The 72089-nt window shown below is 35.2% G+C and overlaps 1 long non-coding RNA gene and 1 other non-coding gene across 2 annotated transcripts; both read left to right on the forward strand.

Annotated features, from left to right (window-relative positions):
- The first annotated feature begins 26566 nt into the window (after positions 1-26566).
- LOC141713014 (uncharacterized) lies at positions 26567-28622 on the forward strand. The gene is made up of 4 exons (XR_012571756.1): positions 26567-26632; positions 27371-27468; positions 27834-27913; positions 28494-28622. It is a non-coding gene; the product is annotated as an uncharacterized LOC141713014 (long non-coding RNA).
- Positions 28623-58972: 30350 nt separating this feature from the next.
- LOC141716293 (small nucleolar RNA R71) lies at positions 58973-59079 on the forward strand. The gene has a single exon (XR_012573006.1). It is a non-coding gene; the product is annotated as a small nucleolar RNA R71 (small nucleolar RNA).
- The last annotated feature ends 13010 nt before the right edge of the window (positions 59080-72089 follow it).

The following is a 72089-nucleotide window of genomic DNA, read 5'->3' on the forward strand; positions in this document are numbered from 1 at the left end:
AGTGGTTCTCACTGGAGTGAGAAAAGGGAATGTGTACCTAGCTGACTTCAACTCATCAAATATAGAATCTGTTACTTGTCTTCTCAGTAAAGCAAGTCAAGATGAAAGTTGGCTATGGCACAAGAAGTTGTCCCATCTAAACTTCAAGACTATGAATGAGCTAGTCAAGAAAGAACTTGTTAGAGGTATTCTTCAAGTGGAGTTTACTAAGGATGGATTATGGATTGTCTGCCAGAAAAGAAAGCAGATCAAAGCATCATTCAGAAAGAAGCTTGATTCAATAATTGAAGAACCTTTGCAATTGCTACACGTGGATTTGTTTGGACCAGTCAATGTGTTGTCCATCTCAAGGAAAAGATTTTGCCTAGTAATTGTGGAAGATTTCTCAAAGTTCTCTTAGACATATTTCCTAAAGTCTAAAGATAAAGCTAGTGAAATCATCATCAATCATATAAGGCAAGTCAACAATCATCCTGATTTTAAAGTAAGAAGATTCAGGATTGACAATAAAACTGAGTTCAAGAACTCTATGATGAGATCATTTTATGAAGATAATGGGATTTTGCATGAGTTTTCTGCAGCAAGAACTCCACAACAAAATAGAGTAGTGGAAAGAAAGAACAGATCTCTTATTGAAGCTGCAAGGACAATGCTTGAAGAATCAAAGTTACCAACATATTTTTGGGTTGAAGCTGTGAATACTATCTGCTACACTCAGGATATCTCTTTGGTTAATCAAGCAAAGTGCATGACACCCTACCAATTGTTCAAGAACAAGAAACCAACTCTAAATTTTCTTCATGTCTTTGGCTGTAAATGTTATATCTTAAGGAATCAAAGTGATCAACATGGAAAGTTTGATGCTAAAGCAGATGAAGGAATTTTTGTTGGATATGATGTGGGAAAAGCATATATAGATTCTACAATCTGAGAATCAAAATTGTTATGGAATCAATACATGTTGTGTTTGATGTTAAAAAGATTGAAGGACTTCAAGATGGAGATTTCCATTAAAGCCTCAAGTTTAATAATATGGAGATGGTTAGTGATGACAGTGATGATGATAGTGATCAAGAAATAGTGACTAAGGATAATGCAGAAAAATCAACAACGATTGAAGGACACAATTCAACATCTGTCGAGTTGTAAAATGCTTCATTTATTGGGAGACAATCAGCTTCATCTTTCGGGACACAAAGTGCATCATCCGTCGGAATATTAAGAGAAGCTGAAAGTCAGGATAGATCACTTACAGAAAGTTCCCCTTTCTCAAATGAAAGATTCACAAACTCAGGGGGCGTTTCTCATAATCAAAACTCAGTCACACATCAAGACAACAATGATGCCTCTTCATCTAGAGCTAATCTACCTCAACAAAGAAAATGGACTAAAGATCACCCCTTTGAGCTCATCATTGGTGATGCATCTTCTAGAGTTTAAACAAGAAGAGCAACTCAAGAAGAATATCTATGTAACAGCTTCCTATCTAAGGAAGAACTAAAGAAGGTAGAAGAATCTTTGTTGGATCCTAATTAGATTTTAGCTATGCAGGAGGAGCTAAACCAGTTTGAAAGAAACAAGGTATAGAAGCTGGTACCCAAACCTAAAGGAAAGAATCCAATTGACACCAAGTGGGTATTCAGAAATAAGATGGATGAAAATGGCATAGTGATCAGGAACAAAGTAAGACTGGTTGCTAAGGGCTACTGCCAACAAGAAGGAATATATTTTGATGAAACCATTGCTCCTGTTGCAAGACTCGAGGCCATCAGAATTTTCTTAGCCTATGCAGCCGATGCCAATTTCAAGGTCTATCATATGGATGTCAAAAGTGTCTTTCTAAATGGAGATTTGGAGGGGGAAGTTTATGTTAGTCAACCTCCTGGTTTTAAAGATCCAAATTTTCCGGAAAATGTCTACTATCTTTTGAAAGCACTTTATGGACTGAAGCAAGCACCTAGAGCCTGGTATGACACTTTATCAAAGTTTCTTTTGGAAAACCACTTCACAAGAGGTACTATTGATAAAACTTTATTCTTTAGAAATGTTAATGGCTCTAGTATACTTGTTCAAATTTATGTAGATGATATTATATTTGGTTCTACAGATGAAATTTTTTGCAAAAAGTTTGCCAAATTGATGCAAAGTAAGTATGAAATGAGCATGATGGGAGAACTAACTTACTTTCTTGGTTTACAAGTTAAGCAAGTTAGTGATGGAATATTTATTAGTCAAACTAAATATATTCATCATCTTTTAAAGAAGTTTGATATAATGGATTGCACATCTGCAAAAACTCCCATGACCACTGCAACTGAGCTTGAGTTAAACACTACTAAAAAGTCTGTGAATATTTCAAGCTATAGAGGCATGGTTGGATCACTTCTATACTTAACAGCTAGTAGGCCAGATATAATGTTTGCTACTTTTTTTTGTGCTAGATTTCAGGCTGATCCTAGAGAATTTGACTTAGTAGCTATTAAGAGAATTTTAAGATATCTCAAGGGAACACCAAAACTTGGCATTTGGTACCTTAGAGATTCTAGTTTTGATCTAACTGGTTATTCAGATGCAGATTATGCAGGTTGTAAAATAGACAGAAAAAGTATAACAGGAACCTGTCAATTTCTAGCAAACAAGCTTGTGTCCTGGTTCAGTAAAAAACAAAATTCAGTTTCTACTTATACAGCTGAAGCTGAATATATTGCTGCTGGCAGTTGCTGTACACAAATCTTGTAGATGAAAAACCAATTGTTGGACTATGGTCTACAAGTGGACAAAATTCCCATTTTCTGTGATAACACAAGTGCAATTGCCATCACTGAAAATCCAGTGTAGCATTCAAGAACAAAGCACATAGACATCAAGTGCCACTTCATAAGGGAACATGTGATGAATGGTACCGTGGAACTGCATTTTGTTCCAAGTGAAAAACAGCTTACAGATATATTTACCAAGCCACTTGATGAATCCACCTTTTCAAGGTTGATAAGTGAGTTAGGTATGCTTAATTATTCTTGAATCATTTCAGATATTTTTGCAAGTTATAATGCAGCCAAAAAATTAATTGATTTTTCAGCATTGGTTGAAATTTTGTCTAAGTCAAAATTTACATCCCGACGGATGATCATTATCCATCGAGTTTGATCATCCATCGAAATACAATTTGTCAATAAAATCAATTATTTTTATGGAATATTTTATAACTCGATGGATAACTGATTTATCCTCATCCGTCGAATTGTCTCAATCCTAGCCGTTAATTCCCTGAACATTATCCATCGAGTATACTTACATCTTGTAAGCATGACACGACGGATAAGTGACGGAATTTTTACAGTTTATTTATTTTTAAACGGCTATTTTGGGAAATTTTATTGGCTACTTTATTTTACTTTATTATTTTTGTTCAGTTAATTTCTGAGATAGTATAAAAGCAAATTCACTTTTATTCATTTCTTTTATCATTCTCAAGATTCAATTGCTCTAATTTCTTTCTTCTCAAAAGCACACTCTCTCTTTAAATTCCAAGTCTCTAACAATGGCACCTGTAGTGAAAATCATGTCTCAAACCGGTTATATCTATGAGAAAAACAACTTCTCAGCTTTGGTGAACAAGGAGATTCAACAGTCTGCTTACTATCACAAAATGATGGATTTTGTGAAGAACTGCAAACTCAACTATGCCATGCTGGATTCGCCCACCATTTACTGTGAGGTTGTTGAAGAGATATGGAAAACTGCAGTGTACAACTCGACAGACAAGACCATCACATTCACTCTGAAAGGTAAGCAGTTTTGTATAAATAGTGATATTGTTAAAACATGCTTCACGATTCCTGATAATACTGTAATTGCTCCACACACACACTGACATTGTTAATATGCTTAATTCCATGGGCTATGCACTCACTACTTCTAAATTAAGTGAAATTAAGAGGTTGGGTCTTAGGAAATAATGGAGTTATCTGTGTGATGTAGTAACTAAGGTGTTTTCTGGTAAAATTAGTAACTTTGACTCTATAAACATTTCTATCCTTAACATGCTTTACATGCTAGTTACTGATAGGTACTTTAATTTTAGTGATTTTGTTTTATTTGAGTTTGGTTTTAAGTTAGGAGAGATCAATAAGACAGGTAAAAGTGTCTATTATGCTAGATTCTTTATGATGCTTGCTAACCATCTTATTGAAGATATTGTGATTGAGAACCCAACCAACAAGTTAAATTGTTGGGTTTAAGAAAGAAGGATAATTGCAAATTTAAACAGAGCAAACCATCACAAGGAGGTTCCCTTATACTACTTTCCAGTAATTGAGGGACCTCAGGTAAGTGAGGTAATTTCTTCTGTTTCCACTCTTCCAACTCACAAATTTCTTTGATTTCTAGTGTAGCTATGGCAAATGTGTCAATGACCCAACAGTTGCCTACCCAAGCTACCAAACCAACAAAAGTTCCTAAATCCAAAGCTAAGAAAGCCCTCACTGATTTCTTTCAAAAGAAATCAGTTGTAAAATCTAATAAAACTAAAGAGGGGAATGTGAAGGAGGGCAAGAAAGGTGAGGGATAGGGTGAAAATCAAAGAAGCCCTAAGGATAAGGTTGGAGAGGTGAGTGTTTCCTAGCCTAGCCACATTGCAGTTTCTCAACAAACTGTAGTGCTTAATAAAGATATTAGCTCATTACTGGTTTCATCCTCCCAAAAGGATATTACCATTGAAACAAGCTCCCAACCAGGAGCACAGACCAAGAGGGTAAGGGACACAAGCTCACCCCAAACTTATACCAGAAAGAAGAAACGAAAAACCCTTGGGGATGCACAGGGCTCACATACTGTGTAAACTGGTGCAAAAGACCCAGTCACTGCACCTTCTCAAAGTTAGGTTGATGTGGCTCCAATAAATGTGGAGTCACATCCAAAATCTCTCATAATTGAAGCACCTGATACACCAAATTCTCCCACACACTCATTGAATGTTGACATGATAAACACATCACTTCCAAATTCTCCATCTTTAACTCTCTTGGAGAAGCCAAAAATCCATGCAAGTGAGCATCATCTTCTAGATGATTTGTTGGCCCACTTGCCATTTCTTTCTGAGACTGTTGAGACATCTGTGCCAAAATTCTCATCAATCTACACAGAGTCTACAATAGTCTCCACTCCAATCTCAATTATTTCTTCTATCCCGATGGATATTTATCATCCGTCGAGTAGTGATTGTATCCCGACAGATAAGCTTAACATCGGTCATCCGTCAGATAGTCAAACTGCTAACCCGATGGATATTCCTCATCCGTCGGGTGTCTCTGCATAACTTCAAATTTCATCAATTCTTACAAGTGCAGAGGACTTAGTAGTAGTGCAATCACTCTTAGGACTGAGGGAAGGGAGTGATTTGAGTGAGAGTCTAGGTTGCTCCCGGGAAAAAGGAGAGGAAAAGAGTGATCTAATGAAGTCCATTTCTTCAGGACTGGAAAAAGTGAGTGAGAGGAGTCCCACCTTAGATGGTGAAGGTGAGGGTGGGAAGTCAAGGTGAGACTTGATGCAAGAAAAGAGAGATAATGAGAGAAATGCAGGTACAGGAGAAATAAGGGTGGATGTCATTGCAAGTGAGTTAATGAATGTCCGGGATGCAAACAGGGAGGGACTATCTCAGCAAAGTCAAGTTGTTATAGATTCTACCTCCTTGGATGCTGAGACATTTACATACCCTATTCCAGCATATAAACTTCTAGCTGGACAGGGCAATGAAAATACAGAAAGAATGCTAAATTTGGTGCACACCACACAGTCTATGCAAAGAGAAAAGGATGCAATCACAGCCCTTCCCTCTACAGCTGGTGATATTGACTATGAGACTGGTGGTTTAGAAGATTTCTTTGGTGGTGAGGATGAAGAAAGTAAAGAAGAGCCATTGTACATAGGGGGAGAAGTAGGCCCTAGTTCCAGATCAGGCATTCCATCATGGGCCTTCTCCAAGAAATGTGATAAACATCATTTCAAGACCACACTCATCCAACTTATCAGTCAAACACAGTCTGCTCTTCAATTATCCAAAAATGCTAGCACCAAGAAGCTTCTGCAAGCACATCTTGCTTCTCTCCAACTACAGCAAATCCAAGGCTTCAACACAATCAGGATATCACTTCTATTCAAACAGAGATCACTCAAATGAAGAAGGATATAGCTGATAGATTAGATGCAAAACTTCCAGAAGCTACAATGCTTGATATCAAAAGACAATTAAGGAAGAACACTGATCTTTCCACCAAGGTGGATTCCTTGGAGAAAAGAATGACAATAATGGAAGCCTCTCTAACATCTATACATCTACATCAGGCACAACAAACAGACTTGCCTCAAAGGCTAGTGACAGCACAAATCCCTTCTTCTACTCAACTTGCTAATAATAAAAAGGGGAGAAAGAAACCTCTTCTAAGGGGGAGAAAGCAAGCTCAATTGTCTTATTCAGTCAAGGGGAATCAAGAAGTAAGGGGGAGCAAAAAGTGCTAAACATACAAGTCAGTAAAGTGATTGTGCCAACAATTGCTTTCATAAAGCCACCAGTGTTGGATAACATTGATCTAATCCAAAGAGCAGCTGAAAAGCTTGAGTTCAAATCAAATCCCAAGATGCTTGATGTTACAGCTCTAGAGAAGGAAATAAAAGAAAAACGGAGAAAAATAAATGCCGATATTCAACAAAAGTTTGGGCCAATTCAGAAGCCATACAACGTCTTCAATCATCATTCTAAAGTCATGAAAATTTCTGTGAATGACATAAGTATGAACTATCTGGAAAGAGGTCAAACTTCCTGCATCATATCTCCAAAGAAAGATCTCATCATGAAGGCCAAAAGGAACTACTCTAAGTTTTCAGACAAGAATCATATGCTTACAGTGTTTGAAACACCTAGGCCAGATGAGAAGAAGCTGCTGGCTAGGTCTATTGCATTCTACAAGGATCTAACTGATGCAGCATTAAAAAAAATTGCCAAAATTTACAGAAATGGTACGGAGATTTGTGTGGTGGTTGGACACCCACTGTTTGTGGAAGCTAAGAAGGAAGATAAAGAAAGAATCAGGCTAGAAAAGAAGCAAGCTGATTTGGATGCTAAGAAGCAAAAGCAAAAGAAAGAACAAGCTGCTATCTTAGCCAAACTTCAAGCTGTAAAAACCACAACAGAACTTCCTGTACAACCAACTGTAATTACTGAACCTAAGGATCTGAAAATGCAAGAAGAATCACAGCAGAAAAGAAGATTTAGATACAACTTCATTCCAAGAGGAAAGTGAACTTTAATGATGAGGAATTCGAAGACCAATTTCCCAAAAATCCTACAACTACAACTCAGACATCAAAACCCTCACTGGTACTTGAAGAATTCAAAGTGGTTGATCCAACAAGAAATATTCATGGTAAACCAATTATTCCTAAGAATGAGCCAGTAGACTGGGATAGTTTACCAATTCCTGAGCTAAATTTACCCATCTTCAAGACAAAGAAGACAAAAACTAGAGCTAGCAAGAAAGTGAATCATGTATCTCTCAAATTCAAAGCTCTAATCAAATCCCAACCCACAGTCAACAAGAGAGATCTCATGTACATTTGTGATATCAAGGAATTTTCAGACTTGAAACTCTACTTGGATGAACTGGAAGAAGTAAGAGGAATTGATGTTTACAAACATCTTCCTGAAAGACTGGTATTTAGATACAAGGCAGGGAAAGAGATGACATGGCCTCTTCACAGGATTCTCCAAGAAAGCCAATTTGTTCTGATTAAAGTCTACTCATCCTTCAAAAAGAATTTTGGATACAATGTGACTGCAAGAAAAATAGTTCTAAAGAGGATTGAGGAACTAAGGAGTATTAGAGCCAAAGATGCACTTCCAAAAACTCTATATATTCCCTTTACAGGAAACAGAGTGCATCTAAGGCCCTATTGGCTGATGGAATTCATGGATTATAAAGGTGTTAGAAGATTCTTCAGATTGGAGGACCAATTGAGTATCTCTAGCAATGAGACTCTTTTGGAAATGCAGGAAATGCTAAATCTCTCAAAAGCCGATGAACTTGAATTCCACGGACAACTTCAGAATTAAATTGAAGAAAACAACAGAAAGCTTGGGAAGAAATCCAGACAATCAAGGAAATAGATCTATCTGCTCATACTAGAGGAGCATCTTGATAAGAATTGTGAGCAATTTCTTTGTGTACTTTGCATTGCTCAACTTTCAGCAATTTGAAGCACTTATCCGTTTTATCTACTATTTTTCAATCTGTATCTTTAGGATGTTTTATTATCATCAAGTTTCTCTTAATTTATGGCTACAATTCCAGTTGACATAAATTGGGGGAGATTGTTAGGAATATGTTGTGTACTTGATGACAAGCTAAACAAAACACCTTAGTAGATTTAACTTATTGAATTTTGTAGCACCCGACAGATGATCAATTATAGTCCTGACGGATAATTCAATATAGTCCCGACGGATGACTAATTGATATTCACCTGGTGAGTAGCTTATGTAATTATAAGTAGTGTAGCACATTTCTACAAACAACTTTGTATATATTCTGTAGTAGCTTATGAATCATATAGACTGCTAGTAGATGTGCAGAATAGGTTGATTAAATATAAATATAAGATGTCTTGTAATTCTGCACAAATAAAATAGAGTCAAGTGATAAATGTCTACCTGACGGATGATCAACAAAGCTACCCGACGAATGATCAACAAGGCTACCCGACGAATAATAAGCATGTACCCACGGATGAACAATTCAAATATCTGTTGATAGTGACAACGCAGTCACATGCGTCGAGTGTTTGCAAAAGGAATGTGGCAGCCTGTTTAGCAGGGGTGTGAGAACAAAGAAGCATTACCATTTCCATGCTATTATGAAGATATTCAAAGATGCTGGAATAGAGTAGTGAAGCAGCATGAAGTTAGACTTTATAGGTTTTGTTTTATTATCTAGTCTTATTATCATGTAAACTTGGTGATATATAAACCAAGTGTACCTAGTAGAACAAAACAACTAAGCAAACACATTTTTAGCAGAGATACATTTGTAAGCTGTATTCTGTAGAATTTCTCTGTAGTTTGTTTGTTCACTTGTAAAGCAGCTGTGAGCTATTCAAGCTTCACAGGGTTCTCTTGATATATATATATGGTGGATACATTCAAATCCACCAGAAAGTTTTAAAGACCTGAGTTTTTAATACTTTATGTTTGATTAACTTAACTCTGTATTCCGCACTTTGCAAATCAAACAATTAGATATAAATTGAGTTAGAACCATTTTTCATAAATCTAAAAAAGAAGCCAGAATTACATTCAACCCCCCTTCTGTAATTCTTGTTGTATTGTTAGGGAATAACAAAAATCAATTATTTTTCTGGAGTATTTTATAACTCGACGGATAATTGCTTTATCCTCATCCGTCAAATTATCTCAATCTTAGCCGTCGGAATTCTAGACGTTATCCATCGAGTATATTTACAGTTTGTAAGCACAACACGACGGATAAGTGACATAATTTTTACAGTTTATTTATTTTTAAACGGCTATTTTGGGCTATTTTGATTGGTTACTTTATTTCACTTTATTATTTTTGACAGTTTATTTATGAGATAGTATAAAAACAGAATTCATTTTTATTCTACTCTTTTATCATTCTCAATTCAATTGCTCTAACATCCTTTCTTCTCAAAAGCAAATACTCTCTCTGTAAATTTCAAATCTTTAGCAATGGCACCAGTAGTCAAAATCACGTCCCAGTCTGGATTTATCTATGAAAAGAATAACTTCACAGCTCTTGTGAACAAGGAGATTCAACAGTGTGGAGATTATAACAAAATGATGGACTTTGTGAAAGGCTGTAAACTCAACTATGCGATGCTGGAATCTCCCAAAATCTACTATGAGGTTGTAGAGGAGATATGGACAACTGTTATGTACAGCTCTACTGATAAAACCATAACTTTCACTCTCAAAGGTAAGCAGTTTTGCATTAATAGTGATATTATCAAAGCATGATTTAAAATTCCAGATAACACTACCATTATTCCACACACTGATGCTGATATAGTTACCATGCTTAATTCTATGGGCTATGTACTTTCTACTTCTAAGTTAAGTGAAATTAGGAGGTTAGGTCTTAGAAAGGAATGGAGTTATTTAAGTGATGTGGTAACTAAGGTATTTTCTGGTAAGATTAGTAACTTTGATTCTGTTAACATTTCCATGCTTAACATGCTTTATATGCTAGTCACTGATAAGTACTTTAACTTCAGTGACTTAATCATATTTGAGTTAGGTTTCAAGTTAGGAGAACTCAATAAGAGAGGTAAAAGCGTATATTATGCTAGATTCTTTATGATGCTTGCTAACCATCTTATTGAGGACATTGCAATTGAGAATCCAACCAACAAGCTGAATTGTTGGGTTCAAGAATGAAGAATTATTGCAGATCTTAATAGATCAAATCACCACAAAGAGGTGCCCCTATTCTATTTTCCAGTCATAGAGGGACCTCAGGTAAGTGAGGTAAGCACCACTGTCTCCACTCATCCAACCTCACATATTTCTTTGCCTTCTAGTGTAGCTATGGCATTTGTGTCAATGACCCAACAGATGCCTACCCAAGCTACCAAGCCAAAAATTTCAAAATCCAAAGCTAAGAAAGCCCCCTATGGTTTTTCTTAAAAAAAACCAGTTGCAAAAACTACTAAACACAAAGAGGGGAGTGTGAAGGTGAGTAAGCAAGGTGAGGGACAGGGTGTAAATCAAAGAAACCCTAAGGATAAGGCTGGTGAGATGAGTGTACCTAAGCCTAGCCACACCACAGCTTCCCAACAAACTGTGGTTGTTAATAAGGAAATTAGCTCATTTCTAATTTTATCCTCCCAGAAGGATGTTACTATTGAAACGAGCTCCCAACTAGGAGCACAGGCCAAGAGGGTTAGGGACACTAGTTCACCACATACTTATGTTAGAAAGAAAAGATCAAAAACCCTTGGGGATGCACTGGGAACACACACAGTGCAAACTGGTGCTAAAGACCCAGTCACTGCACCTTCTCAAAGTCAGATTAATGTGACTCTAATAAATATGGAGTCGCAGCCAAAATCTTTAACAATTGAAGCATCTGAAATACCAATTTCACCCACACACTCACTGGATGTTGACATGATCAATAAATCACTTCCAAATTCTCCATCTTTAACTCTGTTGGAGAAGCCAAAACTCCAAGCAAGTGAGCATCATCTTTTAGATGATTTGTTGGCTCACTTACCAATTCTTTCTGAGTCTATTGAGACATCTGTGCCCAAATTTTCATCAATCTGCACAGAGTCTACAATAGTCTCTACTCAAACTCATTCATTTCTTCTATCCCGGTGGATATCATTCATCCGTCGAGTAGTGATTGTATCCCGACGGATGTGCTTAACAGCAGTCATCCGTCGGCTAGTCAAACTACTACCCCGATGGATATTTCTCATCCGTCAGGAGTCTCTGCACAACTTCAAATTTCTTCAATTATCACAAGTGCAGAGGACTTAGTAGTAGTACAATCACTCTTAGGACTGAGGGAAGGGAGTGAACTGAGTTAGAGGCTGGGTTGCTCCTAGACAAAAAGAGAGAATATGAGTGAATCTATGCAGTCCATTTCTTCAGGACTGGATAAAGTGAGTGAGGTGAGTCCCACCTTAGATGGTGAAGGTGAGGGTGTGAGGGTGGGAAGCCAAGGGGAGCCCTTGATGTAAAAATAGAGAGATCATGAGAGAAATGCAGGTACTGGAGAGATAAGGATGGACACCATAGCTAGTGAGTCAATGAATGTCAGTGATGCGGAAAGGAAGAGACTATTTCAGCAAAAATATCAAGCTGTCATAGATTCTATTTCCCGAGATATTTACTCATCCTGCTACAACTTATGAAACTCTAGCTGTACAGGGTAATGAGGAGGCTGAAAAGATGCTCAACTTGGTGCAGACTGCTCAATCTCTACAAAGAGAAAAGGATGCAATCACTGCTATGCCTTCAACTACTGGCAGTGATTTTGAACTGGCTGAAGACTCATTTGGGGATGTTGGTGGGGATAATGAGGAAGACAGCATGAGCATAGGGGGAGATGCAAATGTTCCTTCCTGGATGCTACCTAAAGAATGTTCCAACTCACATATCCAATCAACACTATTCAAGCTGATTTATGACACCCAAACAGCCATTCAAGCATCTACAAATGTGAGCACAAAGAGGCTACTTACAGCACATCTTGAAGCTCTTCAGCTGTATAAGATTCAAGCTCTCCAACACAGTCAAAGTGTGGATGAAATCAAGCAAGAAGTTTCTGAAGTAAAACAAGATTTCATAGAAATGTTGGATGCTAGACTTCTTGGAACCACCATGACTGAGATAGCTTAGAAGCTAAGGAAGGAAGCTGATCTCAATAGAAAGGTCGAGGCCATGGACTCTAGATTATCTGATGTGGAGAAGTCAATGGCCAAGATTCTTTATAAAATGCTTGCTAACCATCTTATTGAGAATATTGATGTTGAGAACCCAACCAACAAGCTGAATTGTTGGGTTCAAGAAAGGAGAGTCATTGCTGATCTCAACAGGGCAAGTCACCACAAAGAGGTGCCACTCCATTACTTCCCAAACCTCAGGTAAGTGAGGTAAGCACCACTGTCTCCACTCTTCCAACCTCAAACATTTCTTTGCCTTCAAGTGTAGCTATGGCATCTGTGTCAATGACCCAACAGATGCCTACCCAAGCTACCAAACCAACAATTTCAAAACCCAAAACTAAGAAAGCCCCCTCCGGTTTCTTTCAAAAGAAATCAGTTACAAAATCTACTAAACACAAAGAGGGGAGTGTGAAGGTGAGTGAACAAGGTAAGGGTCGGGGTGAAAATCAAAGAAAGCCTAAGGATAAGGCTGGTGAGATGAGTATACCTAATCCTAGCCACACCACAGATTCCCAACAAACTGTGGTTGTCAATAAGGAAATAAGATCACTTCTAGTTTCATCCTCCCAAAAGGGTGTTACTATTGAAACAAGCTCCCAACCAGGAGCACAGGCTAAGAGGGTTAGGGACACAAGTTTACCATAAACTTATGCTAGAGATAAAAGATCAAAAACCCTTGGGGATGCACATGGAACACACATAGTGCAAACTGGTGCTAAATACCCAGTTACTGCACCATCTCAAAGTCAGATTGATGTGGCTCCAATAAATGTGGAGTCACAGCCAAAATCATTAATATTTGAAGCACCTGAAACACCAAATTCACCCACACACTCACTGGATGTTGACATGATTAATACATCACTTCCAAATTCTCCATCTTTAACTCTATTGGAGAAGCCAAAAATCCAAGCAAGTGAGCATCATCTTTTAGATGATTTGTTGGCTCGCTTGCCATTTCTTTCTGAGTCTATTGAGACATCTGTGCCTAAATTTTCATCAATCAGCACAGAGTCTACAATAGTCTCCACTCCAAACTCATTCATTTCTTCTATCCCGATACATATTCTTCATCCGTCGAGTAGTGATTGTATCCCGACGGATGTGCGTAACAGCAGTCATCCGTCAGATAGCCAAACTACTATCCCGATGGATATTCATCATCCATCGGGAGTCTCTGTACAACTTCAAATTTCTTCAATTATCACAAGTGCAGAGGACTTAGTAGTAGTACAATCACTCTTAGGACTAAGGGAAGGGAGTGAACTGAGTGAGAGGCTGGGTTGCTCCCAGGCAAAAGGAGAGAATATGAGTGAACAAATACAGACCATTTCTTCAGGTCTGGCAAAAGTGAGTGAGAGGAGTCCCACCTTAGATGGTGAAGGTGAGGGTGTGAGGGTTGGAAGCCAGGGGAGCCCTTGATGCAAAAAGAGAGAGATATTTAGAGAAATGCAGGTACATGAGAGATAAGGATGAACACCATTGCAAGTGAGTCAATGAATGTCAGTGATACAGAAAGGAAAACACTATTTCAGCAAGAATATAAAGTTGTCATAGATTTCCCTAGATGTAGAGACATTTACTCATCCTGTTACAGTTTATCAAACACTAGTTGTACAGAGCAATGAGGAGGCTGAAATAATGCTTAATTTGGTGCACACCACTCAATCCATGAAAATAGCTAAGGATGCCATCAAAGCCATGCCACCTAAAGCTGATGATGATATAGACTATGGCACTGGTGAATCTGAAGATCTTTTTCGTGATGATGATGATGATGATAGTGAAGAGCCCATGGACATAGGGGGAGCAGCAGGTACCAGCTCTAGATCTGGTCTGCCATCTTTGGCATTCTCCAAGGAATGTGATTTTTAATATTTCAAGATCACTCTGATCCATCAAATCCAGGAGACATATAATGCATTCAATCTACAACAGATGCTGGCACCGGGATGCTCTTACAGGCACATCTCAATTCTCTACAAATGCATCAAATCGAAGGCTTTCAACACAATCAGGATGTCACTTCTATCAAGACTGAGATTGATCAAGTGAAGAAGGATATTTCTGAAAGATTGGATGTTAAGCTTCCAGAAGAAACAATGCTTGATAATAAGAGATAAATAAGGAAGAACTCTGATCTTGCCACAAAAGTGGAGTCCTTGGAAAAAAAGATCACTGTTATGGAAGCTTCTCTCACAGATATACATCTACATCAAGCACAGCAAACTCAACTGCTGCAACAACTGGTGGCTGCACAATCTTCTTCCTCCACTCTACTTGATAATAACAAAAAGGGGGAGAAAATATTATCTCAAGTCAGTCAAACAGAGCCATCTAGTGAGGGGGAGAAAGTGGTAAATGTAAAATTAGCCAAGTAATTATTCCAGAAATTACTCTGCCAAAGCCACCAGTATTGGACAACATTGATCTGATCCACATAGCAGCTGCTAAGCTTGAGTCAAAGTCAATTCCTAAGATGCTTGATGTTGCAGCTGTAGAGAAGGAACTAGATGATAAATGGAGAAAGATAGATGCAGAAATTCAACAAAAGTTTGGGCCAATTCAGAAATCAGTCAAAGTCTTCAATCATCACTCTCAAGTCAAGCAGATTTCTGTGAATGAAATAATTATGAATTATCTGGAAAAAGGCCAAACATCTTGCATCAAATCTCCAAAAGCAAATCTTATCATGAAGCCTAAAAGAAACTACTCCAGGTTTTTAGACAAAATTCTTATGGATATTGTGTATGATACACCTAGGCTAGATAAGAAGAAGCTGTTGGCTAGGTCAATTATATTTTTTAAGGATCCTACTGATTCAACACTTAGAAGAAGAATTTCCAAGATTTACAGAAATGGTAAAGAAATCTGTGTGGTGGATGGACACCCTTAGTTTGTAGAAGCTAAAAAGGAAGAGAAGGAAAGAATCAGGCAAGAAAAGAAGCAGGTTGCCTTAGATGCTAAGAAGCTCAAATAAAAGAAGGAGTAAGCTGCTATCTTGGCCAAACTTCAAGCTGTAATGATTACAACTGAGAGTTTTGCACAACCATCTGTAATTGCTGAACCTCAAGATCAGAAAGTGCAAGATGAACCACAATAGAAAAGAAGATTCAGATACAAGCTCCACTCCAAAAGAAAATTAGACTTCAGTGATGAGGAAATGGAAGATTACATTCCCAAAAAGTCTACAACTTCAACTCAGACATCAAAACCCACAATGGTATTTGAAGAATTTAAGGTTTTGGATCCAGCAAGGAATATTCATGGTGAGCCCATAATTCCAAAGGATGAGCCAGTAGACTGAGATAGTTTTCAAATTCCTGAACTAAACTTTCCAATCTTCAATAAGACAAAGAAGACAAAGACCAGAGCAAGCAAGAAAGTGAAGCCTGTGACTCTCAGATCCAAGACCCTGACCAAATCTCAACCCACAGTCAACAAAGAAGATCTCTTATACATATGTGACATCAAGGAGTTTTCTGAAATAAACCTCTACTTGGAAGAATTAGAAGAAGTAAGAGGGATTGATGCCTATAGACATCTTCCTGAAAGGCTAGTATTCAAGTATAAGGGAGGGAAAGAGATTACATGGCCACTTCACATGATTCTTCAAGAAAGCCAGTATGTACTGATAAAGGTCTATTCATCCTTCAAGAAGAACTTTGGATTTAATATGACTGCAAGGAGGATAGTCCTAAAGAAAATAGAGGAGCTAAGGAGAAATAGAGCCAAAGATGCACTTCCAAAAACTCTGTCTATTCCCTTTACAGGAAAGAGAGTGCATTCGAGGCCTTATTGGCTGATGGAATTCATGGATGATAAGGGAGTTAGAAGATTCTTCAGACTGGATGACCAACTGAGTACCACTAGTAATGAGACTCTTTTAGAAATGCAAGAAATGTTAGATTTATCTGAAGCTGATGAACTTGAATTCCACAGACAACTCCAAACTCAGATAGAAGAGAACAACAGGAGGCTGTTGGATTTTAATCACAGCGGAGGCATGGCAAAACACTTTTACACATATAAAATCCAAATAAAAGCATACAGATCATGAATAAAAATTCGAGGGATCGGATCTAACCTTTAAAATAATTCGGAGACAACGATCAGAGATCCTTAGCAGTTGCTCCTCAAGTGTGAAGCACTCCACCGGTATCCACCAAGAAAACGATGTTAAGGAGGAGGAAGGAGGTGGAGAGAATTGGGTTTTCCAAACTTTTTGCGTTTATGGGGTTCTAATAAAAATAGGGTCTATAATAGTGTATTTATAGGCACAATTTTCAGCTGAAATTTTCCCATAAATATTATTATTATTATCCCATTTATTATTCTCATTAATAATTCAAACACCTTATAATTATTAATCCTTTTTCTAAACACTTTAGAAATAATTCTCTCTCTTGATTTAATTTCCAAAAATTAAATCATTTAATTAATAATATTAAGAACTTTTCTTAATTAATTTATAATCAATTAAATCTCATTTAATCAATTATTAAATTTTCCAATTAATTATTTATTTCACAAATAAATAATTATTAGCCATTATTAATTAATTCCTCCACCATTAAATCATTCTCTTTTTATGGTGTGACACTGTAGGTTCAATATTAAGCCGGTAGTAGAAATAAATAATAATAAAACTATTTTATCATTATTTATATAAATTCTCTAATTTATTAAATATGATTAATTAATTAATCACATTTATTCTACATCGTGAGGGATACTTCTCAGCATATCGCGACTATCCGGATAATATGAATTCACTGCTTAGAATACCAAGAACCTATTCAGTGAATAGTTACCGTACAATAAACTCGTTCTACCCTACAATGTCCCGATTAAATTCAAGGCATGGATCTCGTGTCAAGCCTATCTAATTCAATCACTTGCTTACCATTTACTATGCGTAGTTCTATGCAAATTAGAAACTCCTTTCTAATTTCATTTACTCTGGCCAGAGATTCCTGAACTAGCATAAGTGGATCAGCCTTGAACATTCGCTTCCTTCACTGGAAGGGGTAGATCCTTTATTGATCATACACTATCTTCGTGTACAAATTCCTATACCCAGTAGAGCCCTAATAATTGTCCCTGGAGACTAAGAACTAAACCAAAGCATAGTTTAGTGTACACAAGATGACTATGATGACCTCAAGTCTAAGGATACTTGTACAACTATCACTATGTGAACAACTGCTGACACGTGAGTGAACTCCATCAGTTGTTCAGCTGTGCGAGTCATGTTCAGTGAACTTATTCCATAATAAGCACCTACATACTAGCTATAGTGTCACCACACAAATGTCTATGAGAACAGACATCCTTCATAATGAAGCAAGCATAGTATGTACCGATCTTTGCGGATTATTAATTACCAGTTAGTAATCCTATGACCAGGAACTATTTAAGTTTAGAGTTATCATCTTTTTAGGTCTCACTATTATGATCTCATCATAATCCATAAAAAGCTTTACTCTAAACTATGGTATATCTTATTTAAACACTTAAATAGATAAAGCCCGTAATAAAAACAAAACAAGTCTTTTATTAATAACAATGAAATCAAAACAGATTACATAAAAGTTATTCCTAAATCCTCATACATGATTGGACTTAGGACATATTCCTTTCAATCTCCCACTTGTACTAAAGCCAATCACTCTGGTATCTAATACCCATCTTGTCTTTATGACGATCAAAGTGACTTTCATAAAGTAGCTTTGTGAGTGGGTCTGCTATGTTATTATGTGTGTCAACTCTAATTCAATACAATATAAGAAATGTTACCGCGCTCCCACTTACCCTTTTGTAAATGCATGGTTCATCTACGTTTTTGATAAAATCAAACTCTTTGATTGTCTCATCAAAACGAATGTTCCATCTTTCGAGAAGCTTGCTTTAAACCACATATGGTTCGCAGTAGCTTACACACTAGGCTTTCATTTCCCTTGGAAAGAAAACCATCTGACTATATGCCAGATCTCATAGTCGTAGTAAGCAGCAATCGCAAGCAAAATCCGAACTGATTTTAACAGGGCTATAGGTAAAAGGTTTCATCAAAGTCAATCCATTGCCTTTGTTTGAATCCTTTTGCCAAAAGCCTGGCCTTAAAGGTCTCCACCTGGCCATCTGTTATAATCTATCTTTTGTATACCGTATACATAGATTCCATTCCGGATTTTATGGCACTATGCCATTTCTCTGAGTCAACACTACTCATAGCCTCATTATAGGTTACAGGGTCGTCATCATCAATGATAGACAACTCATTGTCATTCTCAATGACAAGGCCATATTACCTCTCAGGTTGGTGAGACACTCTCCCTGACCTACGAATGGGCTGTTCCACAAAAGGTTGTTCAGTCAGAACAGGTGTTTCCACTTGATCCGTAGTAGTTTGTGCTTCTTGAACTTCATCAAGTTCAATTTTGCTCCCACTGTTTCCTTCAAGGATAAACTCCTTTTCCAAGAAGGTAGCATGTCTGGAGACAAACACCCGATGATCGGTGTAAAAGTAATACCCTAAAGTCTCTTTAGGATATCCCACAAAACTACATTTTACGGATCGATATTCCAGCTTATCTGGGTCAACTTACTTGACATAAGCTGGACATCCCCAAATCTTAACGTGTTTAAGACTCGGTTTCCTTTCTTTCCATATCTCATACAGAGTTTGAGGAACAGATTTGGAAGGCACCTTATTCAGTAAATATGCTGGGTTTCCAATGCAAAACCCCATAGGAATACTGGAAGATTTACATAGCTCATCATGGACCGAACTATGTCTAACAAAGTTCGATTTCTCCTTTCAGATACCAATCTGGAGGAGTCCACTGAGAGACTATATCATTTACTTTGAGATAATCTAGAAACTCTCCATTCAAGTATTCACCACCTTGATCTAATCGAAGAATTATAATACTATGTTTGGTTTATTTCTCCACTTCATACTTATACTCTTTGAACTTTTCAAAGGCTTCAGACTTGTGTTTCATCAAACACATATCCGAATTTAGATCTATCATCTATGAAAGTAATGAAGTATGAAAATCCACCCATGGCTTGCGTAGACATTGGTCCACATACATCTGTGTGTACCATTCCTAGCAAATTTGCAGTCCTCTCTCCATGTCTACTAAATGGAGACTGCAGTGCCACAATAAAGTGAGATTTTCATCATCGCTTTTCTTTTATTAGTTTGTTCAATCTGAAGTAAATTATGTCACATTTATATAGACCATTATTTAAAGTACCACGTCCATAAAGAATATTATTTCTAAGAATAGAACATTCATTATTCTCAATAATAAATGAAAATCCATCCAAGTCTAACATGGGAATAATATTCCTCACAATCGAGGGAACAAAATAACAATTATTTCAAACAATAGTCTTGCCCGCAGGCATATATAAATGAAATGATTCTACATCTTCAGCAGCAACTCTTGCTCCATTTCCATCAGTAGAATCACCTCCTCTTCCTCAAGAGTCCTACTTCTCCTTGGTCCCTGCAACAAATTGCAGATTTGAGAACCACAGGCGGTATCTAATACCCAAGTAGAAATTTGATTTAATGACATATTCACTTCTATCATGAACATACCTGAATCAGAAGCGGTAGTCTCACTACCCTTCTTCTTCTTCAATTCTGCAAGGTAAACCTTGCAGTTCCTCTTCCAGTGCCCCGCCTTGTTATAGTGAAAGCAAACAACTTTGCTCTTGGGGTCTTCAGCTTTTGGTGGAACCGGCTTTTCTTCACCTACTTTCTTCTTCTTGGAAGAGTTCCTCTTCCTTTTCTTAGGATTGGAACTTTCACCAATTAGAAGAACAGAACTCTTCTTAGGGAGAAAATTCGATTCCGCAGTCTTCAACATGTTGTGGAGTTCAGGCAGGCTGACATCCAACTTATTCATGTGAAAATTCACAACAAACTGCGAGAACGAACTCGGAAGCGATTGCAAGTCCAAGTCTTGGCTCAGCTCCCCATCCATGGCAAAACTAAGTTGTCCAAGACGTTCAATCAAATTGATCATCTTAATTACATGGTCATTCACAGATGATCCCTCAGACATCCTACAACCGAACAACTCATTCGATATCTCATATCGAGCTGTCCTCCCCGCCACATCATACAACTCTTGTAGATGCATTAGGATAGTGTGAGCATCCATATGCTCATGTTGCTTCTGTAGCTCAATGTTCATGGAAGCTAGCATGATGTATTGAGCAACATTTGCATCATCTATCAACTTACGATACATAACATGTTCATCATTATGTGCATCACTAGCAGGTTCAGTAGGCTTAGGTGAGTCAATCACGTATTCCAGCTTCTCAATCCTGAGAACAATTCTCAAGTTTCGAAGCCAGTCAGCATAATTAGGACCAGTCAATTTGTGAGCATCTAGTATGCTCCTGAGTGATAGTGCAGAAGACATAACGTACAAAGTAAATCTGTAAATGATAAACACATAACAACACTTAGCAAATATTCGATTTCATTCTAAAACACTATATGAATCGGGTCTTTATTCATAAGTGGCTCCCACTACTTTATCTAATTTATTCAACCCCTTACGTGAAAAATTAAGCATTTATAATGCTAGTGGGAATAGGGATCCTACATTCCATTACACAACCCCGGCTGTAGCACGAACCGCCATGTAATGTTCAATAGGCAGACAACTCTTGTCAATTACATCTTATGTTATTCCCTAATCAAACTTTAGCCTCTTGAATAATTGAGTCTCGGTTGTGGCACGACAAACTCAATATTCTAAGTCAAGTCTAACCCAACATTCCGTACAGTTAAATCAGTCCCCAAAGGCCCACGGCTGTAGCACGTACCGACCTTTAGATTCTTATTCAATGTACACATCTCTATGTAATAGACAAGTATTTCTTATTTCGAAATCATAGCCCTCGGCTGTAGCACAAACCGACAATGATTTAAAAATAAAACTACTTTTCTATCATGTTGGAAGGCTATGACCGACACAAGCCCGTTGTATCATTGGCCAATTACTACTTGATATTATTTAATTTTAGAGGGATTATATTACGTTACAATCATAATCATATTATAAAGAAATTTTTCCTTTTAAATTAAATATTTCAAATCAATAATCAATAATCAGATGATTCCCAGATCGGCTGGAGCATTGTCAAGAGGCGTCACTTAATAACCCTTTCTTACAGATAGAAATCTGTTGTTGACAGAATCATCCTTTCTCTCATATCAAAAATTCATATCCAATTACGTGTTTCATAAACACAAGAATCTCATGATTGTATTCATAATATTATTCTTAAGGTTATGAAACAATTTCACTATACTAGGTTGTCTAACAAATGCCTTATGTTCATTTAAATTCACCTAAATCTATCATCGCATGATAAACTAAGCATATATCACATATATCAACATGAATAAACATCAAGGTAGGCATGTTATATCATCTAGCACATTAGTCTAAGCATTATACATTTCTATGTATCACATGAAGCATTTAAAAGCAATTAAAACAGTTAAAAACAGCTTTAAAACACTTCCGGAAATATAAACAGTTCAAAACTTTTATATAAACTAAAATTTATCACTCCATTAGATCCGTCTCGGAAAAACGAATCCAACGGTATATTGCACGCCCAAAACGGAGTTACGAAACTCCCAGAAAATCAATTTTAATATGGACAGTCGGGCTGTAACGCATTACAGGAACGCGTTACAAGCCCTGTAACGCATTCCGGTGATGCGTTACAACCCTTTTAACCAATTAAAAGGTGTAACGTATTCCGTGAATGCGCCACAGGTGTGTAACGCATTCCCGGAATGCGTGACACCCCTTTTTTTTCTGCAACAGCCGTCATGGAAATCCGTGCGTGACAGTTCTGACAGCCGTACTTGTTATGTGTCTTCTTCTTCCCCGTACAGCAGCAAACAGACAGCCAACAAAAGCACTTATATATATACTTACAATTTATATATATACATATATGATTATTAATTACGAATTTAATTGCAAGAACTTCAAAAATTCATAATAAAAAATCTATACATCATAAAATTATGAAAAAAATACCCAGACGATCTACAACACTTGTAGAACCCAGATCAACATTCAAAATTATTCTGAGAAACGATTTCTCATCAGACAAAATTAATCCATGATATAACTTGTAAAAATCATAATTAATTCATACAAACACATAAAATTCTGAAATTTTTACCACAATCTATATGCATACAACCTATGCTCTGATACCATTGTTGGATTTTAATCACAGCGGAGGCATGGCAAAACACTTTTACACATATAAAATCCAAATAAAAGCATACAGATCATGAATAAAAATTCGAGGGATCGGATCTAACCTTTAAAATAATTCGGAGACAACGATCAGAGATCCTTAGCAGTTGCTCCTCAAGTGTGAAGCACTCCACCGGTATCCACCAAGAAAACGATGTTAAGGAGGAGGAAGGAGGTGGAGAGAATTGGGTTTTCCAAACTTTTTGCGTTTATGGGGTTCTAATGAAAATAGGGTCTATAATAGTGTATTTATAGGCAAAATTTTCAGTTGAAATTTTCCCATAAATATTATTATTATTATCCCATTTATTATTCTCATTAATAATTAAAACACCTTTTAATTATTAATCCTTTTTCTAAACACTTTAGAAATAATTCTCTCTCTTGATTTAATTTCCAAAAATTAAATTCTTTAATTAATAATATTAAGAACTTTTCTTAATTAATTTATAATCAATTAAATCTCATTTAATCAATTATTAAATTTGCCAATTAATTATTTATTTCACAAATAAATAATTATTAGCCATTATTAATTAATTTCTCCACCATTAAATCATTCTCTTTTTATGGTGTGACCATGTAGGTTCAATATTAAGCCGGTAGTAGAAATAAATAATAATAAAACTATTTTATCATTATTTATATAAATTCTCTAATTTATTAAATATGATTAATTAATTAATCACATTTATTCTACATCGTGAGGGATACTTCTCAGCATATCGCGACTATCCGGATAATATGAATTCACTGCTTAGAATACCAAGAACCTATTCAGTGAATAGTTACCGTACAATAAACTCGTTCTACCCTACAATGTCCCGATTAAATACAAGGCATGGATCTCGTGTCAAGCCTATCTAATTCAATTACTTGCTTACCATTTACTATGCGTAGTTCTATGCAAATTAGAAACTCCTTTCTAATTTCATTTACTCTGGCCAGAGATTCCTGAACTAGCATAAGTGGATCAGCCTTGAACATTCGCTTCCTTCACTGGAAGGGGTAGATCCTTTATTGATCATACACTATCTTCGTGTACAAATTCCTATACCCAGTAGAGCCCTAATAATTATCCCTGGAGACTAAGAACTAAATCAAAGCATAGTTCAGTGTACACAAGATGACTATGATGACCTCAAGTCTAAGGATACTTGTACAACTATCACTATGTGAACAACTGCTGACACGTGAGTGAACTCCATCAGTTGTTCAGCTGTGCGAGTCATGTTCAGTGAACTTATTCCATAATAAGCACCTACATACTAGCTATAGTGTCACCACACAAATGTCTATGAGAACAGACATCCTTCATAATGAAGCAAGCATAGTATGTACCGATCTTTGCGGATTATTAATTACCAGTTAGCAATCCTATGATCAGGAACTATTTAAGTTTAGAGTTATCATCTTTTTAGGTCTCACTATTATGATCTCATCATAATCCATAAAAAGTTTTACTCTAAATTATGGTATATCTTATTTAAACACTTAAATAGATAAATCGCGTAATAAAAACAAAACAAGTCTTTTATTAATAACAATGAAATCAAAATAGATTACATAAAAGTTATTCCTAAATCCTCATACATGATTGGACTTAGGACATATTCCTTTCATAGGCTTGGGAAGAAATCCAGACAATCAAGGAAATAAATTTATCTGCTTAGGCTAGAGGAGCACCTTGACAATGATTGTGAGCAACTTCTTTGTATACTTTGCTTTGTTCAATTTTCAGTAAATATTGTAGCACTTATCAGTTTCATCTACTACTTTTCAATTTGTAATTTTAGGGTGTTTTGTTATCATCAAGTTTCTCTTAATTTATGGCTACAATTCCAGTAGACATAAATTGGGGGAGATTGTTAGAAATATGTTGTGAACTTGATGACAAATTAAACAAAACGCCTTAATAGAATTAACTTAGTGAAATTTATAGCACTTGACGGATGATCGAATATAGTCCCGACGGATGATTTAATATAGTCCCGAAGGATGATAATTTTCATCCACCGGGTGAGTAGCTTATGTAATAATAAGTTTTGTAGCACATTTCTGCAAACAACTTTGTGTAGATTCTGTAGGAGTATATGAGTCATGTTAACTACTAGTGGATATGCAGAATAGGTTGATTAATTGTAAATATAAAGATGTCTTGTAATTCTATATAAGTGAAATGGAGTCAAGTGACAAATAGCTACCCGACGGATGATCAATAAAGCTACCTGACGGATAATAAGCATGTACCCGACGGATGATCAAATTCAAATATCTGTTGACAGTAAGAACATAGTCATAGGCGTCGAGTGTTTACAAAAGGAATGTGGCAGCCTGTTAAGTAGGGATTTGAGAACAAAGAAACATTACCATTTCCATGCAATTGTGAAGATATTCAAAGATGCTGGAATAGAGTAGTGAAGCAACATGGAGTTAGACTAGATATGTTTTGTTTTATTATCTTGTCTTATTGTCATGTAAACTTGGTGATATATAAACCAAGTGTAGCTAGTGGAACATTCAACTAAGCAAACACATTTCAAAGAGAGATAGAAAAAGATGTACTTGTCAAGAATTTCTCTATAGTTTGTTTGTTCTACTTGTAAGCAGCTGTGAGCTATAAAAACTTCACAGAGTTCTCATTCGATATATATATATATATATATATATATATAAAATATTATATAACCAGGGGTCCCCCCTGGTTATATAATATTTTTTCACTTCACGCAATCCGAAAAGGTTTTGCAGTATATATATATATATATATATATATATATATATATATATATATATATATATATCTGATGGATACTTCAAATCCACCTGAAAGTTTTAAAAACTTGTGTTTTTATTACATTGTGTTTTGATTTATATAACTAATTCATTCCGCAATCTGCAAATCAAATACTTATATATTTGTCGAGTTAGAACTATTTTAAAATCTAGAAAAAGTAGCCAGAATTACATTCAAACCCCCTTCTGTAATTCATGTTGTATTGTTAGGGAATAACACATGTCATTTTTTTCATGTAAATAATTCAGTTGTGCTAAGAATAAATTCGATTCATACATATCGGGGGCTTCACATTGTGTTCAGGGAAACATGAAATTGCATCCGAAAAAAGAATTTATGCATATGTTCAACAATTAAAGTATTTTGGCCTGGAAATATTAAGGATTCAGAATTTGAATAGTAATGAACAAATTCTGCTTTGAAATTTAGAAATCTGTATAATTAAAACATCTAATAAATATTAGCAATACAAGCTTTTCAACTGACTTGTATCTTCTTTTTCTTTTTGCTCCTCTACCTTTGTAGATCAAAGAGCGAAAAAATGACAAAAATACCTCTTTTTTTAGAGATTGTGACAAAAATACCCGTCTAATACGCATTTTTCAGTTGGGTATACTAATACGCATTTTAAAAATGGGTAATTCGTATTAAAAAAAATTGAAAAAAAATTAAAAAAATAAAAATAAAAATAAGATACGCATTCACAAAATGCGCATCACCCATTTGATTCTGGTGATACGCATTTGTGACATGCGTATCACATGTTCTTCTTTTTTTTTTTTAATTTTTTTTTAATTTTTTTATGTAATACCCATTTTTCAGATACGTAATAGATTTACCCATTTCTAAAATGCGTATTAGAAGGGTATTTTTGGCCATAAACTCCAAAAAGTGATATTTTTGTTACAACTAAAAAAAAAAGGTATTTCTGAATTCATATGTTGCCTTGAGGAAAACGTAAGTCCATTTACTGATTCTATTGATTCTGAAGAAACCCAGACCCTGCTCTACGAGCAGGTCACACCGGGTATGTTTGGTTTTTCAAGAAAGCAAGTTTAGAGTTATTACAATATCATATTATCAATTATCACTGAATGAATATGAGTTATATATATATATACGAGCATGGTTTTAATATGTACCGCCTTTTCATGTTTAAATAAATCTTATTATCTAATATATCTTGATTCGCGTGTTATTGAGATAGTGTCTGTTGCTTGGCTTGTTATTAGGCATCAAAATCTATCCATCTTTTCTGCATAGTACCTGTGATTCTGCAATTTAAAGTTAGAAGGATATATGCTCGGTATTTCAGTCCTTCCACGGGTATTGTCTTGTATTATTATTGGAATTTAAATTATAATTATAAAAAAATTGTTAAAAAACACTGTAATTTAGGTCATCCCAGCGACGTGAAAATTCCAAATAGAATTTTTTTTAAGCAAGGGCAAACATGTAGTGCAATATGTAAGTGAAGTTTCATGCTTCTATTAAGACATGATAAATACAATGAAGTTATAGCATGTGACAGAAGAACCTCTTGACCCCAATGATGGACTGTACATTTTTTGATTGTGCTCTACTGATGGGCATGTCATTGATGCATAGTACCAGTGTATTTTATTTGTAAAATGGTAATTAGAGACAAATTTCAGTCATAGGGCATCGTTCAGTCAATACTCGCATTCTCATTTTCATATTAGTCCTATTTATTTCATCTTTTAGGTACACTTTCATCAAGTTATTACATTTGATAACTATATAGGTATATGAGCAGTCTTGGCAATAAGAGAGTTGAACTTTTTGATTATGGGGTAGGTCCTAGGGAACCTACAGCTGAAGACAATGTTCAAATGTCCTCAAGTAAAATTGCTTTTTGAAGTAACTATATGATGTCTACATCTATATGGTAAATTGAAAGTAATATGCCCAAAAAAAGAAATTAAATAAAAAATCCTCAATGCAGTTATGATTGGTTAGGTTGTTAAACTGATTACATACATATTTTTATCAACACATCGATAATCTGAACATATTATAGTCTAGTCGGGTCTTTAAAAATGTCAATAGCCCAGCTGACCCGACCAGGCACACCCCTACTACAGTTGCTTTGAATTGTAAGCCATGCCTGTTTATTCCTTGTTATATATGTCGAATATTATAAACCTTATAGTTAAATTTGTTACATATTTGGTTACAGTAGCTAACATGCATCAGCTGTTTTATAGCCATGTCAAACCAGGAGTTTAGTTATGCTGGGAATAAGCCGATGGATGAGACTGATCAGGCCATAGAAAGTTCAAAATAGGTAAATTTGTTAGCTTACGATGTCCTAAATTGTTACTTGGAGTCAAGTCATTATCTAAAGCTTTTAAGTCTCATAGTTGAAATAGGAACGCAAACTGCTTCTACCTTGAAGGGACAACTGAGTAGGCATACTAGTACTCTGCAATCTACAAAGCTACAAAGCTATGTCTTTTCCTTATTTTATTACTAGGTGAAAAAACCGCGCTTCGCGCGGTCTAAAAAGATATTTAAATAAAATTTTAGATATCACGTGCGAAATTTTGTTAAATAGATAAATCAAACAGTAATTATGAATTAGTTAAATCAAAGGCACCTTTAATATAAAACAACACAACTGATTCATAAATTATATATTTAGATAAATTTGATAGAAATTGGAGGATCAATCTTATAATACTAATTATACAGAAAGGGGCTGTTGCTTTTCGGATCATAAAATTAGGAGAAATTAGACCATCATAGGGTAATTGGAAAAATTGTACAAGTACCTGTAAGAATTGTGGGCAAATAAGTACACTTGCAGAATTAAAATAATGCTGACATGATGACCGATGTTATAATTTTTTTGTTAATTCTTGCAGGCAAACAAAGCTTGCATAAAAGTTCTTTGCAGAAGTTCCAAACTTAGGTGCTAGAAACTCAACTTACCAACTTGATTTTTTCGACGCCAAGATTGCGTGGGGCGCTTGACCATCCTTGTAAAAAATTAACCCTGCATCCTTCTTTAATGTTTTTAAGCTACATCACTTTATATACCTCCTCTCACATGCTCTCTTAATTTGTAAAAAAACTCCTTCATACAATAGCATGACCAAGCAAAATAAATGACTTATTGGCATAGCTCTTTGTGTTCTACGAACATGCGCTAATCTCAAGTGATTCAGGCATTCATGTTTAATTAACATTTCTTCATCACTTGTCTATAACTTACATCAACTAAATTATCCCAATTATCATTGATAACTTTTCTTTCAGATGATGTTGTACCTTCGTCACCAATTGTAGTACAAATTATCTATAGAGTAAACATCTGTGCTAAAGTCATATTTCTAAAGTATTTGAAAGCTACAGTTTCAATAGGATTCCGAGCCTAATTTTCTTATATCTGTAAGCAAGTGTCTAGCAAGTAACATCATTTGAAATGATTCCTTGCCTAACCACCATATCAACCAACCAGCATGCATCATCCATATTTCTGAAATTTGGAATCTGACATATTCTAAACATCTTGAGAAAAAGAGCATCTGCCTCTTTCATAAGATGTACCCGACAATATCCATAAAGAAGAGCACTGCACTTGTTACTTTTACAACAAAAACAAACATTATATTATCATATACTTGTTACAATTCTAAACAAAATATAAAATACTTTTTAGATCTAACCAAATATGATTTGTAAACTGCATATTTATATTTACATTAAGGTCTCGGCGAATTCAAAGACTCTCTGTTAATCAAGAAATGAGACAAAATGAGCAAACAACGATATCTATACCGCAATGGTTGAGCATCATACTGAAACAAAACTGTAATCAAATTAAATGTAGCCATTAAGACAGAAAAGTATTGTATGGAGCGGGCACGATGTACTATGTTTAGTATATTACCATGATCAAAATTTCTGATTTACTTTTTAAATCAGGCATCATCTTGAGTTCAAAGGTAGTTAATAGAATTTATAATTCACTTCTTCTTTTTACTATCTTTTAAATCCAACTTAGTACGCCTTGCAAACATGACATGATTGATATTAAGAATACATGAGTTGAAAATATGAGCAGTTTCATGACCTACGAAGACTGAAGTTTCAAAAATTACCGGTTGGCCCAAGATTATTGTTAGCATCAAATGTCATTTGAAGAAGATTATATAGCTCAGTGCCCCATGCAACCTGCTGTTTTTAGTTACATTTAGTTTGATAAGCTTTTAACAGAAAATAGTACAAGCATAATTTTAAGAACACCTGTTACCTGAAGCATATAATGGTATGATGGAGTCGTATTTGGGATGTTTGGAAAATTTTCAGTGAAAAAGGATGAGTCGGTCTTAATCCCTGCTATTCAAGGATAAATGCACTACTGCTTGTTGAATTAATAAGCTACAAGTAATAATGTAAAGATGAAGCTCATAATGTTTAAATGAAATTCTTAAAATTCCAGGCTCACAGTTGCAAGTTTCATCGACAGGAACTGCAACAACAAAACAATTATATTATCACTAAACGCCAGAAACAAGATTTATACCGTCTGTACTTTTATGTGCTACAATGTGTGGAAATGAGCCAAGTCCTATTTTTCTTCTAATACCATCTGAAATAAGTTAAAGGAATACTCTAAATAAACTTATTTTAATTGATTTGCATAAGAAATTGTTCAGTTGTATTCATGTTATGTAATATATTTGCCCAAAAATTATTAGGCAGACATGCACTAAAAAGAGAAATCCCAATATATTCTTATGAGCATAATGTAAATTTCATGTCCAGACTTTTTTTGTTTTAGCTTAATTTGTTTGACAGCAAATCAAGAATTACAGTATTTTGTATGAATGAAACTCACATTCAAAATATTTCGACTTCACATTTTGCTAAACTCGTTGTCATTTGATTTAAGTTTTTACAGACTTTTAATTCATGTTAGTTCTAATTTGAATCATTAATAAAGAGGTATCTAAATTTGCATACTCCCTCTGTCCCATTAGATTCTATACATCACTTTTTGACACGCTTTTCAATACTCGTTTAAAGTATAATTTCATAATATATTTTTAAATTATTTTTTTTAATTAAAGTTTTATGTTTAAACTTTTATTCAAAAAAAATTAAAAATATTATGAAAGTATATTTTATAGAAGCCTCAAAATACGTATAAATAGTGCACGTATATATCCCAATGGGACGGAGGTAGTATTAATTTAGAAGCCTGAGATGAAATCAGCTAAAGTGCAAGCGCCCAAAATTTAAGATCAACAATAAAATTGTCTAATTCAACTTAAAATAGCTTAATAAATCAAATAATAGAAGATAATTATCTATTTCTGTATGATAAGCGAGAGAATGTATGGTCTATCAACTATGAAATATCTATTATATTATATCTATGAGAAAGTTTCAACTCATGTATCTAGCCTTTGTATTTTGTTTAACCATGTTCATTTTTTGGCCACTACTTAAATATTAACGTTCATCCTATTTTCAACTTAATTTAGCTAGAGATGTCACAGTTGCGATGGTTGCTGACAAACTAAAAAAAACCTTAATAAAGACTTAAAAACAAAAAATAACACAATTATTAGTAGAATACGCCATAGACAATAGGGATATGAATTTGCAATGAAGATCAGATATTAATACTTAACTGTCTATCCTTGAAAAAGGTCTTTAGCCAACTCAGGCTTTCCTCCCCAGCCAAAGCTAGTTAGGTGTGCTAGTTTATATCAATATAAGAGGCAGGTAATATTTTTTGATAAGGAGCCAAAATACATTATGTTTCCCGGCTCTGGGATATTTTTTTAAAAAAAATTCTCAAAAACAATTTAAAAGATAGCGAGTACTTTTTGTCGTTATAACTCGGGAGGATCAGACTATAACGAAATAAATTAAAAATAAACAAAGCATTCGAATAATACACATATAGGTAGTACTGAGATGGGAAAAGTAACTGATACATTGTGTAAGGCCGTGATAGTGTGAAGCTGGTCTCTGAGCCATTTAATCAGTTGTGCATCATATCAATTTTATGCTGCAGGAACATATAACAAACATTACTCACTGCTAAGAGCCTACTTGAAACCTCGGCGGAGTAAAGCAGAAAAACAAAATGGTGCCCAAGGAGGTAAGGTAGAATAATTAATCAAGGTTAGTGGCAAGATGCTACTAAAACTCCATATGTAAAGAACATAATGGGAAATTGATATAAAAAAATGTCACTTTAACCTGCTAACAATAAGCAAAAAGAAAATCAAATTACCAGTTTCAAGCACTTCTGTAATGCTAGTACAGCTGCAACAGCTAGGTTTACAAGTAACTAAGCATAATCAGAATCCAACTTAGTAATCAAAATAATGAAAACAAAAACGTACTGAGTGATCTTGAGTTTATTATTTTTTTATCAAAAGGCAAAAAGAAATAGAAATGAGAGGTTAAAAATGGGGAAAGGTAGTAGCCAGCGAAGCAACAACTTCAAACAGAGAAGGCTTCAACCCCATTAACAAATCCTTCATCCCTTATCACCCGAAACAACCCCAAAAATTGAAGCTTTAAAAATAAAGGAACAATCTCCAAATTATTTTATTCCATCTGAAAATACAGTGATAGATGCAGCAACAAACCTGATAGGACGAAAAAAATATCATTAACCATCTCTTCTTTCAGCCCATATCTTATGTATACTATGCATAATAAATAGGTTGGAAATTGCCTTTTTGAAATAAATAGGTTAAAACTGATTGGATGTGGTTAAAATGAGGTTAAAATACTTGTCTGTTGATTTGCTTTGCACTAATTGCTCGACTGCTAATTTCCTCTGCTGTTACAAGTAGACGACGAACTAACATAGAGAAATGGAAATGAGCGTAGAAGCATGAGAAAATAGTTTTAATCTATTCTACCAATGTCACGTCAGCAGTTTTAATCTATTCTACCAATGCCACGTCAGCCACGTGGGATCCTCCTTTATATATATATATATATCTAATTAAGATTAACTTGTACAGCCGAAAAACTACTTCTCTAATTTTGAAATAGTAATTTGTCTTCCTTTACTACGTGTTTTAGGATAATTGAGTCGAGCTCTAGCCCTTAAAGAGTTATGTCCCAAAACTTTACGCATCAATCAATAAATATTTGTTATTTGGAGAATGTAACTTAGGAATGTGATAAAATTTAGATAAATATTAAGATGGAGAAGAGAAATTTATCGAGAAAATAAATAGGTGCTCAACGTGGTCAAAGGGAGGTTGTGTCTCCTATCAAATTATATATATTTGTACCCATTGTTCTATTAAATACAAAAAGAAAACAACACCTGATGCAAATGACAGGCCTGTCCAGCCACTCGCTCTTGTCAAATAAATAACAATCTTAGTTTAATGTTAGCATAGAACAGTTTACCATAGCAGAAGCTTGGTTAAACCACCAAGCTGCTTCATTCACTTATGTAGCATCAAACTAAATTTATATTAGAGGCGTGATGAACAATATATAAGAGTTAAAAAGCAATAATTATTACTCCAAGTAATTAATAAAATAAAAAGAAATTTGCTGCCAAGGAAGAGTTAAATTAAAAAAGCAAAATGTAACATAATAAGCAAATGTCCTTACCATTATCAGTACAGTAGAGCAGAGGGAAAATATTGTAGAACGTATCACATTGGTGGGAAGAATATATTGCCACGAATGGCAAGCTGTTTTAACAGACGAATAGCCGTAATGCAAAATATAAGATTTAATACTTACAATATATATTTATAATTAAGCCCTTTCCATGTCTATGTTTTAGGATTCAATATGTTGAAGAGCAAGCACTGGTGAGGACGAGGCTCCTGAACTGCGATCAAACAAAAAAAGAACTTACTCAAAAATATTCCAACCAAGTAATTGATGATGATCAATAAAGTACAACACCAAATTGAAAGCATAAAGTTAGTAAAATGTTACAATACACTCACCATATCTGCAAATTTTAAGAAATTAAAATAATATACCAGGAAACAAAACTGGTCGTCTAATGTTTGCGGTAAGAAATTCTCAACGGGTGCTAAACTCTAATGGTTAACCAAGATTAGAACACAAAAAAAACAAAAACTCATTAAAATTACAAGTAGGAGACTTACAGACCAGTGTCCATTCCTCATAAAAGCTGGTCCATATACCTTAAGGAAAAAAGTCTTGTAGGGCACAGTTAGTAGGAATTTCATCATCAAATTCGTATGTGGAGTCGTAAATTATTCTTTTAACAGGGTCAATCAAAGCCTCATAAGCTTCCTGTATGGCCTTGAAGTGGTTGTCATTTCATCCTCTTTAGTTTGTTTTGCAGCTTCAGTTAACTCGGAAAGAATAAGAGATGCCTGTTTGTCAGGATGGAATTTTAAAGCAGTCTCGCGATAGCTCTTCTTAATCTGATCATCGGTAGCAAGATACCTCAGATGGCCCAGACCTAGCAATGCATAATGATCTTGTTGCTTCTATAGGAATCTTATGAATGAATAGATTTTTGACCCTTGGCATTAGGGACATTCTGATTGTCATCTTCTTTCTCAAAAAACCCGAGGAGCCTTGTAGCAGCTAAATGGTAAGAATACCCAGCAGGTTCATAGTCTAGTCCCTTCACTGGAAGGCAATTCGAGGAAACATAAAGAGGCTTTACATCTACAAGCTCCTGTAAGTAAGAAATAAGCCGAATACTCGACTGTGGAACCATAATCCAAGCAAAAATGAATCAAACTCCTCACAAACAAAATATGTCATATTATAGGTTTCAATCAATATACATGCGTTTTAACTCAAATTTACACCAATCTTATATCTATATAAATGAAAATCTCAGGGTATATAAAAAGAAACTTCTCTTTTTTTCTTTTTTTTACAGCAGAACAGAATAAGAAGGCAATAACTTAAGATAGAAATATGCTCAAGAGTCAAGAATCTGTATAAAGATTAAACCTTAAATTGTTGCTAATCTCAAAAAAAATACCCAAGAGTGAAGGCTACAGGAGTGGCAATTTGATACTCTCATACCGATTTGTATCCCTTACGAAAAGCCTGCAGTAGATTTATACCGATCATTTCATACTGTTTGGGAAGGCAATAAGACCATAACTGATGATTAAATTCAATTTGATCGATTGACTCTTGGTGCTGCTCATCGCTTCAAAACTTACTATTACTGAGACAGAAGAATAAGAATTGATAATAAATTAGAGAGGTCTAAGAAAATCAGGAAGAAGTTTGAGGCGATTTCCAATCCGCCACGTAGGCACCCGAGATTTTCCTTTATATAGATATAAGATGGACTTTATGTAATATTCGGGATATCGCGTGTAATTATTTTATCAATATATGATTATTATATGATTTTTGTATGATTTTTGGTCAATTATTTGATGATCGGTGTTATTAAGTGAATGTTATATGTGGTAAAGTCGAGATGTGTTAATTTTATAATGTCCAGAATAAAATATAGATAATTAAGGTATTTTTCTGGAAATTTTTGGAGTATTATACGATTTCATATTGATTTATGAATTTATTAATTATTTTCTGAATAAATATAAAATTATTTTATAAAGTCGGAAATTATCCAAGCTCAACCGTTTTTACGTTTTTACAACCCGAAACTCTTCCGAAAACTCTTTCCTAACCTAATCTGATAATTCTGAACACTTTCCGTGTTTTGACTTTTTCAATCCGGGATACGGTTTGACCCGTACGAGTCCCGGCGTAAAATTTTCGATACGCTAATCATTTTATAGATCGATAAAACCCGGTTTTCTCATAAGGCGAGGTTTTATCACCTTATTTTTTTATTAAGTGTTTTGTAAGAGGCTCTGTTTTTATAGTTATCCAGATTTGGTATTAAATTGTATCGTCTTTACAGTTACTTAGCGGCTAATTAATCTATTTTCGGATCCGATATGTAAATGTAATCATCGAACTATTAAATAAATAAGATATGGGATGGTTCTGTCAGCTATGTGTTGCTTTATTATTAATTATGTAGAATTTGCTGGGTATGAAGATTAATTTTATAATTAAATATTGAGTTGTATGAATTCATTTCATTTTTTAAAATGATTTTTTATTGAATATTTACTCTCATAAATGCAAGAGTTGTTCCTAAAATTATTTTTGTTACTTTATAATTTTATTTATTATTTTAGGAGTTTATAAAATTTAGAGATCAATATTTTATTGATTATTTATCTTTAAATAATTTTCTGATCGTATTTAAATGTAAATTATGTATTAAATTCTAGAATGATTCAAAACACATGAAAATTTTATTCTATTAACTTTTAAATATTTCGAGAATTTTAAAATTATTTCAGAGATTTTCTGATTTTTATTTATCCGCACGTCTATTCGTTAAATTGTAAAATGCGAGTCTGAATGCGCTTTCCAAAAATAATTTTAAAATTATAAAAATTATATGATAATTAGTTTTAATTATCTCGGGAATTTTAAATTTGTTCCAATAAATTTTCGGATGGTTGTTACCCGTAAATTATTTGTTGAAATCGATAATTACGGTGCGAATCGGGATATTAACGAAAAAAATAAAGAAACAAAAAAAATCCTCAAATGCACCCCTGCACCTCCCCGTTCTGTACCACCGCCGCCTCTCTCTCCCCCCCCAATCTCTCTGTTCTCTCTCACTACTCTCTCTCAGTTTCTCTCCCTTATTTCTCCCTCTCTCCTCCCTTGTTCCACCCCCGTTTTCCCTTCTTCTTTCTCGATTTCCCCTGCTTCCCCTGTTTCCCTGTTCTTCTTACGCCGTAAATTTTCCGGTGAGCCGCCTTATATTTTTCCGGCTTGATTTTGTTTACAATTGTGTTGTGTGTGTTCGTGTGTATGTGTTTGTGTGTGTATGTTATATGGCTGCCGTGTTGCTCCCTTGTTTCGTTTCATTCTTGCTGCCCGTTCTTTTCCGGTTGCCACCGGTCCTTTTCCGGTGAGGTGGCTGGAGCGTTGTGCTGCGCATCCGCGCGTGTTCCTGTGTTGCCTTGTCCTGTATTGTTGTTTATTTGACCTGGTTATTGTGGGGTTGAATTTAATTATTTTATTTTGCAGGAAAATTAAATTGATAAATATTCATGAAATGAATGTTTCCGTGTGAGTTAAAATTTTAATTAATTGGTGGAATTCGCGTCATAAAAACCCGAATTTAACCGGGTACCCGCGAATTTTATCGCCGTCGGCGATGAGCTTCGGTGAGCCGACGGTGGATGATGATGATTAATTCTGAGTCTTATATTATAAATAAATAAAAAATTGTTGTAAATTAAATTCAAAATGAAAAGTAGGATATTATTATTATATATTGTACCGGTGTTTGGGATTATGAATGTTGGATTGTTGGTTGTTGTGATTTGATTGGGTTGAAGTCGAATCATTTCGACGGGTAGGCCGATAAACGAAGGAGACACTGCCCATTTTTCGGGAAATTAATTCCAAAAATATAGGAACGTAACCTATAATTATCAGAGACGTCTGTAACGCCCTCCAGACCCGGGGTATAAGTCTGGGGGTTACTAGCTAATCTCCAAACCTGTAAAACCTGAATAACATTAATAAAGAAATATATCTAACCCCTTTAACACTAACCAGAATTTTTTTAGGTTGAAGTATGAAAATAAGAACCACTAACTACTTTATTACAACCCAAATTTAAAATCTTACAAACTCTCTTTGTTTCAAACTATTGTCTAACAAGTTTTAAACTAAGTTCATCTTTATTCAAACACACACACTAACTATCTACACTCCACCTGTTCGGGCAATTCAAAGCTTTCTTCCTGGATTGGGATTAACACCTTGGGTATAAGAGGATCCCGCGGCTTGACCCACTTCTTTACATCTCGAGTCCTGATACGTTTCATATTCCTTCTTAACTGAAAACAATAAGGTGAATAACAACAAAAAGGGGTGAGCCAATAATTGCTCAACAAGTCCGTAAAATATAAACAGTGTTAAAGCAATTTAAATGAATCGGTAATCTGGGTAAATCTGCAAAGATATAACCCCGCGAGAATAGGAAGAAGTCCATTTCTGGAAAATACCAAATGAACTAAACTGGACACAAGTTCGCATCTATACCCTGCTGATCAGACAGGATACAATGCAGATCTATATCTCACTATATAGATCTAGTCGGGCACCCAGGCTCCACGGCCTATCTCAAGGATCCGGTTATGTCCCGGTCCTTAGGATCAAGTAAAGCTTAATCCCAAATATCACTATCCAGTCCATGGAGTAGCAACCGGAACAATCGGTATGCTTTGATATATTCTAATCACCAGAATATACCAATGTGTATGTGTAACAATTTGAATATGAATAGAGAATTCAAAGGAAAAGGAGAAATCAAGAATCGAAATAAAATATGAACATGAGAAATAGCAATCGTGTATCAGTGTTTGTGAATAAGAATCTAGAGAGTGCAAGCGGGATAAGAATCTGAAGAAACGTCACTATTCTGAAATTAAAATAGGGGAAAAACTTGCCTTCCACGCGATGTGCTTCAAATATGTCACCTTCGTCTATCACCGGCTCAATCTGCCTTACTGGCTTGGCTTCTATCAAAGAAATAGACTAATTTAGTCATCTCGTATCTCAATCGCGTCATAAATCGACTTCACGTAGCTCCTATTGTCTACCCATACCCTTATTATTGACCCGTATATTATTTATTAACTAGCAAGACTTGATTAACCACATAATACACATAAGCACATAAGCCACATAATCATTTTTATGTTTAAAATAATTTTTAGAATCAAAATCGACTCGCTGTTCGCTTAACTGATCATTATCAGACTCGTTTCCCATTTTTCGGAATTTATTGGACTCGTCTTTGCACGCGATTCGGATTTTAATCAAATAAATATCAAAGGACAACTAGTTTTTAGAATAAATTAGGTTTTAATATTATTTTTAATGAAAATAAATCATTTTTCTGAATCAAAGGGCTTTCGTTTCGCTCGAATCAGACAAACGGTCTAATTAATATCAATTAAACACAGATAAATCGATTTATTATTCCATATAAATAATTATTACTAATTATTAAACCCTAAAATAATTTTTAAATAATTATTTAGGAAAAATCAGAATTAAAAATGATTTTTCTATAATTTTTGGAATTAAAATGAATTTATTATGATTTATTGAAAATTATTTGATTAATTATCAAAATAATTAATCTTTTTTAAATAATTAATAAATAAATAATAAATAATAAATAATTAAGAAAATAATTAAATCTGATTTTTAAAAAATATTTCATAATTATTTATAATATAAATCAATTAATTAAATCATTAATTAATCAATTTATAAAATAAATAAAACTTATTTTATAATTAAAATAAAATAAAAATCAAAATAATTTCCCGAAACAGTTGTCAGTATTAAAATTCTGATAAAAACGAATCAAACACGGGTTTTCTGTTCGGGTCAAACGGGTTGAATTCCGGGTCATGAAGAACATGACTGGAATTTTTCCAGAATCCAGCCATCGTCCAGGATTCCGGCCAGCCAAAAACACAACTGTTTGATGTGTTTTTCACAGGTTTTCAGTTCCAAATCACCTTACCAATCTATTCCCGTCCAAATCATACCGTAAACATCCCTGAATAACAATCTCCGATCAAACCGACTTAAAACTCCGGCCAAATATCGAAATCACGCATCTGTACATAAAAGTCTACGTTCTATAGTGCAAATTAAAGCTAAGAACACGTATAATCAAAGCCCTAACATTTCAAGAACCAAATATTCACAGAAATCACGAAGTTATGATTTGAAAATTAAGCATAAACCCTAATAATCGTGAATCACTATCCAGGAATCGTTTGTTCAATTAAACACCATGAATCGACTGTAAATCACATCAGGAAACTATATCAATCATCAAAACATCATAATAACCCTAGAATCAAAAATCCCTAATTCGAATATAAACCTTAGAAATAAAAAATAAAAAAACGATGCATTAAAACGTGAAATTGATGCTAAAAACATAAAGAACAGATGAATCCTTCGATTTGAGTACTCGAATCACTTGATTTGGTGTTGTAATCTGCTCGAAATCACTGATTGAATTCTCGACCCAACCCTGTTCTTCCCGACCAGGTTTGCAGAGAATTTTCTGATTTTCTGATTTTTAATTACTTAATTATTAATAATTAAATAAAAATTAGGCTATTTATAGTAGTAAAATTAATATTCCTAATTAAAATTAAGGCCCTAATTCTACATCTTTTAAAATTAATTGGCCCCTAATTTTATAATTTTTGAGTATCAAAATTTAATTTATAAATATTTTATATATACAATATATATGCCAAAATTTGTGAATAATGCAAAAATGCAAAGAAATGGTATAAATGAAAGTCCTATAATTTTATAAAAATAAAAATGTGATTTTTGTGGGGCTTTTAACACCCAATGGGGCCCGGAAAAGTTATTTTCGCGAAACAAGAAAATTTGTAAAATATCTAGATGTTCGGAATAACGCGATGATACAAGCAGTTTGATGAAAAATAAAGCCCATTATTTTATTTGAAATATCAACCATAAAATCATGATTTGGGTCGTATAACCTTTGCTAGGAAAGCTATAAATACAAAATAAATTATGTGAAAAATATCCTGAAAATACCCGGATAACACGGAATGCACGTTACATGTAGAAGTTAGGGTTTTACTACTAATTACACATAAATGACACATTAACACACATAATTTATTATAATTATGATATAATACAAGCGTAATTTTCCCAGACGTTACAACATCTAACGAGGATATATAATTATATTTTACGAAACCTGATTACGTGTTGAGGCAAGATATTTTATAAAAAGTCGATTACCCTATTTTTCACAAAATGACGAGTGTACATACTTTCCGAAAACAAATACCGAACCGAGTTTTGAAAATGTGAACCATAATTGCTATGTGTATTTCAATAATACATATACATACGAGTCGGGTTATGAAATCGTATGGGTAGAAGTGATAGTGATATTATGTCAAGCTAGACGATTATTTGAACTAGGGTATTTCAACCCTGTAGATCGTAGTCGGAAGACCCGAGGATTGACGTTGGACTAAGAATAACCTAGTGGTCTATTGTCAGACTCAACAAGATTCCAATCGAAGGACATGAAGGATAGAATTGTATCCAGAATAGGCTAGTGGTTTGAGGATAAAGCCGAGCGTTCAAGTCAAACTAAAGTCAACCGGTAGTAGTCGTTAAAGCTTAACAAGGCAAGTATTCCTTACTTTTCTCGTAACATACTGCAAATACTTCATTCCTATTCTAAGTTCAGAATAGTTTACTGTTTTATATTCCTATATTATCGATTGACTTCTTTAGCAAATAACTATTCTTTCGGGTTATTTGCGAACCCTGAGTTGTGATGTGTTGAAATCAAAGTGATTTGACATTAAAATTACTCTACGGGCTGGATGGTTATTGTGAGGGCCAGTGATGAGCTGGACCCTATGGGCCGGGGATGGACCAGACCCTTGGGCCATAGTGTCTGGGTACCCGAATGGATCTATATAGTGAGATATAGATATGCACCGTATCCTGGCTGATCAGCAGGATAGAGGTGCGAACTAGTGTCCAGTCTAATTTATTGTTGATCGCCATTAACCACATTCCTTCTCGAAAAGGTTTATGCTAACAAAACCAGACAAAACCCTGATTCAAGAGATGAATCTGGGAATTGCTCGACACTTCTTTTTTATAATTCAAGGCTGGTAACAGCCAATGTTTATTTGCTCAACTACTTTAAATAAATAGAAATGTTATAAACTATTTAAAGATTTTTTCCGGAAAAGTTTTTTTGATATCGATACTTGGAAATCACTTATATACTTGCTGGGCATTTTTGGCTTACTCTTGCTTTGTAAATTCTTATTTCTTTAAGAAACAGATAAGGATAAAGTGACTAGCTTTTGATAGACAGCAGAAGTTAGAGATATCTCTGATGCGAGAGGACGAAGGTGTTAGGAAAATAAGACAAGGGCATTAGTGTGAAGGTATTTAAACTTGTATTCTAATTGTTGTGAATTGTAGAAGGCTAGATTCTTGTTTCATACCATAACCTGTAAACGATCCGGATTTAAGGGGTTATTTGTATATTATTTTATTTTATGTAAAAATTGTTTTGTGACACCAAATCTTGACCCCGAATTTGGGTTGTTACACTCTGTGTAGGCATACTAGTACTCTGCATCCTAGTAGGCATACTAGTACTCTGCATCCTGCTACATGTGCTTTTGCATATCATTACAAGTTGTTCGAATGCACAATGAAATTTGCCTTCTCTTCTAACCCAGATTGTAAATCCCAACAACAAAGACATCAGGGGTGTGCTATTCTGTGAAGCTAGCTTTGAGGCATGTGCATAATTTAGTCACTTATCTGTATCCCGATCATTGTTCATGTTATTTAAAAGCATATAATTTAGTCCTCTAACATATTTTCCCTCCTCCCAAAACTGCAGGTTGCTGAGGTGATTAAAGAGGAGATGTGGCCCAATCCTGTCAAATATTTTAACAAAGTATTTTGTCCAATCAATTTACAAATTTACACAAATTTGCATTTGTATTACAGGTTCCTCCTTTTCTTGTATTCTTTTCTAATTTTAATTGTATTTTAATTCCATTTTTGTAGTTAAATACAATATCTTTACACTTTCTGGCACACTTTTGTAATTTTATTGCTGGAAGCACTAGTGAAGTGGCATTTTATGGATTCCTATATGCACCACCATATTTTTCCATTGAAAATCATAGTGTGAGTAACACTTAAGCATATTTTGATTTATTTGTCTCTGCAGATTTTGTATCAGCACCATCTAATGTTGAATCAGGGGTAAGTTTTAGGACTTTGGTCATATACATATTGCTTTATTACAGTGAGCTGGCTACTGTACTTTTCTTAATCATTTTCTGTAACTTAATCTCTTAAAGGTTAAAATCAGGAGAGAGTGATTAAGTTCTTGAAGATATCTTGCGTGTGGCTGACTCATTTATGGTTGCTCCTGGTGATCTTGGAATGGAAATACGAGAGTCTTAGAAGTACTTGTTGTATAGTTAATTAGCTATTTGATTTTTGTATTACATTCTTGGTGGTTGGTAGGCTTGGAACTTGTTTGTGGTTGGTGGTACTTGAATTGGTTGTTGGATGGTTTTTGTTGATGAATGTTTGGTAAACTTTGAAATGGGGAAGTTCTATTGTCAAATATTATATTGCCTTTTTTCTCATAAAGTGTTGGCAAAAAGTCATGTTAAGTGTAGCTATTGATATAAATTGTTCATATTCTCTGTTGGTGAATACCAAAAAAAATGTAGGTATAGATTTAAAAATGTAGGTATAGATTTAAAGGTGTAGGTAAAAACTTAAAAGGTCCACATAAAAGTGTAACTATAGATACCACGCTATAGCCATTGATAACTTTGGTTTTCAAAATTTAGTGTTACAATAGCTAATATGGTGTTACCATAGCCTTATGGTTACACCAAATATGATGTAACAAATACCATATTTGTGTTACCATAGATCTATAGTTACACCAAATTTAATGTTACCAAAACAATAAAAGTGAAGGCATAGATGTCCTATGGTTAAACTTTTTCTGGTGTTACCAAAAATTGAAAAAGTGTTACCATAGACGTCTAGGGTACCACCGATATTAGTTATGATCCTATTTTTCAAAAAATTGTTACCATAGCCATTTTCTTCACTTTCAGCAATGCTCTTTGGCCTTTAGTCACACTTTTTTAGGTGTTACAGTAGGCAGTTTATGGTGTGGTGATTGCATGTTAATTTCCAAGCTTCATTCGACTTTTAACACTTGTTAGGTTCAAATTTTTGATAAAATAGTGTGGGGAAAATGATTTTTTTAAGTTAATTGATGATTGGTAGTTTGAATGTGAGTTTTAAATGGTTACATGCAATTTTATTGATTTTGTTTGATGATTGGAGTTCGAATTTTTGTAATTTAAATGGGGGTTTAATTTTGATCTAAGGTTACAAAGGATTTTGGCTTGAGTACCTAATTTTTATTGCGGTTTTTTTTGCAAAATGATTTAAAGGGATGAGTTTTGGCTTAAACTAAAGTTTATAAGTGATTCTTGTATTTGCATGTCATTATTTGATCTTTTGATTGTGTTTTGTTGAAAAATCCAAATGGTTCATGGTTTTAAAAGGGATTGATTCAAGTCATTTGGTTGATTTGATCTAGAGTCTAGTTAAATTTCTAGTTAAATGAATGTTTGTCGAGGTATAAGATTGTATGTTGATCTATTTGATGTGGTTCATTTTCTATGGTTTGAAATTTTGGATAAAAAGGAAAGGATTGAGTTGCTTTGTTATCGAGTCATACGAATTATGATTATTTGCTAAAGTATGGATTTTAATTAAATAAGTATACACTATTAAGTGTTATGTGAGTATTCCGTGTTTATACTCATGTATATGAGTTAAACGTTAGATCAAATTGGGGTAATTATTAAACGTTCCGGGAACGTCTAGTGGGAATCTAATTAGGGTCTTGATTATTGGATTGTAGATTCGGAGCGTGAAGGTATTCAGGCTAGAAAAGGGAAAGGTGTTCTAGGTGGCAATAGTTCAAATCCCGTAAAGCATGAAAGCGAATTCAGGCAAGTAACTCTGCCTACTTGTATAAATTATGTATAGAGAGGATATTGTTGATGCCATGATAGAGTAATGATCTTTATAAATACTTGCGATAACCTGTTATTGATTCTTGAACCCTGATATTGATTTTTGTACCACACCTATTTTGATTCCTTGAAACACCCTGATATTGTTCTTGTAGCAACTTGATATTTTATTGTTCAAACCCTTATAGTAACCCTGTTGATTCATATCCTAATTACCTATTGATTCCTTTGGATACCTTGAATTCTCGTGAAACTTATAAGAACCTTTATGAACTCCCTTGTGTATTATTTCGATTTACCTAAATCCTTCCCTTGTATACCCTATTCTATAGTGATTTCTGGAACTGTTCTGATTCCCCAACTCATGTACTTTTGTTGTTATTTGATCTCGACCATAGCATTGACCTTTGATTACTTTTGATCCATTCAATTCCTTTGAATTCTTGAAATTGAACTTAAGAATGATTTTTGACTTGAAAGAGTCTGAATGATTTCATATTCTTGGTAATGATAAAATGAATATAGTCAAACCTTTCTTTTCCAACACAAGGTTTTCGAAATGAATTCCTGATGGATTGGATTAAGACGTAGAAGACTAGTGAGACTAGTCCAGTCATATAAGAGACTAGCGGGGATTTAAGGCTGAAATTATGCCATAGGTACCTTAACGACTAGATGGAGGTCGGTACGGGCTGATCACCCGTATTATTATTTATGAAAGTTAAAGTAGTCCAATCAAGGGTTCCCTATCACTTTATAAAGAGCAATTGAATACAATTCCTTTGCAATTTCTTCCTTGAAAATGAAATGATTTAAAATGAATTGAGATGAGTTCACTATGTTATTGTTTAGCATATAGCTTTGAGAACCCTGATTCATATCTCTGATATTGTTATCAATCATATAAATGATTTCCAGAGTTGAATAGATTCTTGCTTTTCACTTGAAAGATCCTTTGAGATCCTACTATTGATTTGTGATGAATGTCGGCTTTCGCCCTATCTTGAGCCTTGATTCCTGCAAGCCCAAACCTTTCCTCATAACCCTTTTCATAGCCAGAAATAGAAATCTGCCACCTAGAGATTGAAAGTAGAATGCCTCAAGAGTTATTGTGATATTGTTATTGTTGCATTGTAGAACTGTCATATAGTTACTTGCTGAGCTTTTTATGCTCATATATTTTGCTTTGTTCTAACCATGGCAGTTAAGCGAGAAGATGGCCAGACTTAGGCGCACTTCTCATAAGAGCGTACCTGGTGGCCCCTACCGTGTCGTAGGCTTCCAGATGCCAGAGCAGGTAGTACAGGTTGTGTGAGAAAGTGCTATAGTTAGAAGGTTGTAAAGATACAATGGGTTATCTATAGCTTCCAAGTCGGAATTGATTATGTAAATTTATTATTATTTTGGGTTGTAATATATTTTATGGTTGGTAGTTGTAATCTTGTCTCAATCTTAATCCTGTTTAGATCCTGTTAATAGTTAATCAGGGTTTATGCTTATTTATTATTAGTTTAATGGTGTGTGGGTCCTCATTTCCTAACCCCGAGATTGAGGGCGTCACAAGTTGGTATCAGAGTTACGGGATCCAGTCCCTGAGACAAGTTAGGATAAAGGGGATTTTGGGGTATATATATATATATCTATATCGCGAAAGTGTTCGGCTCATATAGAGTTGAGTTAGACTATTATGTATAGTCTAAGGGAAGTGAATAGGTTAAAGTGGCAACTAGAGTGAGGGTGTGAGTAAGTTGGAAGTCTTATTTAACCCTAATGTTGTTTCTTGGTTGCTATTTTATGTTTTCTCTCAGGACCCCAGTAGTGGTAGTGATTCTGATTCAGAGATTAGTTTGACCGGTACCACAGTGGACTCTATTCCACCCTCTTCAGAGGAGCTTGTGTACGTTAGTTCAGACCAAGAGGTTAATCCATCAGAGAGTAGTGAGGTTCCTATGCAGATGTCACCCTTGAGGCCAGAGTCAGAGACCTCAGTCCCTGAGCTAGAGTCTGAGATGCCTAAGATTGTGCCTATTAGTGTTGGTGGAAAGTTAGCCCAAAATCGATATTTTGTATACTCCCGCATTCCGGAGTTGGGAGCTTTGGTGGATAGGATATCTCGAGAGTCTAGGAAGAGGACTTCAGTTATGGAGGATGAGTAGAGAGTCTGGATTCAGATGGTGGAGCAGGTTGCCCGGAGGAGATTGGACGAGGGACCATCTACTAGTGATGCTGATGCTGAGGCCCGGAGGCTGCATATTATTATTCGTTGGATGTTGGTTGTGTTGAGAGAGATTCTGGACAGTTAGATAGTGTTGGTCATGCGGGACATCCGGTAGAGCCTGTAGTTGTTGCTTTTTTTAGCGCCAGTAGGCTTGGGATACTTGGTCAGATGCTGGGATCCCTTTTTCATTTGTTATGTTGTATTGTATTTCAGAACTTGGTACCGTAGAGGCTGTTAGAAGTTAGGGGTAGAGAAGGGGATATTTTCCAGTTTTTCCTCTGTTTAACCCTGCTATATTATTGTACCCTATTTCAGAATTTGATGTAATCAGACCTTTTATCTATGTACCTTTGGCTTGTTGAATAAATTATATATCTTGTTTGAACCATGGAAATCTTTATAAATTGTTTTATATACTATGTTTCTATATAACCGTGTTTAACATTTCACATATCATACCCTGTACCATGTGAAAACACACAACTGATAAGAGAAATTATATAGTAATAGGATTGCATGTGCAAAATGGGGTAAAGCTTAAAACCCGTTAAAGTTATTTCTGTTAGGAATATGTTGTGAACTTGATGATAAGATGAACAAAGCACCTTAGTAGATGTAACTTATTATTTTTGTAGCTCTCGATGGATGTTTAAATATAGTCCCGACGGATGAACTTTATAGTCCCGACGGATGACAACTGAACATCCATCGAGAGTGTAGCTTATGTAACAATAAGTATTGTAGCATATTTCTGCAAACAACATTGTTTTAGTTCAATAGATATCGTAGGATTCTTTGAGTCATGTTGACTACTAGATTGATATGCAGAATAGGTTGGCTAATTGTAAATATAAGATGTCTTGTAATTCAGCATAAGTGAAATAGAATCAAGTGACAGAAAGACTCCCGACGGATGATCTACAAAGGCTCCTGACAGATAATTAACAAGGCTCCCGACGGATGATCAACATAGTCCCAATGGATGATAATATTCAAAATAGCAGTTGACAGTGATAACACAGTCACATGCGTTGGGTGTTTGCAAATGGAATGTGGCAGCCTAATTGCAGGATTTAGAGAACAAAGAAGCATTACCATTTCCATGCAATTATGAAGATATTGAAAGATACTGGATAGAGTAATGTCTTATTTTCTAACTATCATGAAGTTAGACTAGATTTAGTTCATCTTATTGCCTTGTCTTACTATCATGTAACTTGGTAATATATAAACCAAATGAAGAAAGTAGAACAACTAACTGAGTGAGCATAATTTTCAGAGAGATAGATAAAGTTGTATCTATTAAGCATTTCTCTTTAATTTTATAAGTTCTCTTGTAAGCAGCTGTGTGCTATTCAAGCATCACAGAGTTCTCAACTTTATATATATCTCTGGTGGATAAGTTCAAATCCACTAGAAAGTTTTAAAGCTTTGTGTTTTATTGCTTTGTGTTTTAATTTCTATTTATTCTCATACCGCACTTATTGCAAAATCAAACACAGTTATATATTAAGTAAGAACATTCTTGAAATCAGAAAAAGTAGCCAGAATTACATTCAACCCCCCTTCTGTAATTCTTGTTGCATTGTTTGGAATTAAAAATTGGTATCAGAGCAAGCTCTTAAAGAATAAAGAGTGTAAAGATCACCACAATAAGCAAGAAGATCAAAAAGGATGTTGGAGTAAAAATTCCATTTCTGGACAAAGACAATTATCACCACTGGAAGGTGAAGATGCACCTACATCTTCTTTCTCAAGATGAAGCCTATGTGGACTACATTAAAAGAGGTCCTCATGTTCCTATGAGAGCTACAACTGGAAATGAGCTTTAGTTCCAAAACCCAGACATGAATGGTTTGATCTAGACATTGAACGTCAGGAAAGATAAAAAGGCCATGAACATACTGTTTAATGGTGTTGATGGTGATATGTTTGACAACGGCATAAACTACAAAACAACAAAAGAGGTTTGTGTCACAATTCAAATTATTTGTGATGGTACTGAGCAAGTAAGAGAAAACAAAATGCAGCTCTTGATTTAACAATATGAGCATTTTCACTGTGAAGAAAGTGAGTTACTCACTGATATATTTAGTAGATTTAAAAAGCTACTGAATGCTCTCAAGTTGCATGGAAGGTTCTATTAAGCAAAAGACTCAAATCTTAAATCTTTTAGATATCTACCAAAGGAATGGAATCCCATAACAGTCTCTTTAGAAACTCTCAAGATTACAAGGAATTCACCTTGAAAAGACTGTATGGAATTCTAAAAACCTATGAGCTTAAAATAGAGCAAGATGAAAAGATGGAGAAAGGAAGGAAGAAAGGAGGATCCATTGCACTGGTTGTTGAGCAAGAAAAGGAAAAGGAGATGAAGGTTGAAGCTGTTAAATCTACATCAAACTCAAGGGTCTGTGAAAGCAAGGGTAAAGGTCTGGTAGCTGAAAATGAAGTACAGTTGAGCCAAGATGACATGGATGACATAGATGAGCATATTTCTTTTCTATCTAGGAGATTTGACAAGCTCAAATTTAAAAAGAATTTTGGAGCAGCTAAGTCAAACAGAAACATGGTTGATAAGTCTAAATTCAAGTGTTTCAAGTGTGGCTTAGCAGGTCATTTTGCAAGTGAGTGCAGGAAGCCTGATTCTGGTAAAAAGAAGTTTGAGCCTGTAGATTACAAGAAAAAATACTTTGAGTTGCTCAAGCAAAAGGAAAGGGCTTTCATTACACAAGAAAATGACTGGGCTGCAGATGGATTGGATGAAGATTAAGAAACAAACTATGTCAACCTAGCCCTAATGGCCAAATCAGATGAAACAGAAGTTAGTTCATCCAGTAATCAGGTAATCACCACTAAGCTAGCACATTTAACTAAGTCTGAGTGCAATGATGCCATCAATGATATGTCTACTGAGCTGTATCATTTGTGTGTAACTCTTAAGTCTCTCACTAAGGAAAATGCTAAAACTAAAGAAAACAATTTATTTTAAGTGAGAGGAATAATGTGCTAGAGTCTCAATTCATTGAGTTTGAAAAATTGAGAATTGAATATAAATTGCCAAGGATGAATTAACTGAATCTTTAAAGAAAGAAGAGATTTTAAGACAGCAACTTGAACGAGAACAAGAAGTAATTAAGGCATAGAAATCATCTAGAGATGTTCATGCTCAAATTACTAAAATTCAAGGTATAGAGTCTTTTTGTGATGCATCCTGGAAAAAGAACAGGGAGAAGCTTGATTCCAATCTGGTTGAAGGACTTTCAACGGATGTGGATTCGACGGATGATGAAAATTATCCATCGAATAATCAAAATGATTATCCGTCGAAAGACACTGAACCACATCCGGCGAATGTAAGTAAGCTAGTTAGCAAAGCTAAGCTAGCTAAGTTTAATGATAAATATGGATTAGTTTCTAAAAACTTTGTTCCAGGAGAATCAAGTCAAGTGAGAAAAGAAATGAGAGTTAATGTTGGTCATCTGTCTGTCAAGCAATTGAATGACATATTAGATTAGATTGAGGTTAAAGCAGAATCAAAAAGGAAAAACAACAGAAATGGGAAGGTAGGAATTAACAAACATAACAACTACACACCTGATAAATATGCTCCAAGAAAAATATGTGTTAAGTGTGGTAGTGTTAATCATTTGTCTATTAATTGCAAACTTGCTATGCATACTCCTATGTATGCACCTCCTTTATTTCCCAGCATGCCTACAATGCCTGTTAATGTCATGCCTGCACAAAATTTGAATGCACAATATGCTAACATGCCATTTGCACCTAACCCTTATTATGATGCATTTAGTATGCCTCAAATGCCATTTAGCATGCCTTACTGGAATAACATGTTTGCACATAGCATGCCTTTTCATGTTAATCAAAGTGTGCATGATAATCCTGCTTCCTTGAATGGTTTCAAAGGTTCAACTCAAATGACAAAGGATGAATCTGAGATACCCAAGTCAAATGAGATCAAACCTAAGAAACTAAAGGAAAAGGCTAACAAGGCAGGACCCAAGGAAACTTGGGTACCAAAATCAACTTGATTTGATTTTGATGTGTGCAGGGAAACTGAAAGAATCTTTGGTATTTGGATAGTGGGTGCTCAAGGCACATGACTGTAGATTCTACCCTGCTCACTAGGTTCAAGGAAAGAGCTAGCCCAAGTATCACTTTTGGAGATGAGAGCAAGGGTTATACTGTGAGATATGGCTTGATTTCAAAGGACAATGTCATCATTGAAGAGGTTGCCCTAGTGGATGGACTCAAGCATAATCTTTTGAGTATTAGTCAGCTTTCTGATAAGGGCAACTCAGTCACATTCAATTCAGAAGCCTGTGTTGTGACTAACAAGAAGAGCAACAAAGTGCTTCTCACTGGAGTGAGAAAAGGCAATGTGTATCTAGTTGACTTTAACTCAACAAATGCAGAATCTGTAACTTGTCTTCTCAGTAAAGCAAGTCAAGATGAAAGTTGGCTATGGCACAAGAAGCCGTCCCATTTAAACTTTAAGACCATGAATGAGCTAGTCAAGAAAGAATTGGTTAGAGGTATTCCTCAAGTGGAGTTTGCAAAGGATGGATTATGTGATGCCTGCCAGAAAGAAAAGCAGATTAAAGCATCATTCAAGAAGAAGCTTGATTCAACAATTGAAGAACCTTTGCAACTGTTGCACATGGATTTATTTGGACCAGTCAATGTGTTGTCCATCTCTAGGAAAAGATATTGCCTAGTAATTGTAGATGATTTCTCAAAGTTCTCTTGGACATATTTTCTAAAATCCAAAGATGAAGCTAGTGAAATCATCATCAATCATATAAGGCAAGTCAACAATCATCCTGACCTCAAAGTAAGAAGAATCAGGAGTGACAATGGAACTGAGTTCAAGAATTTTGTGATGAGACTATTTTTTGAAGAGAATGGAATCATACATGAGTTTTCTGTATCTAGAACTCCACAAAAAATGGAGTGGTGGAAAGGAAAAACAAATCTCTTATTGAAGCTGTAAGAACAATGCTAGAAGAATCAAAATTACCAACATATTTTTGAGCTGAAGCTGTGAACACTGCATGCTACACTCATAATATCTCTTTGGTCAATCAATCAAAATGCATGACACCCTACCAATTGTTCAAGAATAGGAAGCCAACATTAAACTTTCTACATGTCTTTGGCTGTAAATGTTATATCTTAAGGAATGAAACTGATCAACATCGAAAGTTTGATGCCAAAGAAGATGAAGGAATTTTTGTTGGATATGCTGTTGGAAAAACATATAGAGCCTACAATCTAAGAACCAACATTGTTATGGAATCTGTACATGTTGTGTTTGATGATAAAAATATTGAAGGACTGCAAAATGGAGATTTCCATGAGAGCCTCAAATTTGACAATATGGAGATAATGTGTGAAGATAGTGATGATGATAGTGATCAAGAACCAATATCCAATGACAATGTAGAAAAGTCTACAACTAATGAAGCACATAATTTAACATCCGTCGAAAGACCAAGTACATTATCCGTCGAAAGATAATCTACATCATCCGTCGACAGGAAAAGAACAACATCCGTCGATCCCTCAATAGGAGTTGAAAGTCAAATAAGATCACAGTCAGAAAGAACCTCATCTTCAAGTCAAAGATCCATAAACTCAGGGGGAGTTTTTGATCATCAAAACTCTACTAATCATCAAGAAAACTATGAGGCCTCTTCATCTAGAGCTAATATACCACAACAGAGAAAATGGACAATAGATCACCCTTTTGAGCTCATTATTGGTGATGCCTCTTCTAGAATTCAAACAAGGAAAACAACTCAAGAAGAATGTCTATATAGCAGCTTTCTCTCAAAGGAAGAACCAAAGAAGGTAGAAGAAGATATGTTGGATCCTGATTGGGTTCTAGCTATGTAGGAGGAGCTAAACCAATTTGAAAGGAAAAAGTTATGGAAGCTGGTACCCAAACCTAAAGGAAAGAATCCAATTGACACCAATTGGGTATTCAGAAACAAGATGGATGAAAATGGCATAGTTTTCAGGAACAAAGCTAGATTTTTTGCTAAGGGCTACTGTCAACAAGAAGGAAGAGATTTTGATGAAACTTTTGCTCCTATTGCAAGACTTGAAGCCATCAGAATTTTCTTAGCCTATGCAGCCCATGCCAATTTCAAAGTCTATCAAATGGATGTCAAAAGTGCCTTTCTCAATGAAGATTTGGAGGAGGAAGTCTATGTCAGTCAGCCTCCTGGTTTTGAAGATCCAAATTTTCCAGAATTTTTCTACTATCTTTTGAAAGCACTTTATGGACTGAATCAAGCACCTAGAGCCTGGTATGAGACGTTGTCAAAGTTTCTCTTAGAAAATCACTTCACAAGAGGTATTGTTGACAAAACTTTATTCTTTAGAATTGTTAATGGCTCTAGTATACTTGTTCAAATTTAAGTAGATGATATTATATTTGGCTCTAGAGATGAAAAACTTTGCAAAAAGTTTGCCAAATTGATGTAAAGTAAGTATGAAATGAGCATGATGGGAGAACAAACTTACTTTCTTGGCTTACAAGTTAAGCAAGTTAGTGATGGAATATTCATTAGTCAAACCAAATATATTTTTGATCTTTTAAAGAAGTTTGATCGAGTGGATTGCCTATCTGCAAAAACTCCCATGGCCACTGCAACTAAACTTGAATTAAACACTACTGAAAAGTCTGTGGATATTTCAAGCTATAGAGGCATGGTTGGCTCACTTTTGTACTTAACAAATAGTAGGCCATATATAATGTTTGCTACTTGTCTTTGTGCTAGATTTCAGGCTGATCCTAGAGAGTCTCATTTAATAGCTATAAAGAGAATTTTTAGATATCTTAAAGATACTCCAAAACTAGGCATTTGGTACCCTAGAGATTCTAGTTTTGATCTAACTGGTTATTTAGATGTAGACTATGCAGCGTGCAAGATTGATAGAAAAAGCACTACAGGAACCTGTCAATTTCTAGGAAACAAGCTAGTATCCTGGTTCAGTAAAAAAACAAAATTCAATTTCTACTTCTACAGCTAAAGCTGAATATATTGCTGCTGGCAGTTATGTTAGGACGTTAACACGCGCTAATAATACATGCAAGTATACGCGTTCTTAAGTAGTAAAAGATTTAGATCAAATTCGTTCCCACAGAGACTCTTTGGTTAATTTAAAAATATGCACCTATGCACAATGATATGGTTATTATCCAATGCTAAGACTAATAACAAGTTGAGATTGTTTATAACTAAGAATTAAACTAACAATCATAAATAAGAGAACAAGAATGGTTGAATTAATATATATGACAAACATGGGATCCTAACTTCATTAAATACTTCATTCAATATCCCTTTTGTTCTTAACCTTAGCATGTAATGGTGATGACACTAATCAGATAACACAAAACTAGTAAACGCCAACTTTCGTTGTACGAATACCCTACTACCAAGCATCTACAAAAGAGATGGAAGTTGAACAAACACCAATTATCCTTAGTCCTTATATGTCTATAATAATTGAAAACATGACGGTTTAATGCACAAGTTATCTCTCGTGATTACATAGGGCAAGTAAGATGGTTAAAATTACCTATGAATCATGCATAAGAATAATACATGAACCTATGCTAGCATGGCAAGTTCTAAACCTCTATATTCATTATCGCTTCAATAGAGATTAAGATGCTATCATATATGTTAGCTACGCACATAAGACAAATAAGCACAACCAATACTAGGTTATTATACAGTCACCATAGACTAAGCTATCGAAACAATTTAACTAAAGAAATCCATAAATAAATACGCTAGAACCCCACGATAACAATTAGTTCATAATCGAACTCATCATTACCATGGGTTCCAATGAAAGAATGATAATAAACAATATAAGAGTACTAGGGTTCAAAGACAAATAGAAAACAAGCATCCAAGTATGGCCTAAATCAAAGAAAGCAAAAGTCTTCTTCTCCATAGCCGTCTCGTGCTCTCTAGGTTTTCTTATTGCTCTCTCAGGTCTCCTTGTTGTTAAAAATGTCTTTTTATTGGTATATATAGGCTCCAGGATGACCAAGACTCTCAAAATCTTCAATTTCGACTAAAATCAGGATTCTGGGGCGGAAATAGGGCGCGGGCGTGCTGTTTTTGGGCATGGCCGAGCTGGTAGTATTTTCAGCGGCGCAGGCGCGCAGGTTCTGGCGAGGCCACGCCGACCTTCTAGAAAAATTATGACATTTCTTCTTTTGGTCGTATCTTGAGTTCTGCTCGTCAGAATTAGGTGATTCAACTTCCCACGCGAAGCTAACGAGATTCTCTACAACTTGAGAATATCCTAGGCTTACAATTCTAATCTCTTTTTAGCATATTTCTTTAAAAAGCTTCTTTCTTCATGTAACTGATGCCTGAAATGCATAAACACAAAAATATATCAAAAATATTGTGATGGCCAAAATACCTTTTTTAGAAGTTGTAATAAGAATACCACTTTTTGGAGTTTATGGGCATAAATAACCTTCCAATACACATTTTAGAAATAAAAAAATAAAAAAATAATAATAAAAAAAGTAGCAGAACAAGTGATACGCATGTCACAAATGCGTATCACTAGAATCAAATGGGTGATACGCATTATGTGAATGCGTATCTCTCTTTTACTTTTTTTTAAATTTTTTTAAACTTTTTTTATACAAATTACTCATTTTTAAAATACGTATTAGTAATACCCAACTGAAAAATGCGTATTATGCGGGTATTTTTGGCCAAAATTTTAAAAAGATGTATATTTGTCATAAACTCTAAAAAAAGAGGTTTTTTTGCCATTTTTTCTCAAAAATACCAACAACTTGAGTCTAAAACACCAACTTAAGCCTGAAATGAAGCGTTCCAAGTAGATATAAAATCCACTTATCACACCCTCAAACTTGAATCGATGTTTGTCCTCAAGCATAAACAGACTCAAATCTATAAAACAAACCTAATGCATGAATGCAACTACATGAGTGCAACTAAATGATAATGCAATCGATCCCCTCAGAATAACCATAACCAAATGAATAAGCCAAACCCTCTAAAAATGCAATAACTCAAAACAGAGTTCGAATAAATCTCACAAATCAACTCACAAACCAGAACGTGTGTGTGTGGATGCTTAATAGATATACTTTCGATACTAGATCAATAACCATAACTTATCTATCATCAAAACAATCACAAGTTTATAAACAAAATAGACGTTAAACGCATGATGACTCGCAACACCTCCTTCCTACTAGAGTTATACAAGAATTCATGCTATTATTGAACACATAACAAAGATGCTTATTTGACCTTGCAATGAATGAGGTCCCAAAAGACTTATACAATAATACCCATGTAGCGAGCGTTAGGTTAGAGGATCCCAAACTATAAAAGCCTTAGGTCACTAGGCACAATGTCCCGTAGAACTTAATAACTCGCGTATTAAAGAGCTCACTCTTGATCAATTATGCATAAACATGTACTTTTTTTCTTTTTTTTTCTTCAACGATTTCTGAATGAGTGTGTTTCGCTCCATCTCATTCAACCCTAGACTACTCATATAAATATGAGCCAGCTACTAGCAATCTGACGCCAAGCCTTACAACAACTAGTAATGAAATCCAATCTTTTCTCTAGTTTAAAAATTCAGTGTTCTTTTGTCATTACGAGAATAGCAAAAATTATAAATATAAACCAGTGATTAAATCTCAACTAATAAACAAGCATAATTATGATCTAGATCAAAAGCAATCCTATAAGACTTTTCTAAAAAAATTTCTTCTGGCATGCAAATCAATTTTTTAAGACTTAAACATCCCTCTATTCGTCATCACCACACTCAAATCAACATCAACTTATCAAATAGCATAGTTCATCTTAAGGGATCATACTAAATATGCATGCAAATGCAACTATATAAAATCACATAAAAAACAAATAAAAATGTCCTATATGAACAATCATGCAAAAATATGAATGAAATACAACTAAACATGCTACATGAATCTATATGAATCTATATGGACACACACAAACTAATCCTTACACAATCACCCCCAAACTTAAAATTTTCAATGTCCTCATTGAAGGTAGTAATAAGGATTTCGGGCATACCTAGTTGTCGGAAAGATCACCCTCCTCGGGTGGAGGATCAGGTGGCCAATCAACCTCGACACCAATGGTTCGGAAAATAGTGCCCAAAGCCTATGTAAAATCTGCAGCATAACGACGGTGAATGTCGTGCATGGCCTCCATACGCCTTGTCACTCGCCTGTACTGCTCATCACCAATACCAGTCTTATCAACTACCTGCTGCACATGAGAAGAACCCTCTGTAGGCACGGAAAGATCCGTCCAGCCACTCTCTACATCATCAAAAATATATCCCAACCCCTTATTATGGGGTGCACCTAAGAATGAATAACTCAAGTGATCTCGCAATCGGTTCAGCTCAAGTGTGGGAGTTTCTTCAATAGATGGTTCAAACGCTCCTAAAAATTTTCAGCTCTGCTAACCCAAAAGAATCAAATGGCATATCCAACTTCCTCTTCCAAGGAAGTGCATTCAAAACCTGCATTTGCTCTAATCCTTCTTCATCTTCAATAATTGATTCCCCTATTAAGGATCTCTCTAAGGTATCTGACTTTGGAAATTGCCCAGACTCTAAATTCATGATAGAGTCGACCCACTCTACTTTAAAGTACTCCTCTTTAGCTGTGGGTAATTTTATTGCCTTGAAAACATTAAAAATGACCTTTTGATCATGAACTTTCATTGTAAGCTCTCCTTTTTACACATCAATCATAGTTCGTCCAGTAGCTAAGAATGGTCTCCCCAAGATAATGGGAATCTTCTTATCCTTCTCAAAGTCAATAATTACAAAGTCAACAGGAAAGATAAGTTTATCCACCTTAACCAACACATCCTCCGCAATGCCTCGTGGATATGTAATAGAACGATCAGCCAACTGCAAGGACATATATGTCGGCTTCGGATCAGGTAGACCAAGCTTCTTGAAGATAGACAAGGGCATCAAATTGATGCTAGCTCCCAAATCGCATAAACATTTGTCGAACGATAAGTTTCCGATGGTGGAAGGAATAGTAAAGATTCTAGGATCTTTAAGGTTCGGAGGCAACTTCTGTTGTAGCACAACACTACATTCCTCCATTAGAGCAACAGTCTCTAAGTCATCGAGCTTCAATTTGCGAGAAAGAATACCTTTCATAAACTTTGCATAGCTAGGCATCTGTTCAAGAGCTTCAACAAAAGGTATGTTGATGTGAAGTTTCTTGGAAACTTCCAAAAACTTAGCAAATTGCTTATCCAAGTTCTGCTTTTGCAACCTTTTAGGAAAATGAGGTGGAGTATAGAACTATTTTTCCCTTGTATTACCCTCAGGAGGAGTGTTGACAACACCTTTCTTCCTTGTTTCCACCTCAACATCCTTCAGCACCACTGTTTCAGCTACAATATCATTTTCTGGAATTGGTAAGGATGCAGACGCACCAACATTCTGGACAGAATTTTCAGAATCTTCATCTTGCTGAATTTGGGGGCTCGGGACCTTTCCGGACCTCAATGTGATTGCGTTCACCTGTTCTTCGACTTCCCTCTTACCTGGATTGGCTTCTGTATCACTAGAGAGTGTGCCAGGTTGTCGATCCAACACAGCATTGGCAATCTGCCCAATTTGATTTTCCAGAGTCTTGATAGACTCCGCCTGGCTTTGGCATATAAGAGCCTGGGTTTTGCACATAAGTCTCAACTCCTCCAATTCAGATTTTTCATTAGCAGATTGACCGACACCTCCATGCGGGTAGTGTTGAAGTTGGAGTTGTTGTATTGGTGCATACTATTGCTGAAAACCAGGAGGATTGAATTGATTGGATCTAAACTGTTGATAAGACTGTTGTACCGCATTCTACTTGTTGCTCTAGCTGAAGTTCGGATGATTCCAGTTGTCAAGATGATAAGTGTTTAGAACTAGTTGCTGCGATCTCTGAAAGTTGCTCATAAACTGAGCTGATTCACTAGATAGAGCGCATTGCTCCATCCCATGTGAACCTGCACAAAGCTCATAAACACTCATCCTCTGATGAGCTCCATAGTTAGCCAGCGAATCGATCTTTATAGACAACGCCTTTAGTTGAGCAGTGATAGCCGTAGCTGTATCCATTTCAAGAATTCCTGCTACTTTGCTTTGTGGCAATCTCTGGGTTGGATACTGATATTCATTAGCAGCCATTAGTTCAATTAGATCATAAGCTTCATCGTAGCTCTTAGCCCATAAGGCTCCACCTGATGCTGTATCGAGCATGGGTCTGGACTGTGCTCCCAAACCATTATAAAAACAATTGATGATCATCCAATTAGGCATTCCATGATGAGGACACTTTCTAAGCATCTCCTTATAGTGCTCCCAAGCTTCATATAAAGATTCTCCTGATTGCTGCGCAAATTGAGTAAGAGCATTCCTGATTGCAGCTGTCTTTGCCATAGGGAAGAATTTAGTGAGAAACTTTTAAGCAAGATCTTCCCAAGTAGTAATCGAACCAGCTGGTAGAGAGTGTAACTGGCTCTTAGCCTTGTCCCTTAGAGAGAGTGGGAATAGTCTCAGCTTCACAACATCTTCAGAAACACCGTTGAACTTGAAGGTGTCGCATATCTCAATAAAAATCCTAATGTGCATATTGGGATCTTCCGTTGGAGATCCCCCAAACTGGATTGAATTCTGCACCCATTGAATCGTGCTAGACTTGATTTCAAAAGTATTAGCCGAGATGGCTGGTCTGACAATGCTAGACTGAATGTCATTGATCTTTGATTGAGAATAATCCATCAAAGCCTTCGGATTCGCTGCTGGTTCTCCCATTGCAGCAAAAAATTCTTCTTCAACTTTTTCCTCAACAAAGACATGAGATTGAGAACGCATTCGCATACACGCTCTCTAGAGTACCTGAAACAAAACAAGTACCCGTGTAAGTAAAATATCTAAATCACTGAACTTTAACGATCACGTATGATAAGTACATAAACTAAACAATTAACAACACCGAGACCCCGGCAGCGGCGCCAAAAACTTGTTAGGACATTAACACGCGCTAATAATACACGTAAGTATACGCGTTCGCAAGTAATATAAGATTTAGATCAAATTCATTCCCACATAGACTATTTGGTTAATTTAAGAATATGCACCTATGCAACAATGATATGGTTATTATCCAATGCTAAGACTAATAACAAGTTGAGATTATTTATAACTAAGAATTAAACTAACAATTATAACTAAGAGAACAAGAATGGTTGAATTAATATATATGACAAACATGGGATCCTAACTTCATTAAATAATTCATTCAATATCCTTTTTGTTCTTAACCTTAGCATGTAATGGTGATATCACTAATCAGATAACATGAAACTAGTAAACGCCAACTTTCATTGTACGAATACACTACTACCAAGCATCCATAAAAGAGATGGAAGTTGAACATACACCAATTATGCTTAGTCCTTATATTTCTATAATAATTGAAAACATGACGGTTTAATGCACAAGTATCTCTCGTGATTATATAGGGTAAGTAAGATGGTTAAAATTACCTACAAATCATGCATAACAATAACACATGAACCTATGCTAGCCTGGCAAGTTCTAAACCTCTATATTCACTGTCACTTCAATAGAGATTAACACGCTATCTTATATGTTAGCTACGCACATAAGACGAATAAGCACAACCAATACTAGATTATCATACAATCACCACACACTAAGGTATCGAAACAATTTAACTAAAGAAATCCATAAATAAATACGATAGAACCCTAAGATAACGATTAGTTCATAATCAAACTCATCATCACCATGGGTTCCAATGAAAGCATGATAATAAACAATATAAGATTACTAGGGTTTGAAGACAAATAGAAAACAAGCATCAAAGTATCGCCTAAATTAAAGAAAACAAAAGTATTCTTCTCCGTAGCCGTCTCGTGCTTTCTAGGTCTTCTTATTGTTCTCCCAGGTCTCCTTGTTGTTAAAAACATATTTTTATTGGTATATATAGGCTCCAGGATGACCAGGACTCTCAAAATCTTCAATTACGACTTAAATCAGAATTCTGGGGCAGAAACAGGGCGCGGGCGTGCTGTTTTCGACCGCGGCCACGCTGGAATAGTGTTTTCAGCGGCGCGAGAGCGCTGGTTCTGGCGCGGCCGCGCCGACCTTCTGGAAAAATTATGACATTTCTTCTTTTAGCCATATCTTTAGTTCTGCTCGTCAGAATTAGGCGATTCAACTGCCCACGAGAAGTTAACGTGGTTGTCTATAACTTGAGCATGTCCCAGGCTTACATTTCTGATCTCTTTTCAGCATATTTTTTTAGAAAGCTTCTTTCTTCATGTAACTGATGACTGAAATGCACAAACACAAAACATATTAAATATACCAACAACTTGAGTCCAAAACACCAACTTAATTCTGAAATGAAGCGTTCCAAGTAGATATAAAATCCACTTATCAAGTTGTTGTGCATAGATTCTAAGGATGAAAAACCAATTGTTGAACTATGGTTTGCAAGTAGACAGAATTCCTATTTTTGTGATAACACAAGTGCAATTACCATCACTGAAAATCCAGTACAGCATTCAAGAACAAAGCACATAGATATCAAGTACCACTTTATTAGGGAACATGTGATGAATGGTATTGTGGAACTTCACTTTGTTCCAAGTGAGAAGCAGCTTGCAGATATCTTTACCAAACCACTTGATGAATCCACCTTTACTAGGTTGGTAAGTGAGTTAGGTATGATTAATTATTCTTAAATTATTTTTGATAATTTTGCAAGTTGTAATGCATCCATAAATTTAATTGATTTTTCAGTTTTGGATGAAAATTTGGCTAAGTCCAATTTTACATATCGACGGATGTTCTTTATCCATCGAATTTGATCATCCGTTGAAATAGAATAGCTTGGTAAAAATCAATCACATTTCTGGATTAGTTTAGACCCGACGGATAATTTCTTTATTCTCATCCGTCGAATTGTCTATATCTTAGCTGTTAAAGTTCTGAACATTATCCATCGGATATACTTACAGTCTGTAAGTATATCATGACGGATAACTGACAAAATTTTGATAGTTTATTTTACTTTTAACCGACTATTTTGGGCAATTCTCATTGGGTCTTTAATTTTTACCTTTAATTTTTATCCTCTTTTATCTAAGAATACATAAAAGCCTCACTTCAAGTTTATTTTAGCTTTTATCTTTATCAATTACAATTAACTACTCTTTTTCCTCAAAGCAAAATCCTCTTTCTCTCTGCAAATCTCCTTGCTTTAACAATGGCACCAGTTATCAAGATCATATCTCAGGCATGATTCATTTATGAGAAAAACAATTTCGTAGCTCTTGTGAACAAAGAAATTCCAGCCTCTGAGGATTATCACAAAATGATGGATTTTGTGAAAGGATGCAAGCTTAATTATGCCATGCTGGAATCACCCACAATCTACTGTGAAGTTGTGGAGGAGATGTGGACCACTTCTGTCTGTTAGGCAACTGAGAAAACAATAACTCTCACCATTAAAGGTAAGGAATTTTGCTTTAACAATGATACTATTCAAGCATGCTTTAAAATTCCTGATAACACTACTACTAAACCACACACAGATGCTGATTTAGTTAGATTACTTAATTCTATTGGCTATGCACTTCCTACCACTAAGTTAAGTGAGATTAGAAGGCTAGGTCTTAGGAAAGAGTGAAGTTATCTATGTGATGTAGTTACCAAGGTGTTTTCTGGTAAGATTAGCAATTTTCATTCTATCAACACTACCATGCTCAACTGCTCTTCATGCTACTTACTGATAATTACTATAATTTTAGTGATGCTATCATGTTTTAGTTAGGTTATAAGTTAGGGGAGATCAAAAAGAGATCTAAAAATATCTATTATGCTAGATTCTTTATGATTATTGATAACCATGTTTATGAGGACCTTGCAATTGAGAACCAAACCAACAAACTAGATTGTTGGGTTCAAGAAAGGAGAATAATTGCATACTTAAATAGAGCAAATCACCACAAAGAGGTGCCCCATGTTTATTTACCTATTATGAAGGGTGAAAGGCATATGTCATAGCCTACTCGTTTATTCGAGTATTTAACTCAACTCAAATAAGAATGTAATAAGTAAATAGTGGATCAAGCATCAGAGAGATCTCACAAAGTAACATCTGTCAAAGAATAAAGAAACATTGTTCATCTGCAGACTTGAAGATTCACTGGAAGAAGTTCAAGAATTTGATCATGCCTCAGTGATGTAAATCAAGATCGTGGATTCAATCAAGTGACAGAGATCTCGTCAAGGTATCATTTATTACAAGGATTCAATCAGAACAACAGAGTCAAGACATGAAGAAACGTCACGAAAGTTAGTCACTCATGAACCAGACAGTACATCGAGTGTCAGCATTGAAGTGACGGAATTGATTCATAAGTCTCAGTGACTTTCAGAAGATTGTCAGAAGAATGGTTGCTGCTCAGCGTTAGTATTAATTCTCCATTAATTAATTAAGTCATATAATTTAATTAAGAAAATAAATTATATCTGCAAGGATTAATTTATTAATTAATTGAATTAAATTGATTAATTAATTTAGAATTAATATTAAGGAATTACAGAATTTTAATTGGTTTAAATCTATTTAAATTGAAACAAGACAATCTGGATTGTATTAATATGACAATCGGTATGACAATCAATAGTCATACCGAAAGTCATGCTAATTCATTTAATTGTCTTGTTAGAATTTTTATTAGATTAAAAATCTGTTATTAATCTTTGCAAGACAATCTGAATTGTACTTATGTAACAATCGGTATGACAATCAATTGTCATACCGAAAGTCATGCTGGTTCAAAGAATTGTCATTGCAGTTCATTCATCTCGGCTGTTTGATAAAAGAAGCAGAAGACTTTTTGTTTATGCAGCAATCAAACAGAACACACCACAAGAACAAAAGAAAAAGCAGCAGAAAAATATTTCATCTATTCTGCAACTTCAAGATCAATTTTCTAGATTGTAAAGTTAAATCCAATCAACTAGAAATACTTATCTTGTTCTTGTATATCTATCTAGCGAATTAAAATCCCTAGAACTTAATCTCAAATCGCTTTTAGCATTTGATCTTTTAATTACAAAAATAGAAAAAGTTCATGTCGAATTTATTCTAAATTTGTAATAATTGATTTGAGATTAATCCCTTGTAACCGATACCGTAGTTGTAACACCTTTCAAGTTTAATAAAAGTTTTATTTAACTTGAATTTTGTTTCACAATTTTATTCCGCATTTTATTCGACGAAACGGTATTGTTTGCATTCAACCCCCCCTTCTACAAACAAATTGGGACCTAACAATTGGTATCAGAGCCTTCTGATTAACGTACAAATCAAGATCCTAGACTTTTGTGTTTCTTTCACTTCTTGAATTTTTATTCACTCAAAAATTCATAATGACTACACAAAAAGTTGGAACCGTTAAAATTCCACTTTTCGATAAAGAAAATTATGTGATGTGGAAGAAGAAGATGCTACTGTTTTTACAGGTTGCTAATCCCAAATATTTGCAAGTGTTGAAGAAGGGTCCAAAAATTCCTATGGTTATTGAACCAGAGGTAATAGAGAATGATGTGGTGATCACCGAAGCGAGAACTTATGTGAAGGATCCTGAGGACTTCTCTCCTGCTGAAATAGAAGAAGCTTCCCTGGATGCTAGCCTTCAATTAATCTTAGTAGATTCCCTTAATCCCCTAATGAACAGACATGTGATGAATTGTAAAGATTCTAAACATATCTGGGAAACTATTGAGATTATTAATGAAGGCACAGAGGAAGTTAGGGAGAACAAACTAGAAATCCTAACCTCTGAGTATGAATACTTCAAATCTAATCCAGGAGAAGGAATCACTGAAGTGTTTGAGAGGTACAATGCATTGATCAACAACCTGAACATTAATGGTAAATACTATTCCATCAGGGAGGTCAATAAAAAGTTCCTTTTAACACTGCCAACTCATCTCGAACATAGAATCACTGCCATAAGAGAAGCAAGAGATCTGAGTGAGATTTCTTTGGAAAGGCTCTATGGTGTGTTAAAGACTTATGAGTTGGAGCAGATTCAGCAGAAGGAAGTTTACGGGAAAGGAAGAGTGGTCAGCACGTCTACTGCTCTGGTAGCTGATGAAGAACAACAACAACAACCACTATATCAACAACAATCTCAACAGTCAGATAGAATGGTACAGTCTTCCAAGGTTGAAGATAATGTGATAGTAGCAGAATTTGATTCACCTACTACAAATCAATCAGGAGATGATTATTATTCCTTGGAAGAACTGGAGCAATTGGAGGATGAGTCAATGGCCCTGATTGTCAAGAGATTCTCAAATGTCAGATTCAAAAGGAATCCCAAGTTCAAGTACAAGTCCAACTACAACAGATTCCAGAAAGGTGGATCTTCATCCTCTAACACCAGCAGTGGTGGGTATAAAACAGGGATGGTTGATCGAAGCACCATTCGATGCTTCAACTGTAATGAGTTGGGACACTTTGCCACAGAATGCAGGAAGCCAAAACAAGCAAGGAAGAACTCTTACGATTCTAATCAGAAGAGTAAATCTGAAAGGGCGTACCTGGCAAAGGGAAGAAGCTGGGATGATACTGACAGTGAAGATGAAGAAGTTGGGAATCTTGCTCTCATGGCTAGTGATGCAAGCACCTCATCATCAAGAAAAGAGGTAAAACTTTCTGATGCTGAAATGGTTTATCATCTAAGAGGTAACTTAGATTGTGCTCGTCGTGATAATGAATTGTTAAATCAACAAATCAAAGACCTTGAGAAAGAGGTCAATGAATTAAGACTTGTGCACATTAATCAAGATAAACTTAAAGACCAAGTATCTTTTCTAGAGAATAGAGTTGACTGTTATAGACAACTCGAAACTATTCTCAAAGACAAGATCACCGGTCTTGAGGCTAAGGTTAAAGCTTACTTTAATTCTTGTTCGAAGTCCAAAGAGTTTTACAATAAGCAAGCTGTTAATCAAACACATGGAATAGGTTATGATTACAATGCTGCTATTGGAAAATTAGGCATAAACTCCCCTCCTCATGTATGTGCTAAAGGCAGGGAAGTACCACATGTGCTTAAGGGTGTTGATGAACCCCTCTATAAGGAATCAATTGCTGAACCATTTGATGAGACCTCTTTTATTATTCAAGAAGAAATCCGTGCTGAAGATAATGCTAATGGGAAAGCTGTCTCCAAGTCAAGTGTGTCAAAAGTTCCATTCAAGGTTGTGAAAGCAACTGAGACTAACTCAGACACACATGAGTTGGATAGCACAAATGCCATGTCTACCATGCATAAGTTGCCTATTGTTAATCCTTCTCATAAAGCATGTGGTGTTCCTGATTGTATGTCTTGTGCTTTTAATCTGTTGTTTGCTTATTTTAATGGTAAGCATGCTTCTAATGATAAGACTACTCCTCATCAGCATGTGAATAATAGAAAGCATGATAGGTCTAAGACTGCTAGTCCTCCTAAAGCTAGAAAGGAGACATTTGTGCCTAAGCCTAAACATAAATCTGATAAGGCTGTTTTAAAGGTCAAATGTTCAGTCATTGAGAATGTTGAGAATAGTGAAATTAAGAATGTTGTTTTGCCTGATAAAGGCCAATTTTATAAGTATGCCGGACCCAGCCAAGCTTGGGTTCCGAAGAAGTTCTAATCCATTTGTATTGCAGGGCATTAAACAGGTACAACCGGTAGTGTGGATTCTTGACAGTGGATCGTCAAGACATATGACCGGAGATAGAGCCCTGCTATCAAATGTGGTTGAGAAAGCTGGCCCAGTGGTTACCTTTGGAGATAACAGCAAAGGTTTAACGGAGGGATATGGCTGTTTGCAAGCTGGAAATGTTATCATTGAAAATGTATATCTTGTGCAAGGACTTGAACACAATCTGCTTAGCATTAGTCAGTTCTGTGACAACGGCTACAATGTTTTATTCGACAAGCTGAAGTGTCAGATTCTGCACAAGAAAAGTGAAAAACCCTCCTTAATGGGAATACGGAAAGGAAATCTGTTCGTAGCTGACATGAACTCTGGAAGCAATCTTGAAGTCAATTGTTTCTATGCAAAAGCATCGTCAAATGAGAGTTGGCTATGGCACAAGAGACTTTCCCATCTCAATTTCAAGACAATGAATTCTCTTGTCAAAAGAGAATTGGTAAGAGGTCTGCCTCAGCTGGAATTCTCTCCAGAAGGACTATGTGAGGCTTGCCAGAAAGGAAAGTCAAAGAAAGCAAGTCACAAAGGCACTGACACATCTTCCATAACTGGTGTTCTGCAATTATTGCACATGGATTTATTTGGTCCAGTTAATATCCTTTCTATGTCAAAGAAGTGTTACTGTCTTGTGATAGTTGATGACTATTCCAAGTATACGTGGGTTTTATTTCTTCACTCTAAGGATGAAACACCACAAGTTGTGATTGATCATATCAAGATGATTGAGTTAGATTCTAACATCCCTGTTAGAGCAATAAGGTCAGATAATGGAACAGAATTCAAGAATGCACTTCTAAATGGATTCTGTACAGACAAAGGGATTACCAGACAATTTTCAGCTCCTAGAACTCCTCAGCAAAATGGAGTGGTAGAAAGGAAGAATCGTACATTGATTGAAGCTGCAAGAACGATGTTAAATGAATCAGGTCTTCCAATGTACTTTTGGGCTGAAGCTGTCAATACTGCATGTTATACTCAGAATCGAACTCTAATCAACAAAGACTTCATGAAAACTCCTTATGAGATTTTGAATGAACAGAAACCTTCTATCAAATACTTTCATGTATTTGGTGCCAGATGCTTCGTGCTCAAGGATGGAGATGATCGTCGTGGTAAGTTCGAGGCAAAGGCATATGAGGGTATTTTTGTTGGATATGGAAGAAGATCATATAGAGTGTATATCATTGATCAACACAAAGTAACTGAAAGTGTCAATGTTACATTTGATGACACTAAACTCCCTAGTATCCAAACTGAAGATCCTTCTGAGAAACTGAAGTTTGATGATACGTCAGATTCAGAGTCAGAACATGGTCAAGAACCTGAGGTTGTTGCTGTTGAAGAACCTGTTAATCCTGATAATACTCAAGGTAATAGTGATGGAAACTCTGGAAACAATGGAGATACCACTGCTACTGACGGAGAATCTTCAAGTCAACATGGCAACAACTCAGGGGGAGATGCTGAAGGATCATCTAGTAGGACATAACATCACAATGAATTTCAAGGCGAATCATCAAGATCAAATCTTCCAAGACAGACTGTCTGGAATAAAGCTCACCCTTTTGAGTTGATTATTGGTGATCCAGATGTTGGAGTCAGAACTAGACGTGCTACTCAAAATGAGTGTCTGTTCTCAGGATTTCTTTCTGAGATGGAACCTAAGAAAATTGAAGAAGCACTAACTGATCCAGATTGGGTGATTGCTATGCAAGATGAACTCAATCAGTTTGAAAGTCAACAAGTCTGGAAACTGGTACCTAGGCCTGTACACAAGAAAGCTGTTGGTACAAGGTGGGTATTCAGGAATAAACTAGATGAAGATGGTGTGGTTACAAGAAACAAGGCAAGACTGGTAGCTAAAGGGTATTCTCAAGCTGAAGGTATTGATTATGATGAAACCTATGCTCCAGTGGCTAGACTTGAGGCCATCAGGATATTTCTGGCATTCGCAGCATTTTCAAACTTTAAAGTTTATCAAATGGATGTCAAGAGCGCCTTTCTGAATGGAAAGCTGGATGAAGAGGTATATGTAGAGCAACCTCCTGGTTTTGAAGATCCAGATCATATGGATTTTGTCTTCTTTCTTTTCAAGGCTATCTATGGGCTAAAACAGTCACCAAGAAAATGGTATGACACTCTCTCTGAATTTCTTATTGAAAATAGCTTTATTAGAGGTGTCATAGACAAAACTCTCTTTTCTAAAAAACATAAGAATGATACTATATTAGTCCAAGTCTATGTGGATGATATAATATTTGGGTCTACTAATGATAATCTCTGTAAGAGATTTGCTAAGTTAATGCACAGCAAGTTTGAAATGAGCATGATGGGAGAGCTGAAGTTCTTTCTTGGATTACAAGTAAATCAAAGGTTAGATGGAACATTTATTTGTCAATCCAAGTATCTCAAGGAACTCCTCAAAAAATACAATCTAGAGGATTCTGCATCAGCAAGGACTCCATCAACTACAGCTGTCAAGCTTGGACCATGTGAAAACTCCATTAAGGTAGATGTCACAAGCTACAGAGGTATGATTGGCTCGTTACTCTATCTTACTGCGAGTAGACCAGATATTATGTATGCTACATGCCTATGTGCAAGGTTCCAAGCGGATCCTAGAGATATTCATCTCGTTGCTGTTAAACGAATCTTAAGATATCTTAAGGGAACACCAAATCTGGGTATTTGGTACCCTAAAGAATCTGATTTTAACCTTGTCGGATATACAGATTCAGATTATGCAGGAAGTGTTGTTGATAGGAAAAGCACCTCAGGAAGTTGTCAATTCTTAGGAAGCAGGCTAGTCTCATGGTACAGCAAGAAACAGCAAACAGTTTCCAACTCAACGGCCGAGGCTGAATATATTGCTGCTGGAAGCTGCTGTGCTCAGATCTTGTGGATTAGGAACCAACTACGAGACTATGGCTCTGTATTGAACAAGATTCCTATTTTATGTGACAACACAAGTGCAATAGCCATCACCAACAACCCTGTGCAGCACTCGAGGACAAAGCACATTGACATCAGGTATCATTTTATTAGAGAGCACGTCATGAATGGTACTGTTGAACTATTTTTTGTTCCAACAGAAGAACAAATAGCAGATATTTTCACTAAACCACTTGACGAATCCACATTTACCAGATTAGTTGGTAAATTGGGTATGTTAAATAGTTTTTGTGATTAATTTAATTAATATCTGGAATCTGTTCTTGAATGAATTTACAAATGAATTTTTCATAAATGAAAAATTCATTTGCAAATTTATTTTATCATTTTATCATATTTCTTGCTTATTTCTATGTAATATATATTATCTTATCTATGTTATTTACTCTACTTGTTAATTTAAAATATCTCAGAATATTTTATTTCCTCTAAAAATATTTTTCTATGAATTTTATTTGCTAAAATTCAACAGAAATCTATTTTTGGAATAAAAATAATTAATTCTGAAATATTGTCTTTATTTTCTGTAAAAATTTTAAGTATTTATTTCAGTTTTACTATTTTGTAATATAGTTTCAGTACATAAATAGAAGTCTGTTCCTTTTATTTTATTTTGTTTTCTACTGCAATGACAATCGGCAAGACAATTGAATTGTCTTGCTGAAAATCATTTCAGTACTTATATATATATATACTTATTTTCATATTAATTCTGTGTGAAATCCTTTTATTTCCAGAATGACAATCGGCAAGACAATTGAAATTGTCTTGCTGAAAGTCATTTGCAAATATAATTGTCATTTCAGTGTTTTTCAGTATAGTTTTATACTGGCAAGACAATCGGTATGACTATTGATTATCTTGCCAGTTATAAACATTATATATATCTATTTTATTTTATTTTGCCTGGTATGACAATCGGTATGACTATCAGATTGTCATACCAGTCATAATTTTTATACTTATTCTATTGTATTTCTTTTCCTTCTTTTGCCTGGTATGACAATCGGTATGACAATCCCGGATTGTCATACCAGCTGTTATATAAAGGCGTTTGGTGTATTGTTTTTAAACCATTTCATGAGTTCACTTCATTTCAAAAAATCTAACAGTTTTTATCTCTTAATTTTCTCTCTTCTCTCTCTTCGAACCAAACCATCAATCTGAGTATTTCCTTGCTCGAGTTTTTACTCAGCTTACTATTTCATCACTTTGTGATATATACATACAAGTATATATATACAAGGTGCTGTTGAATTTTTATTAAAATTTTTTTTTTTTTTTTTTAAAAATCAGTTTGCCCCTTCAAATTCCATTTGTGTTGGTTGATTTTGAAATTTTTTTTTGTTTTATTTTTTTTCCTGATTTGTGTCGTTTGGCTTGTGTCATCTGGATTTGTGAGTTATAGATTTTAACGAGATACATTCCTGTCTAAATTTTTCGATTATAATTAATTTAATTCGAATTATTAAATTAATTTAATTAATTCGAATTTTCTTAATATTATTCTTAAAATTCTGAAAGTGTGTGCCTTATTATTATTTTAAAATGGCTCTCAATTTCCAACTTGTCGCGCATAATCTAGTTGGTTATTTCAATCCGGAAAAATGTGATGTTGAAAAATTTAAGCCTTGGATTAGATTTTTAAATGATCATTCGATTGTTAGCTCTGCTATTAAATCAAATGTGATTTTAAACGTCGATCTACTTAGACTGATTTGCACAACTTCTACTGTGGCCGATGATTCAAAATCTTTTTCATTCACCATCGCAAACACACAGTATGTAGTTGATGAAACAGTCGTCAATCGTGCGTTAAATTTTCCACTAGACAATTTCTGTAATTTACCCTCTGAAAATGATATCACAAATTTTTTCAATGCTATTCACTATCAGGGGGTGATCAATTTAACCAAACTTTCTAAATCAAATTTGGTGTCTGAATGGGATATATTCTTCGATACACTTTCCAAAGTGTTTGCCAACTGCACAAAATCTAATTTTCATAACATTACTTCCACCCTGCAGTATATTGGTCTTGCGGTTGTTTTCAATCAAAGGATCAATTTTGGCAAACTACTTTTTCCCATTCTCTTGAGACGTCTAACTTCTGCTTTACGTGATCATTCTACAAATCGTAGGGTATCATGTTACTATGCTCGTTTTCTTATGCTCATAGCAGATCATCTACTCACCCCTGAACACAAAGCACTTTTTGCTAACTCTGCTGTAACCGAACCCCCACCAGTTAGCAAAAAGATTTACACTCGCCAAGACACAACCTTCAAATTTATGCAAGTACCAGTACTTGTATCTGCTTTCATGGCCAATTATATTCCCTTGCCTATTTTTAATCTTCCCGGCCATGAACAGCAACCTCAACCTCCAGTGGTTCAAGCCACCCAGGCTCTTCCATTACAGGTAGTAACTCCTCACTCTCTCTCTCACTCTCTTCCTACTTCTGTTAACAGACCCTCAGTGGTTGATAGGGCTGACCATGAAGTTGTAGAACCACAGCTTCAATCCCAGGTCATAGAGCCAAACACAGAGTCTCATTCTATCTCACCCTCTCCCCCACTGTCTAAAATGTTACCCAGAAGATTATTAGGAAGTAGTAAAATGTCAAATATGAGTGAACCCTCAGCTCTGCCTCCTCCTAAGAAAAGAAA

This window comes from Apium graveolens, chromosome 3 (genome assembly GCF_009905375.1).
Source record: "Apium graveolens cultivar Ventura chromosome 3, ASM990537v1, whole genome shotgun sequence".
NCBI classification, from domain to species: Eukaryota; Viridiplantae; Streptophyta; class Magnoliopsida; order Apiales; family Apiaceae; genus Apium; species Apium graveolens.